We start from the raw sequence: 66,595 nt of genomic DNA, 5'->3' as shown, positions 1-66,595 counted from the left end.
CCTCTCAGCCTTCTCCTCTCCACACTCAGCAGCCCCAGGGCTCTCAGCCTCTCCTCAGCAGCAGTGCTCCAGGCCCTTCAGCATCCTTGCAGCCCTCCCTTGGCCTCTCCCCAGCACATCCCTGTCCCTCCTGAGCTGGGGAGCCCAGAGCTGGCTGCAAGATTGCAGCTGGGGCCTCAGCAGGGCAGAGCAGAGGGGGAGGAGAAGCTCCCTGGCTCTGCTGGCCACACTCTGCTGAGTGCAGCCCAGGAGCCCCTTGGCCTTCTTGGCCCCCAGGGCACATTGCTGTGCCCTGCAGAACTTGCTGCCCCCCAGCACTCCCAGGTGCTTCTCCTTGGGGCTGCTCTCCACCAGATCCCCTCCCAGCCTGTGCTGCTGCAGGTTATTCTTCCTGCCCAGCTGCAGGGCTCTGCTCTCATCCTTGCTGACCCTCAGGAGGTTCCTCCCTGCCCAGCTCTCAGCCTGTCCAAGGCTCTGAATGGCCTCACAGCCTTCAGGTGTCTCAGCCAAGCCTCCCAGCTTGGTATCATCAGCAACCTTGGTGAGCAGACTCTCTGTATATGTAGATGGTGACAGCCAAGGCTGTGGCCGGCAGCAGCAGGGAAGTCCTTGTGCCCTGTGCTCAGCACTGCTCAGGCCACACCTTGAGTCCTGTGTCCAGCTCTGGGCTCCTCAGGTTAGGAAAGAGGTTGAGCTGCTGGAAGGTGTCCAGAGAAGGGCAACAAAGCTGGGGAGGGGTTTGGGGCACAGCCCTGGGAGGAGAGGCTGAGGGAGCTGGGGTTGCTTAGCCTGGAGAAGAGGAGGCTCAGGGGAGACCTTCTTGCTCTCTGCAACTCCCTGCAGGGAGGCTGTAGCCAGGTGGGGGTTGGTCTCTTCTCCCAGGCAGCCAGCACCAGAACAAGAGGACACAGTCTCCAGCTGTGCCAGGGGAGGTTTAGGCTGGAGGTGAGGAGAAAGTTCTTCCCAGGGAGTAATTTGCCATTGGAATGTGCTGCCCAGGGAGGTGGTGGAGTCCCCATCCCTGGAGGTGTTCAAGAGGGGACTGGATGTGGCACTTGGTGCCATGGTTTAGCTGTCAGGAGGTGTTGTGTGACAGCTTGGACCTGATGATTTCTGAGGTCTCTTCCAAGCCTGGTTGATTCTGTGGGAAGTATGCACTCATGAGCAGCAGAGTGCAGAGACAAAGACAAAAGGCTCTGTGTATTCCAGCCCAGCCACACACATCTGTGTGCCTCTTGGCACTGTGGCTGGGGGGGATTGGTTAACCAACTTCCCTCAAGCTTCCTCCTGGCTAGTGGCAGCATTGCTGTGGCTACTCCTTCAGCTAGCCCAGGTGGCCTCTGGCTCCCCCTGTGGGTTCTCATCCTCACACAGTCACAGCCAGCCATTGGCCTGCCAGGACTCTCCGGGGAACACAGTGATCTTTTCCCACATCAGACTCCTCACCAGAGCTCATCAGAGGGGCCACAGGTTCATCACAGCCCTCCACACAAAGCTTCTTGGCCCTGCCTGAGCAACCTGAGCTCCTTCCATGCCCAGGGCACTGCCTGCTGGATGTGGGGCAGGCTGTGGGTGAGGTCTGCCTGGACTGCAGCAAGGCCTTTGCCACCATCCCCCCCAGCAAGCTCCTGGCCAAGCTGTCAGCCCCTGGCTTGGGCAGCAGCTCTCTGAGCTGGGTTAGGAACTGGCTGGAGGCTGAGCCCAGAGAGTGGTGGTGAATGGTGCCACAGCCAGCTGGCAGCCAGGCACCAGTGGTGTGCCCCAGGGATCAGTGCTGGGCCCCAGCCTGGTCAATCTCTTTATTGATGATCTGCAGGAGGGGATGGAGGCCATCAGCAGGAAGTTTGCAGCTGACACCCAGCTGGGGGCAGGAGCTGAGCTGTCAGAGGGTAGGAGAGCTCTGCAGAGGGACCTTGCCAGGCTGGGCAGATGGGCAGAGGCCAACAGGATGGCACTGAACAAGTCCCAGTGCCAGGGGCTGCACTTTGGCCACAGCAACCCCAGGCAGTGCTACAGGCTGGGGACAGAGTGGCTGAGAGCAGCCAGGCAGAGAGGGACCTGGGGGTGGTGGTGGACAGCAGCTGAACAGGAGCCAGCAGTGTGCCCAGGGGGCCAAGAAGGCCAGGGGCATCCTGGCCTGCATCAGGAAGAGTGTGGCCAGCAGGAGCAGGGAGGTCATTGTGCCCCTGGACTCTGTATTGGTTAGGCCACACCTTGAGTCCTGTGTCCAGCTCTGGGCTCCTCAGCTTAGGAAAGAGGTTGAGCTGCTGGAAGGTGTCCAGAGAAGGGCAACAAAGCTGGGGAGGGGTCTGGGGCACAAGGCTGGGGAGGGGTCTGGGGCAGAGCAGGCTTCAGGGAGATGGAGGAGGGCAGAACTGAGGGCCAAGGGGGTTTTAATTCCTCTTTTATCAGTGGCTCCAGGCTTCTGTAGTCATCAGATTCCATCTGGCAATGTCTTCAGCCTGCTTTTAACTCCACCAGACACAGGAAGAGCATCAAACCAGTGCTGCACAGTCTCAGCTCCAGCAGCTGATCTCTCAGGCTCCAGCTCATGGTGGCTCTGGCAGAGACTGAGACTTCCCTGTGAGCAGCAGACAGAGAAGGGAGTTCCAGCCCTGTCCTGTGTCCCTGTGCTGTCCCAAGGGCTGCCCTTGCTGGCAGCTCTGAATCACACTGTGAGAAAAAGAGAGGAAGGACATTAACAGAGTCAAACTGATTGCTGGAATCTGCCTCACCACTCTTCCCCAGCATTCTCTTCTGCTTCTGCCTTGTGGGGGAAGCATGAGAGCCTGCCCCAGGCCAGCTGAGGAGGCTGGAGGAGGCAGGGCACCCTGCAGGAGGAGGGCCCAGGGTGGATTTTGCTCCCTGTTGTCCCCTGCTGCATTTTCAGCAGTGATTCCCTGCCCAGTGCTTCACAGAGCAGCTGCCTGCAGGCTCAGCTCAGCATTTGCCATCTGCAAGCCTGGGCAAGATCCTGGGATCACAGAAAGGCTGGGAGGGACCTCAGAGATCATCTACTCCAACCCCCCTGCCATGGGCAGGGATACTTTTCTGCTAGGAACTGCTTGCTCAAGGCCTCATCCAGCCTGGCCTTCAACACCTCCAGGGAGGAATCATCCACAGCCTCCCTGGGCAACCTGGTCCAGAGTCTCCCCAGCCTCCTACTGAAAAACTTCTTCCTCAGCTCCAGGCTGGTTTGAAGCTGAGGCAGAGCAGGGTCATTCTCCTTGTCCTCTTTAGATACCCTTAGGAGAAGTCCCTCTGCAGCCTTCCTGAAGGCTCCCTTCAGGTACTGGAAGGCAGCTGTGCCCATCTACTTGGAAAGCCACTGCTGCCCAGGGCAGGGCTGGCACTGATAATAATGATAAACCAGGTTGGAAGAGACCTTCAAGATCATCACATCCAACCCCTCAACCAATCCAACACCACCCAAACAACTAACCCATGGCACCAAGCACCCCATCAAGTCTCCTCCTGAACACCTCCAGTGATGGTGACTCCACCACCTCCCTGGGCAGCACATTCCAATGGGCAATCACTCTCTCTGTGTAGAACTTCCTCCTAACCTCCAGCCTAAACCTCCCCTGGCACAGCTTGAGACTGTGTCCTCTTGTTCTGGTGCTGGGTGCCTGGGAGAAGAAACCAACCTCTGCCTGGCTACAACCTCCCTTCAGGAAGCTGTAGAGAGCAAGAAGGTCTCCCCTGAGCCTCCTCTTCTGCAGGCTAAGCAACCCCAGCTCCCTCAGCCTCTCCTCACAGGGCTGTGCCCCAGACCCCTCCCCAGCTTTGTTGCCCTTCTCTGGACACCTTCCAGCAGCTCAACCTCTTTCCTAACCTGAGGAGCCCAGAGCTGGACACAGGACTCAAGGTGTGGCCTAACCAGTGCAGTGTACAGGGCAGAATGACCTCCCTGCTCCTGCTGGCCACACTCTTCCTGATGCAGGCCAGGATGCCATTGGCCCTCCTGGCTGCCTGGGCACACTGCAGCCTCCTGTTCAGCCTACCATCAACCAGCACCCCCAGGTCCCTCTCTGCCTGGCTGCTCTCAGCCACTCTGACCCCAGCCTGTAGCACTGCCTGGGGTTGCTGTGGCCAATGTGCAGCACCTGGCACTTGGATGTGTTCAATCTCCTGCCCTTGGCCTCTGCCCATCTGCCCAGCCTGTCCAGGTCCCTCTGCAGAGCCTCTCTACCCTCCAGCAGATCAACTCCTGCCCCCAGCTTGGTGTCAGCTGCAGATTTACTGCTGATGGACTCAATGCCCTCATCCAGATCATCAATGAAGATGTTACAGAGCCTGGGGCCCAGCACTGCTCCCTGGGGCACACCACTGGTGCCTGGCTGCCAGCTGGCTGTGGCACCATTCACCACCACTCTCTGGGCTCAGCCTCCAGCCAGTTCCTAGCCCAGCTCAGAGAGCTGCTGTCCAAGCCAGGGGCTGACAGCTTGGCCAGGAGTTTGCTGGGGGGGACGGTGGCAAAGGCCTTGCTGAGGTCCAGGCAGACCTCATCCACAGCCTGCCCCACATCCAGCAGGCAGTCCCCTGGGCATAGAAGGAGCTCAGGTTGGTCAGGCAGGACCTGCCCTTCCTAAATCCATGCTGGCAGGGCCTGAGCCCATCCTCCCTGCTTTGGCTTCTCTGTCTTCCTGGCACCCTGAGGGGCACCCAGCCCTGCTCGGCGGCGCTGCCGGAGCCGCGGGCAGGAGCGGCTGCTGCCCTCTCACCTGGCACACAGTTGCTCTACTGACCTTCAGACTTTCTTCCTTGGGCCTTTAAATCCTGGGGTGGCAGCCTGCCCAAAGCAGATGGTGGCTGGGATCCTGCAAAGGGAGACAGGCTTCAGTACCCAGCAGCAGCTCACCTGCCCCGGCACCGCTGCGGGGCTCCCCCCAGGCCTCTCAGCCTCTGCCCCTCCCAGAGCTGCTCCAGGCCCCTCAGCAGCTTCCCAGCCTGCCCTGCACTCCCTCCCAGCACTTCCCTGAGCTCTCTTGACCTGGGGAGCCCACAGCTGGACCAAACACTGCAGATGTGCTCTGGATCCCTCTGTCTGTGTCACTGATAGTGACCAGCACAGGTGCCCTGAGGGACCCCTGAGGGCCACCTCTGTCCCTGCCCTCCAGCTGCACTTCCAGGCACCACCCTTGGGTGGTGGGCAGCCAAACTCCCTGCCCACTGAACATCCACCCAGCCCTCCTGCCCCTCTGCTGCAGGGACAGCAGCACCCAGCCTGGTGCCATCTGCACCCTGCTGCTGCTGCCTGGATCCCTCTGTCTACAGCATTGACAGAAATACCACAGACTCAGAGCTGGCAGAAGCAGCTCTGCAAGACTCCAGGCCCTCCCTGCAGGTCTGCCTGAGAGAGAGCAAAACACTTCCACAGAAGGACTTGGGAGACTCTGCCTGCTCACACAGACTCCCAGAGCTGGCAGGGCTGGAAGGGAGCTCAAGGCTCACACCTCACACTGCAGCAGGTTGCTCACAGCCACCTCCAGCCTGGCTGCAAACACCTCCAGGGAGGTTATTGACCAGCACAGGGCCCCTGAGGGGACACCACCCTCACTGCTCTCCATCTGCACTTTAAGCCACCACCCTCTGGATGTAACCAGCCAGCCAGTTCCCTACCCACTGAGCATCCACCCAGCAAATCTGTGTCTGTCCAGCTTGGCCAGCAGGATGCTGTGGGGACTGTGCCAAAGGCCTTGCAGCAGCCCAGAGAGATCCCACCCAGAGGTCAGCCCTCGTCCCCTGAGGCAGTCAGTCACAGTGCTGCTCAGGCAGGCCAGGTGCTGTGCTCCCAGCCCCAGCAGTGGCTGCCTGTGGAGGCCAGCAGCACAGACCTGGCTTTATAGAGTCGTTTCTCCAGCACTGAGGGGCTGGCTGCAGCCTGAGGCAGCTCCATGCTGCCCTTGCTGGGGCCTACTTCCATGGGGTCCCCTGGGAGCTGCTCCGAGGGCTCGGTGCTCACATCCATCGGCGTGCCGGCCTCCTGCCCTGGGGCAGAGCTGCTGTGCTGGGGGCCACTGCAGAGAGAGCACAATCAACCAGGCTGGCAGACACCTCACAGACCATCCAGTCCAACCCATCCCCCAGCACCATCTGATCAACCAAACCATGGCACCAGCTGCCTCATCCAGGCTGCCTTTAAACGCCTCCAGGGATGGGGACTCCACCACCTCCCTGGGCAGCACATCCCAAGGGCTAACAACTCTCTCTGTGGAGAACTTTCTCCTCACCTCCAGCCTAAACCTCCCCTGGCACAGCCTGAGACTGTGTCCTCTTGTTCTGGTGCTGGCTGCCTGGGAGAAGAGACCAACCCCCACCTGGCTACAACCTCCCTGCAGGGAGTTGGAGAGAGCAAGAAGGTCTCCCCTGAGCCTCCTCTTCTGCAGGCTAAGCAACCCCAGCTCCCTCAGCCTCTCCTCCCAGGGCTGTGCCCCAGACCCCTCCCCAGCTTTGTTGCCCTTCTCTGGACACCTTCCAGCAGCTCAACCTCTTTCCTGACCTGAGGGGCCCAGAGCTGGACACAGGACTCAAGGTGTGGCCTAAGCAGTGCTGAGCACAGGGCACAAGGACTTCCCTGCTGCTGCTGGCCACACTCTGCCTGATGCAGGCCAGGATGCCCTTAGTCTTCTTGGCCCCCTGGGCACACTGCTGGCTCATGTTCAAAGACAACATTTCACACACTCTCTCTTCCAGTGAGCCCAGAGGAGAGGAAACAAAAGGTATTTCAGAGGCTAACAGGATGTGAGGGGTTAGGAGGGAGCTCTGGAGAGCTTCCAGTCCCAGCCCCTGCCAGAGCAGGAGCAGAGAATCCAGCACAGGGCACACAGGAACACAGCCAGACAGGGCTGCAAAGGCTCCACAGAAGGAGACTCCACAACCTCTCTGGGCAGCCTGAGGATTTCATGAGGAAAGAGGCCAAGCCTAAGCCAGGCAGGTCACAGCATGGAGGCACAGAGAGCTGGCTGTGCACACCACTGGCAGCAGTCAGGAGAAGGTTGGAGAGCTCTGATAGCCTTCAGTGAGTTTCTGCTGAAGCATTCAGACCTCCTGCACACAGCTCTGTCCCCAGGTGCTTTTCTTCCACCCATTAAGTGTAACTCACTCACTAGGCAAAGTGTTGCTTCACATCAGGCTACCTCAGAAGCTCTGCAAGACTGCAGGCCCTCTGCAGGTCTGCCTGAGAGAGAGCAAAACACTTCCACAGAAGGGCTTGGGAGACTCTGCCTGCTCACACAGACTGCCAGAGCTGGCAGGGCTGGAAGGGAGCTCAAGGCTCAGCCAGCTCCAACCCCCTGCCATGGGCAGGGACACCTCACACTGCAGCAGGTTGCTCACAGCCACCTCCAGCCTGGCTGCAAACACCTCCAGGCAGGAGGCTTCCACCACCTCCCTGGGCAGCCTGGGCCAGGCTCTCACCACCCTCCTGGGCAACAACTTCTTCCTCACAGCCAATCTCAAGCTCCCCACTTCTCCTTTTGCTCCAGCCCCCCCAGTCCTATCCCTCCCTCACCCCCTCCCAAGTCCCTCCCCAGCTTGCTTGCAGCCCCCTGCAGCTCCTGGCAGGCCACCAGAAGCTCTCCTGGGAGCCTTCTCCTCTCCAGCCTGCACAAGCCCAACTCTCTCAGGCTGTCTGCAGAGCAGAGCAGCTCCAGCCCTCTGCTCCTCCTCCTGGCCCTTCTCTGGGCACTTCTGAGGCTGTCAGGCTATGAGGTGGGAAGGGAGTGGAGCAGCAGGGCAGCATCCAGCAGGCAGGAGCAGCTGTGCAGGGGGCAGCTCTGCAGCTACCTTTTGGGTCTCCTGGGTCTGTCGAAGCGGAAGTCAGCAGGGTAGAGGTGAACGCTGACCAAGTGCTCCTTCCTCTCCTTGCTGCTCTTGAACTTCTCTGCACAGCCTTCCACCAAACACCTGTACTGGAAGGCAGGGACAAAAAGATGCTGTCACTGGCAGAGGCAGGCAGTGCCCCAGCTGGGGCCATGCCCAGATGATCAGTCTCTGAGGTGCCACCCCCCAGGCAGTGCACTGACCGCAGCCCAGGGGCTGGGCTCTGCACCAGGGCAGCTGCTCTGCCACCTGGGGACCTCCAAGGCCACATAGGGGGACTGGGAAAAGGAGAGGAGACCCTGGGGTGAAAGGAAAATGAGTGGGATGGGGTGGAATGGGATGGGATGGGAAGGAAGAGACCTTCAAGATCATCCAGTCCAACCCCTCAACCAATCCAACACCACCTAACCAACGGCACCAAGCACCCCATCAAGTCTCCTCCTGAACACCTCAGGGATGGTGACCCCACCACCTCCCTGGGCAGCACATTCCCATGGCAATCACTCTCTCTGTGTAGAACTTCCTCCTAACCTCCAGCCTAAACCTCCCCTGGCACAGCCTGAGACTGTGTCCTCTTGTTCTGATGCTGGCTGCCTGGGAGAAGAGACCAACCCCCACCTGGCTACAACCTCCCTGCAGGGAGTTGTAGAGAGCAATGAGGTCACCCCTGAGTCTCCTCCAGGCTAAGCAACCCCAGCTCCCTCAGCCTCTCCTCACAGGGCTGTGCCCCAGACCCCTCCCCAGCTTTGTTGCCCTTCTCTGGACACCTTCCAGCAGCTCAACCTCTTTCCTAACCTGAGGAGCCCAGAGCTGGACACAGGACTCAGGTGTGGCCTAAGCAGTGCTGAGTCCAGGGGCACAATGACCTCCCTGCTCCTGCTGGCCACACTGTTCCTGATGCAGGCCAGGATGCCCTTGGCCCTCCTGGCTGCCTGGGCACACTGCTGGCTCCTGTTCAGCCGACCATCAACCAGCACCCCCAGGTCCCTCTCTGCCTGACTGCTCTCAGCCACTCTGCCCCCAGCCTGTAGCACTGCCTGGGGTTGCTGTGGCCAATGTGCAGCACCTGGCACTTGGATGTGTTCAATCTCCTGCCCTTGGCCTCTGCCCATCATAGAATGGAATAGAGTAGAGTAGAGTAGAATAGAATAGAACAGAATAGAATAGAATAGAATAGAATAGAATAGAATAGAATTAACCAGGTTGGAAAAGACCTCAGAGATCATCCAGTCCAACCTACGCCCCAACACCATCTGATCAACTAAGCCATGGCACCAAGTGCCTCATCCAGGCTCTTCCTAAACACCTCCAGGCTGGGGGACTCCACCACCTCCCTGGGCAGCCTCTGCCAGGCTCTGACCACTCTTGCTGGGAAAAGCCTTTGCCTGGTGCCCAGTCTGAGCCTGCCCTGCTGCAGCCTGAGGCCATTGCCTCTTGTTCATCACCTGTGAGAAGAGAGCAGCAGCAACCTCTCCACCACCTCCTCTCAGGGAGCTGCAGAGAGCAGGCAGCTCTCCCCTCAGCCTCCTCTTCTCCACACTAACCATCCCCAGCTCCTTCAGCCTCTCCTCAGCAGATTTCTGCTGCAGGCCCTTCCCAGCTTCCTTGCCCTGCTCTGCCCTGGCTCCAGCACCTCCACCTCTCTCTTGTCTTGAAGAGCCCAACTCTGGGCACAGCACTGGAGCTGTGGCCTCAGCAGTGCCCAGCACAGGGGGACAGTGCCCTGCCTGCTCCTGCTGGGCACAGCATTGCTGCTCCCAGCCAGGATGCCAGTGGCTGAGATCCTCTCCCGGCAGAAGCCCAGGCAGAGCCAGGGGAGCTCACCATGTTCTGCTTCTCAGCCAGGAGCTGGAAGAGGGAGTCGTGCCACTCGGAGATGTGGATGTCCAGCAGGGGGCCGGAGGGGAAGGAGCGCCGGCAGGAGGAGCAGACGTTCCTGTGCTGAGTGTTGTAGTGGTGCTCATAGCCCTCCAGAGTGTCAAACACCTGGCAGCACCCCGAGCTGTGGCAGCTGAAGGCTGAGACCCTGTGGGAAGAGGAAGGGTGGCCACTGCTCTGCTGCTGAGCATGGAAGGAACAAACCTGGCACCAAGGAGAGCAGCCAGGAGAAATGCTCCAAGGGCTTCCTGAGCAGCCTGCTCTGGAAGGGGAGCTCCCAGTCCCTTCTCATCTTGGGTTGAAAGCAGGCAGGTGGGACCTTGGCTGAGCATCAGAGGTGCTTCAGTGAGGGCAGACCTTTCAGGTCACCCAGGCAGACCATCCTCTAACTGTACCCCCACACTCACAGCCCTCAGCACCACAGCTCCCAGCAAGAGAGATTGGCCCTTGGGATGTGCTGCCCAGGGAGGTGGTGGAGTCCTCATCCCTGGAGGTGTTTAAAAGCAGCCTGGATGAGGCCTTTGGTGCCATGGCTTGGTTGATCAGATGGTGCTGGGGGATGGATTGGACTGGATGATCTCAAAGGTCTCTTCCAACCTGGTTAATTCTATTCCATTCCATTGCATTGCATTCTCTGCCTCTTCAAACACATCATAGAATCAGTCAGGGTTGGAAGGGACCACAAGGATCATCTGGTTCCAACCCCCCTGCCATGGGCAGGGACACCCCACACTAGATCAGGCTGGCCACAGCCTCATCCAGCCTGGGCTTAAACACCTCCAGGGACAGGGCCCCAACCACCTCCCTGGACAACCCATTCCAGGGCTTCACCACTCTCATGGGGAAGAACTTCCTCCTCACCTCCAGCCTGAATCTCCCCACCTCCAGCTTCATTCCATTCCCCCCAGTCCTATGACTACCTGAGATCCTGAGAAGTCCCTCCCCAGCCTTCTTGCAGCCCCCTTCAGACACTGGAAGGCCACAATGAGGTCACCTCGGAGCCTTCTCTTCCCCAGACTGAACAGCCCCAACTCCTTCAGTCTGTCCTCGTAGGAAAGCAGCTCCAGCCCTCTGCTCCTCCTCCTGGCCCTTCTCTGGACACCTTCCAGCCCCTGCAGCTCTTGTACACAAGAGCAGGTCTTGAAGCAAGAGGAACTTTCCTCCCCCCTGGCTCAGCCTTCCTAACTGGGGCTCTCCTGATGTTTTGGCTGGGTACATAATCTGCCCCTTACATCCTCGTGTACAGCTCCAATCTCAGCTTCCAGGCTGCCTCTGTCAGGGTGCTCAGTGAGAAGAGGCCACCTCCAGATGGCCTCCTAATTCAGAGTACAGCACAAAACAGCCAGTTTGGACCCTTCTCAGCAGGACAGTGAGGTGTTGCCAACTACCTCACTTAACTTTCCTGCTCTGCAACGCCTCCTCTGCCTTCTCAGCCACTTCTCCCCCTCGGTCTCTAAAGCCCACGGGCAGAGGGAACGGCACCCGGCCCGGTGTGGGACACGGAGCGAGAGAGGAGGCAGAGCTCACACCGACCAGCGTGGCAGGGAGCGGGGCACAGGAGGCAGGGCCGCAGCCAGCGCCACGCCGGCGGGTCCTGCCTCACTTACTTGGGTCTCTCGGTCACCTCCGTCAGGCCGCTGAGGACACCCTGGAGGTAGAGGTGCCGGTGGACGTCCCCATCCTAGGAGAGGAGGAAAGAGAGGCCGTGGGCAGCCCGGCCTGCCCCCGCGGCACAAAGCCAGGCCGCGGCGGGACGGGCGGTAGAGAGGCCCCGCGGGGGGCTCGGAGGGAGCGGAGCCGTCGCTCGCCGCACAGCCCGGGCGCGGGGAGGCGGCTCCTCACCTCCAGCAGCGGGTGCTGGGCGCCGAGGCGGAGGCGGCGGGGGGCGAAGCCGAAGGGCGGGGTGGGCGGGACGGGGGGGACGGGCGGCGGGGCGGGGGGCAGGGGCAGCCGCTCCTGCAGGTGGCGGCGGAACCCGGGCGGCAGCGGCAGCATGGCGAGGGAAACGGCGGCGGAACGGCGCGGAGGAGCGGAACGGCGCGGAGGAGCGGAACGGCGGGTGCGCTTCCGGGGCCGCGCCTGCGCGACACCCACTTCCGGTCGCCCGCGGCGGGCACTTCCGGTACGGCGCCCAGGCTGCGGCACAGGCAACTTCCGGGCGGCGGCGGCGGGAACTTCCGGGCAGGTAGGGCAGGGCTGAGGCGGGAGGCTGAGGCGGGAAGCTGGGGCGGGAGCGGAGGTATCTGTGCCGCTCCCGCTGCCGCCAGGGCGGTGCCAGAGCCGCCTCAAGGCGCGGGGGCCATGGCTGGGCGGGTCGGGGCACCCCTGAGCACCTCTGGGCAGGGGGAGCCGGCGCCGCTCGGGGCCCTGGGCTAGGGCTGCGCCGCTCGCACGGGGCGGGCTGTGCCTTTGGGTCTGGCCAGTGCCTCTCGCTGTGCCTCTCTGAGCGGAGTTCCCCCCCGGCGCCGGGATCCCTGCGGGGAGGAGATGCCGTTGGGTCCGGCTGAGCAAGCCCAGGTCCTTCCCCCAGCCTCCTCAAGCCCCTACGCTGGTAAGCCCTGAGCGCTTCGGCAGCCCAAGGCGGAGCTACAGGCTGTGAAGCGGTGCCGACCCTGGCTGTTGGGGAGGGTGACATCGGCTGCGTCTCTTGGCAGCTTGAGGTGGCAGGAGGGACAGCATTGGCAGGTTCGTGCATCCCATAATAGGGACAAGGGATGTGTGAGTGGCTGGAGAGCTGCCAAACAGAAAGGGACCTGGGGGTGCTCGTGGACAGCTGTCTAAACATGAGCCAGCAGTGTGCCCAGGGGGCCAAGAAGACCAAGGGCATCCTGGCCTGCATCAGGCAGAGTGTGGCCAGCAGGAGCAGGGAGGTCATTGTGCCCTGTGCTCAGCACTGCTTAGGCCACACCTTGAGTCCTGTGTCCAGTTCTGGGCCCCTCAGTTTAAGAAGGACATTGAGAGACTTGAACATGTCCAGAGAAGGGTAACAAGGCTGGGGAGAGGCCTTGAGCACAGCCCTGTGAGGAGAGGCTGAGGGAGCTGGGGTTGCTTAGCCTGCAGAAGAGGAGGCTCAGGGGAGACCTCCTTGCTCTCTGCAACTCCCTGCAGGGAGGTTGTAGCCAGGAAGGGGTTGGTCTCTTCTCCCAGGCAGCCAGCACCAGAACAAGGGGACACAGTCTCAAGCTGTGCCAGGGGAGGTTAGACTCGAAGTGAGGATAAAGTTCTTCCCAGAGAGAGTTGTTAGCCATTGGGATGTGCTGCCCAGGGAGGTGGTGGAGTCCCCATCCCTGGAGGTGTTCAAGAGGGGATTGGATGTGGCACTTGGAGCCATGGTGGAGCCATGGTCTAGCCATGAGGTCTGTGGTGACAGGTTGGACTTGATGATCTTTGAGGTCTCTCCCAACCTTGGTGATGCTGTGGTACTGTGTGCTGGGGGTGACTGCTCATAGGGAGCTTGACAAGCTGGAGGGGAGGCCTCACAGAAACCTCAAGGAAAACACTGAGGGGCACTACAAAAAGGATGTAGAGAGACTGTTTGCAAAGGAGAAGCTGGCCAGGAGCAGGCAGGGGGAGACTGCAGCCCAGAAGGCCAAGGGCAGCCTGGGCTGCAGCCAAAGCAGCACTGCCAGAGATGCAGAGAGGTGATTGTGACACTGTGCTCTGCTCTGGGGAGACCTCACCTGCAGGGCTGTGTGCAGCTCTGGAGCCCTCAGCACAGGAAGGACCTGGAGCTGATGGAGAGGCTCCAGAGGAGGCCAGGGAAATGCTCAGGGGGTTGGAGCAGCTCTGCTGTGAGGAGAGGCTGAGGGAGCTGGGGGTGTTCAGCCTGGGGAAGAGAAGGCTCCAGGGAGACCTCAGAGCAGCCTGCTGGTACCTGAAGAGGCTCCAAGAAGGCTGCAGAGAGACTGTTGCCAAAGGCCTGCAGGGACAGGAGCAGGGGCAATGGCTTCAAAGCAGAGCAGAGCAGATTGAGATTGGATGTGAGGAACAAGTTGTGCCCCAGGAGGCTGCTGGAACACTGCAGCAGGCTGCCCAGGGAGGTGGTTGAGGCTCCATGCCTGGAGCTATCCCAGGGGAGGCTGGACAGGGCTCTGGGCAACCTGATCCAAGGGCAGGGTCCTGCAGCTGGGTCAAGGCAATCCCAGACACAAATCCAGGCTGGGCAGGGACTGGCTGGAGAGCAGCCCTGGAGGAAAGGCCTTGGGGGTGCTGGAGGAGGAGAAGCTCAGCAGGAGCCAGCAGGGAGCACTTGCAGCCCAGAGAGCCAAGCAGAGCCTGGGCTGCAGCAAGAGAAGTGTGGCCAGCAGGGCCAGGGAGGGGATTCTGCCCCTCTGCTCCACTCTGCTGAGACCACAGCTGCAGCTCTGGGGCCAGTGCTGGAGCCCCCAGCACAGGAAGGCTCTGGAGGGGCTGGAAGGGGTCCAGAGAAGGGCCAGGAGGAGGAGCAGAGGGCTGGAGCTGCTCTGCTCTGCAGACAGCCTGAGAGAGTTGGGCTTGTGCAGGCTGGAGAGGAGAAGGCTCCCAGGAGAGCTTCTGGTGGCCTGCCAGGATCTGCAGGGGGCTGCAAGAAGGCTGGGGAGGGACTGCTCAGGATCTCAGGCAGTGATAGGAGTAGGGGAATGGAATGAAGCTGGAGGTGGGGAGATTCAGGCTGGAGGGGAGGAGGAAGTTCTTCCCCATGAGAGTGGTGAAGCCCTGGAATGGGTTGTCCAGGGAGGTGGTTGGGGCCCTAGCCCTGGAGGTATCACAGTCTCACAATATCACCAAGGTTGGAAGAGACCTCAGAGATCATCAAGTCCAAGCTGTCACCACAGACCTCATGGCTAGACCATGGCACCAAGTGCCACATCCAGTCCCCTCTTAAACACCTCCAGGGATGGGGACTCCACCACCTCCCTGGGCAGCACATCCCAATGGCTAACAACTCTCTCTGGGAAGAACTTTCTCCTCTCCTCCAGCCTAAACCTCCCCTGGCACAGCTCGAGACTGTGTCCTCTTGTTCTGGTGCTGGTTGCCTGGGAGAAGAGACCAACCCCCACCTGGCTACAACCTCCCTGCAGGGAGTTGGAGAGAGCAAGAAGGTCTCCCCTGAGCCTCCTCTTCTGCAGGCTAAGCAACCCCAGCTCCCTCAGCCTCTCCTCACAGGGCTGTGCTCAAGGCCTCTCCCCAGCCTTGTTGCCCTTCTCTGGACACCTTCAAGTCTCTCAATGTCCTTCCTAACCTGAGGAGCCCAGAACTGGACACAGGACTCAAGCACTCAAGTGTTCAAGCCCAGGCTGGCTGAGGCTCTGGGCAGCCTGCTCTGGTGTGTGCTGTCCCTGCCCACGGCAGCGGGGTTGGAACTGGATGATCCTTGTGGTCCCTTCCAACCCTCACTGATGCTATGATGCCGTGGAGGGTGTCCCTGCTGCGTGCAGGGGGTGGGCTGTGGAGGGGCCCTGCAGCCCCGGGCAGGGGGTGAGCGTGTTTGCCTGCCCCTGTGCAGCCCCGGGGCCGGCGGGATGAGCGAGTTCCGCATTCACCACGACGTCAACGAGCTGCTGAGCCTGCTGCGGCTGCGCGGCGGCGAGGGGGCCGAGCTCTACATCGACCTGCTGCAGAAGAACAGGACTCCCTATGTCACCACCACTGTCTCTGCACACAGTGCCAAGGTGAGCCTCCCCTCACGGCAGCACAGCACGGCAGAGCTGGGGAGGGGCCTCCGGAGAGCATCCAGCCCAGCCCCGCTGCCGGAGCAGGGCGATCAGGGCAGGACTTCCCATCAGGGGCAGTCCTTCAAGTCTTGCCTCAGCCAATCCTAACCGCAGGAGCTAAGGCTCTGCCTCCTTGGGAGCATCCCTGGCAGCAGTGGTGAGCAGGAAAGGGGCGAGAGAGCCCCAGGCTTCTACAGTAGATCACAGAATGACAGCATCACAGAGAGTTAGAGGTTGGAAGGGACCTCCAGAGATCATCACAGACTGCCAGGGCTGGAAGGGAGCTCAAGGCTCAGCCAGTGCCAACCCCCTGCCATGGGCAGGGACACCTCACACTGCAGCAGGTTGCTCACAGCCACCTCCAGCCTGGCTGCAAACACCTCCAGGCAGGAGGCTTCCACCACCTCCCTGGGCAACCTGGGCCAGGCTCTCACCACCCTCCTGGCCAACAACTTCTTCCTCACAGCCAATCTCAAGCTCCCCACTTCTCCTTTTGCTCCATCCCCCCCAGTCCTATCCCTCCCTCACCCCCTCCCAAGTCCCTCCCCAGCTTGCTTGCAGCCCCCTGCAGCTCCTGGCAGGCCACCAGAAGCTCTCCTGGGAGCCTTCTCCTCTCCAGACTGAGCTGCCCCACTGACATCCAGCCCAGCCCCCTGCCAGAGCAGGGCACCCAGGGCAGTCTGCACAGGAAAGCATCCAGGTGGGGTTGGAAAGTCCCCAGAGCAGGAGACTCCACAACCTCTCTGGGCAGCCTGCTCCAGGCCTCCAGCAGCCTCACACCAAAGGAGTTTCTCCTCCTCCTGTTGAGCTGAAAGCTTCTCTGTTCCAGTTTGCATCCATTGCTCCTTGGCTCATGGCTGTGCCCCAGCCAAAAGAGCTTGGCCCCCTCCCCTTGCCCCCCAGCCCTCAGCTCTTGACAGACATTGATCAGATCCCTCTCAGCCTTCTCCTCTCCACACTCAGCAGCCCCAGGGCTCTCAGCCTCTCTCCACAGGGCAGCTGCTCAAGTCCCCAAATCCTCCTCCTGGCTCTCCCTTGAGCTCTCCCCAGCAGGTCTCTGTCTCTCTGGCCCTGGGGAGCCCAGCACTGGCCACAGGATTGCAGCTGTGGTCTGAGCAGGGCAGAGCAGAGGGGGAGCAGAACCTCCCCAGCCCTGCTGGCCACACTTTGCTTGCTGCCCCCCAGGACCTCCTTGGCTCTCTTGGCCCTCAGGGCACATTGCTGTCCCATGCAGCCCTTGCTGTGTCATCACAGCTGAGCTTACAGTGGGACAGGCAGCAGGGCAGGAGGTGGCTTAGTTCTGTGGCAGTCCTTGACACAGAGGTTCCATCAGCTCTGAAAGTCACAGCCTTGCCTCAGGGGGATTCAAGAGCTTCAGTGAGATTTCTCCTGCTGATGTGATCTGCCTTTTCCTTACTCTGTGGTGAGGTAACTTGACTCCAAGCTGCCCCAGGGGAGGTGCAGACTGGAGTGAGGAGGTAGCAGCCTCTTCTCCTTGTGCTGCAAGTGCTCCCTGCTGGCTCCTGCTGAGCTTCTCCTCCCCCAGCACCCCCAAGGCCTTTCCTCCAGGGCTGCTCTCCAGCCAGTCCCTGCCCAGCCTGGATTGGTGCCTGGGATTGCCCTGAGCCAGCTGCAGGACCTTGCCCTTGCTCTTGTTGAGCCTCCTGAGCTTGGCTTGGGCCCAGCTCTGCAGCCTGCCCAGGTGCCTCTGGATGTCATCCCTTCTCTCCAGCCTGTCTGCACTTCCATTTCCACTTTCCTATCCCATCCCATGCTGTGTGGAGTGCTTCCTTCAACTCCTTTGAGAAGGGTCACAGAGTCTGTCTCACTCCAGGTTTCCCCTGCAGCAGCTGGTGGCAGTGCCTGTGGAGCTTTCACTGCCTCTCAGAGCAGGGTGTGTGCACACCCCACCACCTCCATTGCTCTGCCCTGGGCTCAGGCCAGTTCATGGAGGTCTCTCTTGGCTAGTGGAGCCTTCAGAGGAGCCCCTGTGTCCAGAGGTGGCTTCAGCAATGCCAAAGCCCTGAATGAACTTACTGATAGAGGAGCTGCAGACCGAGCACCTGCAGCCCAGAGAAGGCTCCAGGCAGACCTCAGAGCAGCCTTGCAGTACTTAAAGAGGCTCCAAGAAGGCTGCAGAGAGACTGTTCCCAAAGGCCTGCAGGGACAGGAGCAGGGGCAATGGCTTCAAAGCAGAGCAGAGCAGATTGAGATTGGATGTGAGGAACAAGTTGTGCCCCAGGAGGCTGCTGGAACACTGCAGCAGGCTGCCCAGGGAGGTGGTTGAGGCTCCATGCCTGGAGCTATTCCAGGGGAGGCTGGCCAGGGCTCTGGGCAGCCTGATCCAGTGGAGGATGTCCCTGCTGAGTGCAGGGGGCTGGCCTGGCTGAGCTCTGGAGCTCCCTTCCAGTCTGCACTATTGTATGCTTCTATGAAAGTGAGTCCTGCTCTGCTTCCCTTCATCTTTCCTCCCCTGCAGTCCCTTCTCCAGCAGCTGAAGTGCCAGCACCACCACTCTCCTCCACCATAACTGCTGGTAGAAGGCCAATGCTGCAGCATTGCCTCCAGAAGCCATTCCCTGAAGCACCTGGGCAGCAGCCTGCACCTTGCCTCTTGTCCTCTCCCAAGGCCTCTCTTATTCTCCTCTTGCTTTGGCTGCTGTGGTGGTGATGCCCACCAAGCCCTTGGCCTTGCTGTGCTGTTTTGCAGGTGAAGATAGCAGAGTTCTCCAGAACTCCTGAGGAGTTTTTAAAGAAGTATGATGAGCTGAAGTCTAAAAACACAAGGCACCTGGATTCTTTAGTTTACCTGCTGTCAAAACTCACAGAAGACAAAGAGGTTGGTTTCTCCTTTGGCCTACCTGGGTGTCTTACCACAGAGCCACAGAGCCATCCAGGGAGGCAAAGCCCCTCAGGGTCACCAAGTCCAACCACTGACCCTACCCTGCAAGGGTCACCCCTAACCCACAGCCCCAAGCACCACAGCCAAAGCACCCTGAAACACCTCCAGGCTTGGGGACTCCACCACCTCCCTGGGCAGCCTCTGCCAGGCTCTGACCACTCTTGCTGGGAAAAGCCTTTGTCTGGTGCCCAGTCTGAGCCTGCCCTGCTGCAGCCTGAGGCCATTGCCTCTTGTTCATCACCTGTGAGAAGAGAGCAGCAGCAACCTCTCCACCACCTCCTCTCAGGGAGCTGCAGAGAGCAGGCAGCTCTCCCCTCAGCCTCCTCTTCTCCACACTAACCATCCCCAGCTCCTTCAGCCTCTCCTCAGCAGATTTCTGCTGCAGGCCCTTCCCAGCTTCCTTGCCCTGCTCTGCCCTGGCTCCAGCACCTCCACCTCTCTCTTGCCTTGAGGAGCCCAACTCTGGGCACAGCACTGGAGCTGTGGCCTCAGCAGTGCCCAGCACAGGGGGACAGTGCCCTGCCTGCTCCTGCTGGGCACAGCATTGCTGCTCCCAGCCAGGATGCCAGTGGCTTTCTTGGCCAGCTGGGCACACTGCTGGCTCCTGTTGATCAGCACCCCCAGGTCCCTTTCTGCCAGCAGCTTCCCAGCCACACTGCCCCAAGCCTGCAGCTCCCCAGGGGGTTGTTGTGAGCCCAGTGCAGGACCTGGCCCTTGGCCCTGTTGGAGCTCATCCCTTGAACCCATGGACCCCATCCATCCCAGTCCCTCTGCAGAGCCTCCCTGCCCTGCTGCAGAGCAACCTCCACCTCCCTTGGTGTCCCCTGCAGCCCCACTGCTGGCACAGTCTATGGCTTCATCAAGGCCATCAGTGAAGATGCTCAACAGAAGTGGTCCCAGCAGTGAGCCTGAGGAGCACCACTTGTGCCCAGCCTCCAGCTGCAGTCACCTCCACTGAGCAGCACCCTCTGAGCCTGTGCAGTGCTGTACCCAGCAGAGCATTGCTCAGCCAAGCCCTGAGCAGCCTCTTGGGCCAGGAGGACTCTGTGGGGAACAGTGCCAAAGGCTTTTCCAAAGTCTAGGCAGCCAACAGCCTTTCCCTCAGCCAGCAGTTGGTCATCTGGGCACAGGAGGAGCTCAGGCCTGTCAGTGTTCAGCTGCTTTGAAGTGCAGCCTGCTTTGGGGTGGTCATGGTGCTGAAATCAGCTGGTAACCCCTCCCAGCTTCTGCTGCCATGCTGAAAACATTCCCCACCCCTGCACCTCTCTGGAGGAAAACCACAGAGACCTGGCAAGCTGGGGCAGATCCACAGATCCACAGGGGCAAGCTGGCTCTGATCCACACAACCCCCAGATTCCAGCCCTGGGAGGCTTGGAAGGGACCTCTGGGCATCCCCCAGCCCCAGGCCCTGCTCCAGCAGGGCACCCCCAGCAGCTTGCCCAGCAGCACAGTGCCCAGGGGGGGTTGGAAGCTCTCCACCCCAGGACACTCCACAACCTCTCTGGGCAGCCTGCTCCAGGCCTCCAGCAGCCTCACACCAAACAACTTTCTCCTCCTGCTCACATCCAACCTCCTGCCTGCCACTCTCTGCCCCTTGGCCTGGCCCTGGGCACCACTCAGCAGAGCCTGGCCCCAGCCTCTTGCCCCCCACAGCTCCTTTAGCTCTTGCTGAGCATTGCTCAGCTGCCCTCTGGGGCTGCTCTCCTGCAGGGTCTCAGCCCCAGGGCTCTCAGCCTTTGCCTGCTCCCAGAGCTGCTCCAGGCCCCTCAGCAGCTTTGCAGCCTGCCCTGGACTCTCTCCCAGCACTTCCCTGCCTCTGGAAGTGGGGAGCCCAGAGGTGGCCCCAGGAGTGCAGCTGTGGCCTCAGCCTCAGCAGAGCCCTCCCGTGTCTGTGTGGTGGTTTGTTTGCTGTGGTGTGTTGCTGACCAACCTTCACCCAGCCTTTCCTTTTGCTTGTGTGTGCAGACCCTCCAGTACTTGCAGCAGAATGCTAAGGAGAGGGCAGAGCTTGCAGCAGCTTCAGCAGCCAGTGGCAGCACAAGTTTCTCCCTGCCCACCTCTGCCTCCAAGATCTCCCTGCAGGAGCTGGAGGAGCTGCGCAAGCAGCTGGGCAGCGTGGCAGCCAGCTCCAGTGCCCAGCAGGTAATGTCCCTGGCCTGTCCTTGGGGCACCACAGCTTCCCCTCCTGCTCACATGCACAGGGCTTGGAGGGGCTGCTGGGGGCACAGCTGGGTGTGAGCTGGCACCCTGCACAGCCAGCCCCAGCCGTGCTGGCACTGCTCTGGGCTGCTTGGAGCTGGGTATGGGCAGGCTGAGGAGGGAGCCTGGGGGAACCTCCTGGGGCTCAAGGAGGCCAGGTACAAGGAACTGCATCTGATGGGGGCAGCCTCCAGTGTGGATGCAGGCTGGGGGTGCAGGGCTGGAGAGCAGCTCTGCAGAGAAGGCCTTGGGGGTGCTGGGGGTGCAGAGCTGGCCAGGAGCTGGCACCCAGCGCTGCCAGCCCAGCCCCAGCCTGGCCTGGGCTCAGCCCCAGCAGTGTGGGCAGCAGGGGCAGGAGGGGATTCTGCCCCTCTGCTGGGCTCTGCTCAGACCCCCAAGCAGTGCTGGGGCAGCTCTGGAGCCCTCAGCACAGCCCAGCCAGGGAGCTGCTGGAGCAGGGCCAGAGGAGGCCACAGCAGTGCTGGTAGGGCTGGAAGCCCTCTGCTGGGAGGCCAGGCTGGGAGAGTTGGCCTTGGGCAGCCTGCAGGGGAGAAGGCTTCAGGGAGACTTTAGAGCAGCCTCCCAGTATGTGAAGGGCTCCAGAAGAGCTGGGGGAGGACTTTCCCAAAGGCTGGGAGAGGCTGATGTGCTGGAAGTGTCCAGAGAAGGGCCAGGAGGAGGAGCAGAGGGCTGGAGCTGCTCTGCTCTGGAGACAGCCTGAGAGAGTTGGGCTTGTGCAGGCTGGAGAGGAGAAGGCTCCCAGGAGAGCTTCTGGTGGCCTGCCAGGAGCTGCAGGGGGCTGCAAGCAAGCTGGGGAGGGACTTTAGAGGGGGTGAGGGAGGGATAGGACTGGGGGGATGGAGCAAAAGGAGAAGAGGGGAGCTTGAGATTGGCTGTGAGGAAGAAGTTGTTCCCCAGGTGGGTGGTGAGGCACTGGCACAGGTTGACCTTCTGGTGGCCTTTCAGTGCTTCAAGAGGCTGAGCAGAAAGCTGGGGACAGCCTTTTGAGAAGGCTCTGTTGTGCCAGGACAAGGTGGGGGGAGGGGGGGATGGATTGGACTGCAAGAGGAAGACTTAGATAGAGAGAAGACAATTTGAGTGCTGGAGATGGTGAGACCATGAGCTAGGATGCCCAGAGAGGTGGTAGAAGCTCTACCCCAGGTTGTCTGGGACTCTGAGCCACCTGTTGCAGCCTGCAGGGGGGTTGGATGGGAGAGCTTTGGAGGTTCCCATCCAAGGCCAAGCTGTCTGTGGAGCTGAGGATCTCTTTCTCTCCTCTCTTTTGTCAACAGCCTCTGGAGCTGACGCGGAAAGCCCTCCGAGAGAGGCAGAGCAGGAAGAGCTCTGGGCAGCCCATCCCAGTCTTCCCCTCCTGGGTGTATGAGAGACCTGCACTGATTGGGGATTTCTTGATTGGCCTGAGTTTAAGCACTGACACAACAGTGCCCATAGGTATGTGATGCACAGGGAAGCTCAGGCCTCTGTGGAGTCACAGAATGGTCTGGCTTGGAAAGGACCTCCAGAGGTCACAGCCTCACAGGATGGGAGGGGTTGGGAGGGAGCTCTGGAGAGCTTCCAGTGCAAGCCCCTGTCAGAGCAGGAGCAGAGAATCCAGCACAGGGCACACAGGAACACATCCAGACAGGGCTGCAAAGGCTCCACAGAAGGAGGCTCCACAACCTCTCTGGGCAGCCTGCTCCAGGCCTCTGGAAGCCTCCCAGGCAAGAAGTTCCTCCTCATGCTGAGCTGCAACCTCCTGGCCTGCACTTTCCATCCCTTGCCCCTTGGCCTATGGCAGGGCAGAGTGAGCAGAGCCTGGCCCTGGCCCTTCCTGCCTGACCCCCAGCCCTCAGCTCTTGAGAGACATTGCTCAGATCCCTCTCAGCCTTCTCCTCTCCACACTCAGCAGCCCCAGGGCTCTCAGCCTCTGCTCAGCAGCAGTGCTCCAGGCCCTTCAGCATCCTTGCAGCCCTCCCTTGGCCTCTCCCCAGCAGATCCCTGTCCCTCCTGAGCTGGGGAGCCCAGAGCTGGCTGCAAGATTGCAGCTGGGGCCTCAGCAGGGCAGAGCAGAGGGGGAGGAGAAGCTCCCTGGCTCTGCTGGCCACACTCTGCTGAGTGCAGCCCAGGAGCCCCTTGGCCTTCTTGGCCCCCAGGGCACATTGCTGTGCCCTGCAGAACTTGCTGCCCCCCAGCACTCCCAGGTGCTTCTCCTTGGGGCTGCTCTCCAGCAGATCCCCTCCCAGCCTGTGCTGCTGCAGGTTATTCTTCCTGCCCAGCTGCAGGGCTCTGCTCTCATCCTTGCTGACCCTCAGCAGTTTCCTCTCTGCCCAAAGCTCATCCAGGCCAACCCTGAACTCAGCAGGGACATCCTCCAATAGTTCAGGTTGCCCAGAGCCCTGCCCAGCCTCACCTTGGACATCTCCAGGGATGGGGTTTCAGCCACCACTCTGGGCAACCTGTTTGTGTTTCTTCAGAGGTGTCATTCAGGTTTCATGGCACTCAGAGGGAAAGCAAAACTTTGTTCCTTGCAATTTGCAGATGAAGAGTGGAGTTTAAAAAGCAAGCAAACAGCAAAAGGCCAAACCTGCATCACTCACAGAGTTCCTTCTGTGCCCTGTTTCAGCCCCACTGGTGATGCCTGGGTTTGAGTTTCCCATCCAGCCAGAGCTGGGCAGGCTGAGAGCTGGGCAGGGAGCAAGGTAATGAAAGCCACCAAGGGCAAGGGCAGGGTCTGGCAGCTGGGGAAGAAGAAGCCCAGGCAGCAGGAGAGGTTGGGCACTGAGCTGCTGGAGAGCAGGGAAGGGGACAAGGAGCTGGGGGTGGTGGGGGATGGGAGGCTGAGCAGGAGCCAGCAATGAGCTGTGGTGGCCAAGAAGGCCAAGGGCCTCCTGGGCTGCATGAGAAGGGCTGTGGGGAGGAGGTGAGAGAGGTTCTGCTGCCCCTCTGCTCTGCCCTGCTGAGGCCACAGCTGGAATCTTGTGTCCAGCTCTGGGCCCCACCTGGATGTGCTCCTGGGTGCCCTGCCCTGGCAGGGGGTTGGCCTGGAGGATCTCTGGAGGTCCCTTCCAATCCCTAATGCTCTCTGATTCTTTACCATGAGGCTGCTGGAACACTGCAGCAGGCTGCCCAGGGAGGTGGTTGAGGCTCCATGCCTGGAGCTGTTCCAGGGGAGGCTGGCCAGGGCTCTGGGCAACCTGATCCAGTGGAGGATGTCCCTGCTGAGTGCAGGGGGCTGGGCTGGCTGAGCTCTGGAGCTCCCTTCCAAGCCAGACTGTGTGCTGTGAATGGGCCCCCAGGCAGCACTGCAGCATGTTCTGACTGTGTCCTCTGCTTCCCTTCTCTCTGAGCACAGGAACTTTGCCCTTGCCATCTCAGGAGTCCATGATTGTGGAGGACTTGCTGTATGTTCTGATTGGTGTGGATGGGAGATACATCACAGCACAGCCCCTGGTGGGCAGGCAGAGCAGAGCCTTTGCAGTGGATCCCAACCTGGACTTGTCCATCAAAGAGCTGGTGACCAGGATTCTGCCTGTAGCAGCAAGTTACTCTGCTGTCACCAGGTACCAAGCTGCCCTTCAGCACAGGAGGATGTTCTCCCCTCCTGTGCCTCTGTGCCTGTGCAGATGCTGACTGCCAACCTGAGCTGTAACCTGTGGGGTTCTGAAAGCAGAGCAACCGCCTCTTGGGGTTGCTTTCAGCTGCAGTTTCTCTGCTGGGTTTCTCCTCTCTGCTGTCACTTCACTTCTCCATTGATCTCACCTTAGCTTTGGCCTATCCTGGGCCTCCTAGCAGTGATGGTGCAGCTAGGAGCTGTCAGGTTGTTTTAGCCCTTGTAAAGTAGGCTTCCCAGTTGGACTTAGAGAATCAGACAATTGTCAGGGCTGGAAGGGACCTCAAGGCTCAGGCAGTGCCAACCCCCTGCCATGGGCAGGGACACCTCACACTGCAGCAGGTTGCTCACAGCCACCTCCAGCCTGGCTGCAAACACCTCCAGGCAGGAGGCTTCCACCACCTCCCTGGGCAACCTGGGCCAGGCTCTCACCACCCTCCTGGGGAACAACTTCTTCCTCACAGCCAATCTCAAGCTCCCCACTTCTCCTTTGGCTCCATCCCCCCCAGTCCTATCCCTCCCTCACCCCTTCCCAAGTCCCTCCCCAGCTTGCTTGCAGCCCCCTGCAGCTCCTGGCAGGCCACCAGAAGCTCTCCTGGGAGCCTTCTCCTCTCCAGCCTGCACAAGCCCAACTCTCTCAGGCTGTCTGCAGAGCAGAGCAGCTCCAGCCCTCTGCTCCTCCTCCTGGCCCTTCTCTGGACCCCTTCCAGCCCCTCCAGAGCCTTCCTGTGCTGGGGGCTCCAGACCTGGCCCCAGAGCTGCAGCTGTGGTCTCAGCAGAGTGGAGCAGAGGGGCAGAATCCCCTCCCTGGCCCTGCTGGCCACACTTCTCTTGCTGCAGCCCAGGCTCTGCTTGGAGCTTTCTTGGAGCCCCCTGCAGATCCTGGAAGGCCACAGTCATGCCTGGAAGGTCACAGCCAGGTCTGAAAGGCATTCCTGTGAGAAGAGACCAGCACCAACCTCTCCACAACCTCCTTTCAAGCAGTTGTAGAGAGCAATGAGGTCTCCCCTCAGCCTCTTACTCCTCTTCTTCTGTGTACATGGTGGCTCTGCACATAATTTCAGTTCCTCTGCACTCTGAGAGGAAACAGCAGCCTGGAGAAGAGAAGGCTCCAGGCAGACCTCAGAGCAGCCTGCCAGGACCTGAAGAGGCTCCAAGAAGGCTGCAGAGAGACTGTTGCCAAAGGCCTGCAGGGACAGGAGCAGGGGCAATGGCTTCAAAGCAGAGCAGAGCAGATTGAGATTGGATGTGAGGAACAAGATGTGCCCCAGGAGGCTGCTGGAACACTGCAGCAGGCTGCCCAGGGAGGTGGTTGAGGCTCCATGCCTGGAGATGTTCCAGGGGAGGCTGGCCAGGGCTCTGGGCAACCTGATCCAGTGGAGGATGTCCCTGCTGAGTGCAGAGGGTTAGCCTGGCTGAGCTCTGGAGCTCCCTTCCAGCCTGGACCGTTCATGATCTTCCCTCCCTGCTCTGCCCTGGGTGGTGGGAAACAGGCAGGGGAGGACACGGACGAGGTGTGGGACTCCAGCACACCCCAGACATTGTGCTGAAGATCAGCTTCCTGGAAGTGGAGGAACTCTGCCTCCCCTCCAAGGTTTTCCCATCTTGCTTCCTGTCTTTGCTGCCAGGTTTATAGAGGAGAAGTCCTCCTTCGAGTACGGGCAGGTGAACCACGCGCTGGCGGCGGCCATGCGCACCCTGCTCAAGGAGTACATGATCCTCATCACCCAGCTGGAGCACCTCCAGAGGCAGGGCCTCCTCTCCCTCCAGAAGCTCTGGTTCTACATCCAGCCCACCATGAGGACCCTGGAGATCCTGGCTTCACTTGGTAAGTCGGTAAGGCAGGCTGGACAGTCCTCAGCAGTGGAGGTCGAGCGAGGTGATTCTCCCTCACCGCTCTGCTCTGGGCAGCGTCCTGCAGCTGGCTCAGGGCAAGCCCAGGCACCAATCCAGGCTGGGCAGGGACTGGCTGGAGAGCAGCCCTGGGATCCCAAGTCCCTCCCCAGCTTGCTTGCAGCCCCCTTCTGGTACTGGAAGATTCTTACCCTATAAATCTTTATAAACATGAAAGAGGGCACCTCTCAGGCTCCTCCTCTGCAAGCTCCAGAGCCCTCAGCTCCCTCAGGCTCTGCTCCTGAGGAAGATCTTCCACTGCCTGCAGCAGCTCTGTGCCTCTGCCATGGACTCTCTCAAGCACTTCCCTGAGCTCCTTCCTGACCTGAGGGGCCCAGAACTGGACACAAGATTCCAGCTGTGGCCTCAGCAGGGCAGAGCAGAGGGGCAGCAGAACCTCTCTCACCTCCTCCCCACAGCCCTTCTCATGCAGCCCAGGAGGCCCTTGGCCTTCTTGGCCACCACAGCTCATTGCTGGCTCCTGCTCAGCCTCCCATCCCCCAGCACCCCCAGCTCCTTGTCCCCTTCCCTGCTCTCCAGCAGCTCAGTGCCCAACCTCTCCTGCTGCCTGGGCTTCTTCTTCCCCAGCTGCCAGACCCTGCCCTTGCCCTTGGTGGCTTTCATTGCCTTGCTCCCTGCCCAGCTCTCAGCCTGCCCAGCTCTGGCTGGCAGCACAGCCTGAGGGCTGTCACCACTGCTGCCAGGTTGGTGCCAGCAGCAAACCTGCTGCCAGTGCCCTCTGTGCCCTCAGCCAGGTCATTGAGGAAGAGACTGAAGAGCTCTGGTCCCAGGGCTGAGCCCCGAGGGCCTGCTCATCAACTGCTACATTCATTTCAGTTCCCCTGTGGCAGCTTTGTGCCTTCTCTCTGTGTGTTTTGCTCTTAGCTACCTCTGTGGATAAAGGTGAGTGCCTGGGAGGATCAACCCTGAGCTTACTCCACGACAAGACCTTCAATTACACAGGGGACAGCCAGGCCCAGGAGCTGTGCCTGTATTTAACCAAGGCAGCCAGTGTGCCTTACTTTGAAATCCTGGAGAAGTGGATCTACAGAGGCATCATCAATGACCCCTACAGGTAAAGGGCAGCTGGGCAGTGACAGTGAAGTGCACAAGGGGAGAAATAGCTTGGGTGAAGACCTCACCTTCTGCTTTCTGAGTGCACCTATCATGGACTCATAGAATCATCAGCTAGGTTGGAAAAGATCTCTGAGATCATCAGGTCCAACCTATGGCCTAATCCCTAACACCTCCTGACAACTAAACCATGGCTCCAAGTGCCACATCCAAGCCTTTTGTGAACACCTCCAGGGATGGGGACTCCACCACCTCCCTGGGCAGCACATCCCGAGGGCCAATCTCTCTGTCTGGGAGGAATTTCTTCCTCACCTCCAGCCTAAACCTCCCCTGGCACAGCTTGAGACTGTGTCCTCTTGTTCTGGTGCTGGCTGCCTGGGAGAAGAGACCAACCCCCACCTGGCTCCAACCTCCCTGCAGGGAGTTGCAGAGAGCAAGAAGGTCTCCCCTGAGCCTCCTCTTCTGCAGGCTAAGCAACCCCAGCTCCCTCAGCCTCTCCTCACAGGGCTGTGCCCCAGACCCCTCCCCAGCTTTGTTGCCCTTCTCTGGACACCTTCCAGCAGCTCAACCTCTTTCCTAACCTGAGGAGCCCAGAGCTGGACACAGGACTCAAGGTGTGGCCTAAGCAGTGCTGAGCACAGGGCACAAGGACTTCCCTGCTCCTGCTGGCCACACTCTGCCTGCTGCAGGCCAGGATGCCCTTGGCCTTCTTGGCCCCCTGGGCACACTGCTGGCTCCTGTTCAGCTGCTGTCCACCACCACCCCCAGGTCCCACTCTGCCTGGCTGCTCTCAGCCACTCTGATCCCACCTCCCTGGGCAGCACATCCCAGTAGCCAGTCTCTCTTCTGGGAAGAACTTTCTCCTCACCTCCAGCCTAAACCTCCCCTGGCACAGCTTGAGACTGTGTCCTCTTGTTCTGGTGCTGGGGGCCTGGGAGAAGAGACCAACCCCCACCTGGCTACAACCTCCCTGCAGGGAGTTGCAGAGAGCAAGAAGGTCTCCCCTGAGCCTCCTCTTCTGCAGGCTAAGCAACCCCAGCTCCCTCAGCCTCTCCTCACAGGGCTGTGCCCCAGACCCCTCCCCAGCTCTGTTGCCCTTCTCTGGACACCTTCCTTTCCCAGGTCAGCAAGAGGGGAGGAGGGAGGAACAATAATGACACAGCAAAAGCAATCTCATCCTCCTGGTGCCCCTTCCTGCTTCTCACCATCTCTTTCAACTGCTCAGTGAGTTCATGGTGGAGGAGCATGAGCTGCAGAAGGAGAAGATTCAGGAGGACTACAATGACAAGTACTGGGACCAGAGGTACACTGTGGTCCAGCAGCAGATTCCCTCCTTCCTGCAGAAGATGGCTGACAAAATCCTCAGCACAGGTAGGCCAAGAGGGGCTGCTGGTGGGAGAGGAAGCCTGAGGCCAGCACTGGCATCCTGGGGGTGTGAAGAGCAAGGCAGTGGCAGCCTGCTTTCCCAGTTTGTGGGGTTCTCCAGCTGAACTTCTTGGGGGCACAGAGGAATTGCCTTGGAATAGAACCCCAGAGCCTAGAAATCAAAACAGCCTGTGGGAGGAGGAGCCCAGCACTAGGAGGAGGCAGGGAAGGAGTGGGGGTGCTGGGTGACAGTTGGCTGAACATAAGCCAGAAATGTGCTCAGGTGGCCAAGAAGGCCAGAGGCAGGCTCACAGGCTCAGAGGATGTGAGTGGTTGGCAGGGAGCTCTGGAGAGCTTCCAGTGCCAGCCCCTGCCAGAGCAGGAGCAGAGAACCCAGCACAGGGCACACAGGAACACATCCAGACAGGGCTGCAAAGGCTCCACAGAAGGAGACTCCACAACCTCTCTGGGCAGCCTGCTCCAGGCCTCTGGGAGCCTCCCAGGCAAGAAGTTCCTCCTCATGCTGAGCTGCAACCTCCTGGCCTGCACTTTCCATCCCTTGCCCCTTGGCCTATGGCAGGGCACAGTGAGCAGAGCCTGGCCCTGGCCCTTCCTGCCTGACCCCCAGCCCTCAGCTCTTGAGAGACATTGCTCAGATCCCTCTCAGCCTTCTCCTCTCCACACTCAGCAGCCCCAGGGCTCTCAGCCTCTGCTCAGCAGCAGTGCTCCAGGCCCTTCAGCATCCTTGCAGCCCTCCCTTGGCCTCTCCCCAGCAGATCCCTGTCCCTCCTGAGCTGGGGAGCCCAGAGCTGGCTGCAAGATTGCAGCTGGGGCCTCAGCAGGGCAGAGCAGAGGGGGAGGAGAAGCTCCCTGGCTCTGCTGGCCACACTCTGCTGAGTGCAGCCCAGGAGCCCATCCTGGCTTGGATCAGGACCAGGGTGGGCAGCAGGGCCAGGAGGTGACCTTCCCCCTGTGCCACACCTTGAGTGCTGGGTTCAGCTCTGGGTTGAGGGCTGGAGCCTGTCCAGGGAAGGGCAACAGAGCTGCAGGAGGTCCTGGAGCCCCTGGGCTGTGAGGAGAGGCTGAGGGAGCTGGGGGTGTTCAGGCTGGAGAAGAGGAGGCTGAGGGAGACCTCCTTGCCCTCTGCAGCTCCCTGCAGGGAGGTTGGAGTCAGGAGGGGGCATCCTTGGTGTCCAGCAGCAGGAGCAGAGGCAATGGCTCCAAGCTGCCCCAGGGGAGGCTCAGGCTGGAGCTCAGCAAAGATTCCTGCCCTGGAAGGGCTCTCAGCCATTGGAGTGTTGTGCCCAGGGCAGTGCTGCAGTCCCCATCCCTGGGGGTGTTCCAGCAGTGTGTGGAGCTGGTGCTTAGGGACAGGGTTTGGTGCTGAGCCTGCAGTGCTGGCTGGAGGGCTGGGGCTGGGGGAGCCTGGAGGGCTCTGCCCAAGGGAAGTTTTCAGTGATTCAGTGATTCTGGCTGCTGCCTTCCTGCTCTGTTGCATTGCTACACTTCTCTAGCAGCTTTTCTAGGTGGAGCTGGACAGGTTCTGAGTTTCACTTGGTGCTTAAATCAAGCAGGCGACCTGATGGCTGATGCAGGCCAGGATGCCCTTGGCCTTCTTGGCCCCCTGGGCACACTGCTGGCTCCTGTTCAGCTGCTGTCCACCACCACCCCCAGGTCCCTCTCTGCCTGGCAGCTCTCAGCCACTCTGTCCCCAGCCTGTAGCACTGCCTGGGGTTGCTGTGGCCAAAGTGCAGCCCCTGGCACTGGGACTTGTTCAGTGCCATCCTGTTGGCCTCTGCCCATCTGCCCAGCCTGGCAAGGTCCCTCTGCAGAGCTCTCCTACCCTCTGACAGCTCAGCTCCTGCCCCCAGCTGGGTGTCAGCTGCAAACTTCCTGCTGATGGCCTCCATCCCCTCCTGCAGATCATCAATAAAGAGATTGAGCAGGCTGGGGCCCAGCACTGATCCCTGGGGCACACCACTGGTGCCTGGCTGCCAGCTGGCTGTGGCACCATTCACCACCACTCTCTGGGCTCAGCCTCCAGCCAGTTCCTAGCCCAGCTCAGAGAGCTGCTGCCCAGGCCAGGGGCTGAGAGCCTGGCCAGGAGCTTGCTAAGAAGGCTGCTGGGCCATGGCCAAGGCTCACTCCATGGACACTGCTCATCACCAACCACACCAACCCCCAGGGGAAGGCTGCAAAGCACTGAGCCACAGCTTCTCTTTAGCTTCAGTTCTGCCTCCTGTGTTTATTTCAGGCCCTCAAGAGCAGTGCTTCAGGTAGCTGCCCTCCTAAATGCAGCTCCTTCCCACTGAAGGCCCTTGCCTGCAGCCACAGAGGGCTCACCCCAGAGCTCTGAGCTGGCCAGAGAGACTGCTGCTGCCAGCAGGAGAAAATCATAGCCCCTGAGCCCTCTCCAGCTCAGAGAGCTGCTGCCCAAGCCCAGGGGCTGACAGCTTGGCCAGGAGTTTGTTGTGGGGGGATGGTGGCAAAGGCCTTGCTGCAGTCCAGGCAGACCTCACCCACAGCCTGCCCCACATCCAGCAGGCAGTGCCCTGGGCATGGAAGGAGCTCAGGTTGCTCAGGCAGGACCTGCCCCTCCTAACCCCATGCTCTGGGCCTGAGCCCTTTGCACTGAGTGTTAGCATTTCACAGCAGATCCTCCTCCTGGGGGCAGTGGTGTGGGGGTCTCCCTGGGGGCTGGGAGGGGCCAGGGCTTGTTCTTTGTTTGTTGGCTTGCTCCTAGGGAAGTACTTGAACGTGGTGCGGGAGTGTGGCCGAGACGTCACCTGCCCTGTGGCCAAGGAGGTCATCTACACTCTCAAGGAGAGAGCCTATGTGGAGCAAATAGAGAAAGCTTACAACTATGCCAGCAAAGTCCTTCTGGATTTCCTGATGGAGGAGAAAGAGCTGGTGGCTCACCTGAGGTTTGCTTTCCTTCCCTAAATGCCTGCTAACTGGGGTGGAATGGTGAGCAGCTTCTGAGGCTCAGCCTCTCTTCGTGGGATGCTGTTGTTGGGCTCCCTCTGCTTCCCATCAGAGAGGCTGGCCTGGGGAGCAATAATAGCTGTGGGGTTTTGTCCTGTAAAATCATCCTTGGGTTGGCTGGGCAGGGAAGGAGAATCACAGAATCAAGCAGGTTGGAAAAGAGACCTCAGAGATCATCAGGTCCAAACTATGACCTAGCACCCAACGCCTCCTGACAGCTAAACCATGGCTCCAAGGGCCACATCCAAGCCCCTCTTGAACACCTCCAGGGATGGGGACTCCACCACCTCCCTGGGCAGCACATCCCAAGGGCCAATCTCTCTGGCTGGGCAGAACTTTCTCCTCCCCTCCAGCCTAAATCTGAATCCAGCTGCTATCAGGTTGAAGCCATCCCCCTCCTCCTGTCCTTCCATACCTTTCTTAAAAGCCCCTCTCCAGCTCTCCTCTATCCCTATTCAGATCCTGGTTGGCTGCTCTGAGATCTCCCCAGAGCCTTCTCTTCTGCAGGCTGAACAGCCCCAACTCTCTCAGCCTTGTCTCCACAGCAGAGCTGCTCCAGCCCCCACATCATCCTTGTGGCCTTCCCTGGACCTGCTCTACCAGTTCCTTGTCTTTCTTACCTCTATCCTCTCTTTGATCAAGAAGAGTTTGATGTGAATAAGGAACACTTAGATACCAACCCTGTCACCAATCAAATGCCCTGGTTGCAGTGCATGCCAGCACAGGCAGAGCCCAGTGGGGCAATCCCAAGGTTGGGTTGGTTTGGTCTTCCCTTTGGAGTTAATTTTCATAAGCTGTGGATGTGATTGTTGGGACATATTCAGCTGACAGCAAGTTGCAAGCATGAGAGAGAGAGCTTGAGGTTCCTTTGTGTGGATGAGAAGAGAGAAGAGGAGAGAAGAAGAAGAGGAGAGAAGAAGAAGAGGAGAGAAGAAGAAGAGGAGAGGAGAAGAAGAGGAGAGGAGAAGAGAAGAAGAAGAGGAGAGGAGAAGAGAAGAGAAGGAGAGGAGAGGAGAAGAGAAGAGAAGGAGAGGAGAGGAAAAGAGAAGAGAAAAGAGAAGAAGAGAGGAGAAGAGAAGAGAGGAGGAGAGAGGAGAAGAGGAGAGGAGAAGAGAAGAGAAGAGGAGAGGAGAAGAGAAGAGGAGAGGAGAAGAGAAGAGAAAAGAAGAAGAGGAGAGGAGAAGAGAAAAGAAGAAGAGGAGAGGAGAAGAGAAAAGAAGAAGAGGAGAGGAGAAGAGAAAAGAAGAAGAGGAGAGGAGAAGAGAAAAGAAGAAGAGGAGAGGAGAAGAGAAGAGAGGAGAAGGGAAGAGAAAAGAAGAGGAGAGGAGATGAGAAGAGAAAAGAAGAGAAGAGAAGAGAAAAGAAGAAGAGGAGAAGAGAAGAGAAAAGAAGAAGAGGAGAAGAGAAGAGAAAAGAAGAAGAGGAGAAGAGAAGAGAAAAGAAGAAGAGGAGAAGAGAAGAGAAAAGAAGAAGAGGAGAAGAGAAGAGAAAAGAAGAAGAGGAGAAGAGAAGAGAAAAGAAGAAGAGGAGAAGAGAGGAGAAAAGAAGAAGAGGAGAAGAGAGGAGAAGAGGAGAGAAGAAGAGAGGAGAGAAGAGACCAGGTTGGAAGAGACCTTCACAATCATCGAGTCCAACCTATCATCCAACACCACCTCATCAACTAACCCATGGCACCAAGCACCCCATCAAGTCTCCTCCTGAACACCTCCAGGGATGGGGACTCCACCACCTCCCTGGGCAGCACATTCCCATGGGCAATCACTCTCTCTGTGTAGAACTTCCTCCTAACCTCCAGCCTAAACCTCCCCTGGCACAGCCTGAGACTGTGTCCTCTTGTTCTGGTGCTGGCTGCCTGGGAGAAGAGACCAACCTCTGCCTGGCTACAACCTCCCTTCAGGTAGTTGTAGAGAGCAATAAGGTCTCCCCTGAGCCTCCTCTTCTCCAGGCTAAGCAACCCCAGCTCCCTCAGTCTCACAGGGCTGTGCTCCAGACCCCTCCCCAGCCTTGTGCTCCAGGTGGTTGAGGCTCCATGCCTGGAGCTATCCCAGGGGAGGCTGGCCAGGGCTCTGGGCAGCCTGATCCAGTGGAGGATGTCCCTGCTGAGTGCAGGGGGTTGGCCTGGATGAGCTCTGGAGGTCCCTTCCAACCCCTAAGGTTGTGTGATCCTGTGAGGCTGCCCTTGGGAGGTGTAAGCTGGAGCAGTAGTGGCAGCTGAAGTGATGGTGTGGGATTGCTGGGGGCCTGCTTTGGCCTGGGTCTGGAAAAGTTGTGGCAGCACCAAGCACCTCCCTCCCTCCCCTGTTGTGTCCTCAGTTAAGCACTGAGGCTGCCAGGCCTGCCTCATGACTGGGGGATTTCTCTAGATTCAGGGCAGGGCTGAGTCAGGGAAGCCAGAGAAGGCTGAGCACCACCCAGGCCTCAGAGCCATCAGGAGGTTGTAGCCACATGGTGTTAGGGCTGCAGTGGTCCTGGCTGTGCCTCTGCAAACTGCAGTTACCACATGTGCTCTTCTGGCCAGGTGCTCAAAGGAAGCCTCAAACCCTCCTGTAAGCTGTTTGCAGTCCTGTGGCACACTGCAGCTGACTCTTCCTGGGGCCAAGGGGAAGTTAAAAGTTGATGCTCCAGCTGTGAGTGCTTAAAACAGCAGCACAGATACTGACAGGAAGGAGCCAAGGGGCACAAACAAGGACACAGCAGGGTCCACATGAACAGGAGAGCCAGGGAGCTGCTGGAGAGACACTGGAGGACCTGGAGCAGCTCTGGGAGGAGCAAAGGCTGAGAGCCCTGGGGCTGAGAGCCTGCAGGAGAGCAGCCCCAGAGGGCAGCTGAGCAATGCTCAGCAAGAGCTAAAGGAGCTGTGGGGGGCAAGAGGCTGGGGCCAGGCTCTGCTGAGTGGTGCCCAGGGCCAGGCCAAGGGGCACAGAGTGGCAGGCAGGAGGTTGGATGTGAGCAGGAGGAGAAAGTTGTTTGGTGTGAGGCTGCTGGAGGCCTGGAGCAGGCTGCCCAGAGAGATTGTGGAGTCACCTGGGGTGGAGAGCTTCCAACCCCCCCTGGGCATTGTGCTCCTTGAGGAGGCTGCTGTGGGTGCCCTGCTGGAGCAGGGGGGTTGGACTGGGGGCTCCCCAGAGGTCCATTCCAGCCCTCCCCATGCTGGAATTCCAGGGATTCCTTTAAGATGCTGCCTCTTGGATGTATCTGCCTGCCATGGAGGCTGGGGTGCTGGTCAGGACAGCAGGAAGAGCCTTCCCTCAGTAATGTGAATGCTTTGGGGTTTATTATTCATGAGGTGGGATGTTTTTTTCACTGAAGCCCTGATTTATCTGCTCAAAAGCAGACCCTGAGTGAAGAGGAAGGGAGGAGGGGATGTAGGTAAAAGATCAGCCTCAGGTGGATCACTGATGGCTGGCTGTGGTGGATGAGAAGGGAGATTCAGTGAGCAAATCCAGTGAGTGATGGAGTCACAGAGCTGTCAGGGCTGGAAGGGACCTCAAGGCTCCTCCAGTCCCAAGCCCCTGCCCTGGGCAGGGACAGCTCACACTGCAGCAGGTTGCTGCTCCTGCAGGTGTCCTGCAGATCCACTTAGGCCTTCAAAACCACAATCCAGGTTGCTTAGCCTGGAGAAGAGGAGGCTCAGGGGAGACCTTCTTGCTCTCTCCAACTCCCTGCAGGGAGGTTGTAGCCAGGTGGGGGTTGGTCTCTTCTCCCAGGCAGCCAGCACCAGAACAGGAGGACACAGTCTCAAGCTGTGCCAGGGGAGGTTTAGGCTGGAGGTGAGGAAGAAATTCCTCCCAGAAAGAGTAATTGGCCCTTGGGATGTGCTGCCCAGGGAGGTGGGATCAGAGTGGCTGAGAGCAGCCAGGCAGAAAAGGACCTGGGGGTGGTGGACAGCAGCTGAACAGGAGCCAGCAGTGTGCCCAGGGGGCCAAGAAGGCCAAGGGCATCCTGGCCTGCAGCAGGCAGAGTGTGGCCAGCAGGAGCAGGGAAGTCCTTGTGCCCTGTGCTCAGCACTGCTTAGGCCACACCTTGAGTCCTGTGTCCAGCTCTGGGCTCCTCAGGTTAGGAAAGAGGTTGAGCTGCTGGAAGGTGTCCAGAGAAGGGCAACAAAGCTGGGGAGGGGTCTGGGGCACAGCCCTGTGAGGAGAGGCTGAGGGAGCTGGGGTTGCTTAGCCTGCAGAAGAGGAGGCTCAGGGGAGACCTTCTTGCTCTCTGCAACTCCCTGCAGGGAGGTTGGAGCCAGGTGGGGGTTGGTCTCTTCTCCCAGGCAGCCAGCACCAGAACAAGAGGACACAGTCTCAAGCTGTGCCAGAGGAGGTTGAGGCTGGAGGTGAGGAGAAAGTTCTTCCCAGAGAGAGCTGTTAGCCATTGGAATTGTGCTGCCCAGGGAGGTGGTGGAGTCCCCATCCCTGCAGGTGTTCAGGAGGGGCTTGGATGTGGCACTTGGAGCCATGGGTTAGCTGTCAGGAGGTGCTGGGTGACAGCTTGGACCTGATGAGCTCTGAGGTCTTTTCCAACCTGGCTGATTCTGTGATTGTTTTGCTTTCCCCTTGAGCAGGTCTATAAAACACTATTTCCTGATGGACCAAGGGGACTTCTTTGTGCACTTCATGGACCTCACAGAGGAGGAGCTGAAGAAGCCTGTGGATGACATCATCACCACGAGGCTGGAGGCTCTGCTGGAGTTAGCCCTGCGCATGAGCACGGCCAACACAGACCCCTTCAAGGATGATTTAAAGGTGAGAGAGAGTGTGTCTGTGTGTCTGTGTCTCTGTGTGTGTGTGTGGAGAAGCAGAAGCTCACAGAATTACAGAATCAAGCAGGTTGGAAACAACCTCAGAGCTCATCAAGTCCAACCTGTCACCCAGCACCTCCTGACAGCTAAACCATGGCTCCAAGGGCCACATCCAATCCCCTCTTGAGCACCTCCAGGGATGGGGACTCCACCACCTCCCTGGGCAGCACATCCCAAGGGCTAACAGCTCTCTCTGGGAAGAACTTTCTCCTCACCTCCAGCCTAAACTTTCCCTGGCACAGCTGGAGACTGTGTCCTCTTGTTCTGGTGCTGGGTGCCTGGGAGAAGAGACCAACCCCCACTTGGCTATGACCTCCCTGCAGGGAGTTGGAGAGAGCAAGAAGGTCTCCCCTGAGCCTCCTCTTCTCCAGGCTAAGCAACCCCAGCTCCTTCAGCCTCTCCTCACAGGGCTGTGCCCCAGACCCCTCCCTAGCCTTGTGCCCCAGACCCCTCCCCAGCTTTGTTGCCCTTCTCTGGACACCTTCCAGCATCTCAACATCTCTCTTAACCTCAGGGGCCCAGAAGTGGACACAGGATTCAAGGTGTGAGTCTCCTGTGGCTTTGTCATGTCTCCTGCTCTGCCTTTTCCAGATTGACTTGATGCCCCATGACCTCATAACACAGCTCCTGAGAGTGCTGGCCATAGAAACCAAGCAGGAGAAGGCCATCATCAGTGCAGACCCCACAGAGCTCACTCTCAGTGGCCTGGAAGCATTCTCCTTTGACTATATTGTGAAGTGGCCTCTCTCCCTTATCATCAACAGGTAAAGAACCAGGACAAAACAAAAGGGCACAGGATTTAGCCTGGGGTGGGAGCAGCTCCAGAGAGCAGAGAGAAGCTTTAGCCTGGGGTGGGAGCAGCTCCAGAGGGAAGCTTTAGCCTGGGCTGGGAGCAGCTCCAGAGGGAAGCTTTAGCCTGGGCTGGGAGCAGCTCCAGAGGGAAGCTTTAGCCTGGGCTGGGAGCAGCTCCAGAGGGAAGCTTTAGCCTGGGCTGGGAGCAGCTCCAGAGGGAAGCTTTAGCCTGGGCTGGGAGCAGCTCCAGAGGGAAGCTTTAGCCTGGGCTGGGAGCAGCTGCAGAGAGCAGCTTCAGCCTGGGCTGGGAGCAGCTCCAGAGAGCAGCTTCAGCCTGGGCTGGGAGCAGCTCCAGAGGGAAGCTTTAGCCTGGGCTGGGAGCAGCTCCAGAGAGCAGCTTCAGCCTGGGCTGGGAGCAGCTGCAGAGAGCAGCTTCAGCCTGGGCTGGGAGCAGCTCCAGAGGGAAGCTTCAGCCCGGGCCGGGAGCAGCTCCAGAGAGCAGCTTCAGCCCGGGCCGGGAGCAGCTGCAGAGAGCAGCTTCAGCCTGGGCTGGGAGCAGTTCCAGAGAGCAGCTTCAGCCTGGGCTGGGAGCAGCTGCAGAGAGCAGCTTCACCCCGGGCTGGGAGCAGCTGCAGAGAGCAGCTTCAGCCCGGGCTGGGAGCAGCTCCAGAGAGCAGCTTCAGCCTGGGCTGGGAGCAGCTGCAGAGAGCAGCTTCAGCCTGGGCTGGGAGCAGCTCCAGAGAGCAGCTTCAGCCCGGGCTGGGAGCAGCTGCAGAGAGCAGCTTCAGCCTGGGCTGGGAGCAGCTCCAGAGGGAAGCTTTAGCCTGGGCTGGGAGCAGCTCCAGAGAGAAGCTTCAGCCTGGGCTGGGAGCAGCTCCAGAGAGAAGCTGCAGCCCGGGCTGGGAGCAGCTCCAGAGAGAAGCTTCAGCCCGGGCTGGGAGCAGCTGCAGAGAGCAGCTTCAGCCCGGGCTGGGAGCAGCTCCAGAGAGCAGCTTCAGCCTGGGCTGGGAGCAGCTCCAGAGAGAAGCTTCAGCCTGGGCTGGGAGCAGCTCCAGAGAGCAGCTTCAGCCTGGGCTGGGAGCAGCTGCAGAGAGAAGCTTCAGCCTGGGCTGGGAGCAGCTGCAGAGAGAAGCTTCAGCCTGGGCTGGGAGCAGCTGCAGAGAGAAGCTTCAGCCTGGGCTGGGAGCAGCTGCAGAGAGAAGCTTCAGCCTGGGCTGGGAGCAGCTGCAGGGAGCAGAGTTCTGGAGAGCCTGTGTGGTTAAATGCTGTTGGAAGTTATTGAGTGGCAGGGAAGGCTGTGGGGCTGTTGAGCACTGTTTGCTCCACTTGGAGGCTTTGGAATAAGGATTTGATTGCTATGGAATAGCTTCTCTGCTATGGAGACAGGCTGAGACAGGAAGGCTCTGGAGGGGCTGGAAGGGGTCCAGAGAAGGGCCAGGAGGAGGAGCAGAGGGCTGGAGCTGCTCTGCTCTGCAGACAGCCTGAGAGAGTTGGGCTTGTGCAGGCTGCAGAGGAGAAGGCTCCCAGGAGAGCTTCTGGTGGCCTGCCAGGAGCTGCAGGGGGCTGCAAGCAAGCTGGGGAGGGACTTTGGGAGGGGGTGAGGGAGGGATAGGACTGGGGGGGATGGAGCCAAAGGAGAAGTGGGGAGCTTGAGATTGGCTGTGAGGAAGAAGTTGTTGGCCAGGAGGGTGGTGAGAGCCTGGCCCAGGTTGCCCAGGGAGGTGGTGGAAGCCTCCTGCCTGGAGGTGTTTGCAGCCAGGCTGGAGGTGGCTGTGAGCAACCTGCTGCAGTGTGAGGTGTCCCTGCCCATGGCAGGGGTTGGCACTGGCTGAGCCTTGAGCTCCCTTCCAGCCCTGCCAGCTCTGGGAGTCTGATTTGTCTCTTCAGTGGCACTGCCCTGCCCCTGCCCAAGACTGGCATGCCTGGGCTGTCTAGCTTCCATGTGAAATGGTGGGGAGGCAAAGGTCCCAGGAGGCTGTCTCAGCCTGGTCCCTGCTTTTCCATTTGTGGCTTCCTGAGGCCTCTCTCCTGAGGCTTGGGAACTCCAGCACCGGTGGAACGTGGGGAGCAGACATAATTCCCTTGCTGGCATCCCTGGTGGCAGGCAGCTGCTGGAATTGCTGCAGCAGGCTGGCTGGCATCTGATTTATGAGGGGATGAAGGTTTCATTTGGTTTTCCCTGCAAGGATTTCCCCCTTGTTTCCCTGGAGGGGAGCTGTCAGCCCTGCTGCTGTGGGCACGTGGGAGGAGCAGCAGCACAGCAAGAGGAGGACAGACTTCTTCTCATGCCATATCCAGGCCCTGTGGACCCCAGCAGAGCTGGCAGGCTTGCTGGGATGTGCTCCAAACAGACCTTAGACAACAAAAGCTGCCCTGTGTGTATTTGTTTCCCCAGCTCCCTTAGAGTCATAGGGGTGGGTTGGGAAGGAGCCTTAAAGCTCAGCTAGTCCAACCCCTCTGGCAGTGAGCAGAGACACCTTCAGCTGGAGCAGGTTGCTCAGAGTCTCATCCAGCTTGACCTGAGATGTTTCCAGGGAGTGGAGCAGCTCCCACCTCTCTGGGCAGCCTAAGCTGACCACCCTGACTGTAAATCACTTTCTTCCCTGAGTATCACCCCATGCCCTCTCTCCACCTCCTCTTCTGCTGTCCCCAGGCTCCTCACCTAGGAGGCTGCCAGCCCAGCAACCATCGGCTCCAGGCTGGGCTCTCCCAGCTGCAGTCCTGCTGGGCACATTGTGGGGTGACACTGCAGGGCTGGAGGCAGCTCTGACCTCCAGCTGCCTGTGCAGGAGCTGGGCATGGAGATCAGCTGCCTGCTTTAGCAGGGGCAGGTGCTTAGTGGGGAGCCAGAAGGTGTTTTGCAGCCTCGCAGCCCCCATCCCATCCCATCCCATCCCATCCCATCCCATCCCATCCCATCCCATCCCAGGCAGCTCCTAAGTGGGGAGTGAATTGAGAGCCAGGAGCTGTTTTGCAGCCTGGGAGCCCCTTTCCCCCTTCCTTCCTCCCCCCTTCCTTCCTTCCTTCCTTCCCCCCCTTCCTTCCTTCCTTCCCCCCCTTCCTTCCTTCCTTCCCCCCCTTCCTTCCTTCCTTCCTTCCCCCCCTTCCTTCCTTCCTTCCTTCCCCCTTCCTTCCTTCCTTCCCCCTTCCTTCCTTCCTTCCCCCTTCCTTCCTTCCCCCTCCCTTCCTTCCTTCCCCCTCCCTTCCTTCCTTCCCCCTCCCTTCCTTCCTTCCCCCTCCCTTCCTTCCTTCCCCCTCCCTTCCTTCCTTCCCCCTCCCTTCCTTCCTTCCCCCTCCCTCCCTTCCTTCCCCCTCCCTCCCTTCCTTCCCCCTCCCTCCCTTCCTTCCCCCTCCCTCCCTTCCTTCCCCCTCCCTCCCTTCCTTCCCCCTCCCTCCCTTCCTTCCCCCTCCCTCCCTTCCTTCCCCCTCCCTCCCTTCCTTCCCCCTCCCTCCCTTCCTTCCCCCTCCCTCCCTTCCTTCCCCCTCCCTCCCTTCCTTCCCCCTCCCTCCCTTCCTTCCCCCTCCCTCCCTTCCTTCCCCCTCCCTCCCTTCCTTCCCCCTCCCTCCCTTCCTTCCCCCTCCCTCCCTTCCTTCCCCCTCCCTCCCTTCCTTCCCCCTCCCTCCCTTCCTTCCCCCTCCCTCCCTTCCTTCCCCCTCCCTCCCTTCCTTCCCCCTCCCTCCCTTCCTTCCCCCTCCCTCCCTTCCTTCCCCCTCCCTCCCTTCCTTCCCCCTCCCTCCCTTCCTTCCCCCTCCCTCCCTTCCTTCCCCCTCCCTCCCTTCCTTCCCCCTCCCTCCCTTCCTTCCCCCTCCCTCCCTTCCTTCCCCCTCCCTCCCTTCCTTCCCCCTCCCTCCCTTCCTTCCCCCTCCCTCCCTTCCTTCCCCCTCCCTCCCTTCCTTCCCCCTCCCTCCCTTCCTTCCCCCTCCCTCCCTTCCTTCCCCCTCCCTCCCTTCCTTCCCCCTCCCTACCTTCCTTCATTCCCCCTCCCTTACTTCCTTCCCCCTCCCTTCCTTCCTTCCCCCTCCCTTCCTTCCTTCCCCCTCCCTTCCTTCCTTCCCCCTCCCTTCCTTCCTTCCCCCTCAATGCCTGGTGGGGTGATGTAGAGCCAGGCTGACCACAGCTCCCTGGGAGTTTCCAGATCTGTGTTCTCTCCCTAGAGCTGAACTCTGGCTGTGTCTCTGTGCTGGTCTGCAGGCTGTGGGAAGCAGAGGCTGTGCTCAGCCTTGCTCCCTCTCTGCACAGCCCCTTGCTGCCATTCCCTGCACCCATTCCTGGTGTCTGTCAGAGGAGAAGCCAGGCAGGGGAGGGAGGGGGAGGGTGTTGGACCAGAGGTCCCTTCCCACCCCTGGCACTCTGTGAAGAGGGTGACAGCTGCTGAGTTGTTGACTGCCAGCAGCTAGCTGCCAGCCTTCTCTGATGCCATGGTGCCTGTGGCCTGCTGTCTGCTTCCTCTCTCAGCTCTGAGGGCAGCCCTGGCAGTGGAAGTGCTGCTTGGTGCCTGGTACAGCTTGGTACAGCTTTCACGAGCTGCATCGCTTGGAGCTCTGGAGGCACTCAAGGCAGACCTGAATCCAGTCCCTGCAGCTATAAATAAGCTTCCCCATCTGCTGCTGGCAGTGTGTGGCTGGCAGGGTGCTGCTGCCTGGAGCTTTTGCTTGCAGCCTGGTTGGGTTGTTTTTAACCTCCTGGAGCTGAAGGCTCCGAGCGCTCAGAGCGGCCCCGGCGCGGTGGCCGCACGACCACGGCCTTGCAGCCCCTCTTCTGCCAGCAGCAGCTCTGTGGTGAGGTGCACTTCTGCAGGGGGCTGGAGGGGAATGGGAGGAGGTGGCTGGCAGGAAGCAGGGAGGAGGGAGAAATCTTTGGGGTGGTTCACAAGTGTGATTAATTTCTTTCTCTCTGTCGGCTGGGTGCAGATCCGAGGGCGTGAGGAACATGCTGTGTGAGGTCTCTTTCTCTCTCTCTCTCTCTCTCTGCCTTGGAGCAGCCTCAAACCTTCACAGCTCAGCCTGTCAATCAGCACAGGCCTTCATGGGGCTCCTTTCTTTCCAGGAAAGCCCTGACCAGGTACCAGATGCTGTTCAGACACATGTTCTATTGCAAGCACGTGGAGAGGCAGCTGTGCAACGTTTGGATCAGCAACAAGGCAGCCAAGCAGTTCTCCCTGCACTCAGCTAAGTGGTAATGGCCTTTGGGGGTTGGGTTTTTTGGTGGGGGGGGCTGGGTCAGATGTTTGCCTTCTGGGTAGCTAGGTAGGGCATGGAATACATAGAATATACATAGAATACATAGAATAAACCAGGTTGGAAGAGACCTTCAAGATCATCACATCCAATCCAACACCACCCAAACAACTAACCCACGGCACCAAGCACCCCATCAAGTCTCCTCCTGAACACCTTCAATGATGGGGACTCCACCACCTCCCCAGGCAGCCCATTCCAATGGGCAATCACTCTCTCTGTATAGAACTTCTTCCTAACATCCAACCTCAACCTCCCCTGGCACAGCCTGAGACTGTGTCCTCTTGTTCTGGTGCTGGCTGCCTGGGAGAAGAGACCAACCCCCACCTGGCTACAATCTCCCTTCAGGTAGTTGTAGAGAGCAATAAGGTCACCCCTGAGTCTCCTCTTCTCCAGGCTAAGCAACCCCAGCTCCCTCAGCCTCTCCTCATAGGGCTTGTGTTCCAAACCCCTCACCAACTTTGTTGCTCTTCTCTGGACACCTTCCAGCAAGTCAACCTCCTTCCTAAACTGAGGGGCCCAGAACTGGACACAGGACTCAAGGTGCAGCCTAACCAGTGCAGTGTACAGGGGCAGAATGACCTCCCTGCTCCTGCTGGCCACACTCTTCCTGATGCAGGCCAGGATGCCCTTGGCCCTCTTAGCTGCCTGGGCACACTGCAGGCTCATGTTCAGTCTACCGTCGGCCAGCACCCCCAGGTCCCTCTCTGCCTGACTGCTCTCAGCCACTCTGACCCCAGTCTGTAGCTCTGCCTGGGGTTGCTGTGGCCAATGTGCAGCACCTGGCACTTGAATGTGTTCAATCTCCTGCCCTTGGCCTCTGCCCATCTGCCCAGCCTGTCCAGGTCCCTCTGCAGAGCCTCTCTACCCTCCAGCAGATCAACTCCTGCCCCCAGCTTGGTGTCAGCTGCAGATTTACTGCTGATGGACTCAATGCCCTCATCCAGATCATCAATGAAGATGTTAAATGGAGCAGAGCATTCAAGTTCTTAGAGGCTGGGAGAGGCCAAAACAGAAGAGGTCAGGTTTCAGCAGGGGGTCTGCTCAGTAGTCTGTGTGCTGCTTGGCTTCTTCCACTTTGTCAGCAGGAAGGCTTGAGGAGGAAGAGATGCCCTTCAGGGTTAGCTCACAGAATCATTCAGGTTGGAAAAGACCCCTGGGATCACCCAGCCCAACCACTGACCCTGCTCTGCCAGGGCTTGAAAGCTCTTCTCTGAAGGCAAGAATTCTGTGATTCTGTTCAGCATTTGGATCTCCACATAAAAATTGCCTCAGTGTTGAATTATTGTTGGTGCTGCTCACAGAATCAAGCAGGTTGGAAAAGGCCTCAGAGATCATCCAGCCCAATCTGTCACCCAACACCTCCTGACAACTAAACCATGGCTCCAAGTGCCACATCCAAGCCCCTCCTGAACACCTCCAGGGATGGGGACTCCACCACCTCCCTGGGCAGCACTTCCCAAAGGCCAGTCACTCTCTCTGGGAAGAACTTTCTCCTCACCTCCAGCCTAAATCTCCCCTGGCACAGCTTGAGACTGTGTCCTCTTGTTCTGGGTGCCTGGGAGAAGAGACCAACCCCCACCTGGCTACAACCTCCCTTCAGGGAGTTGGAGAGAGCAAGAAGGTCTCCCCTGAGCCTCCTCTTCTCCAGGCTAAGCAACCCCAGCTCCCTCAGCCTCTCCTCACAGGGCTGTGCCCCAGACCCCTCCCCAGCTTTGTTGCCCTTCTCTGGACACCTTCCAGCAGCTCAACCTCTTTCCTAACCTGAGGAGCCCAGAGCTGGACACAGGACTCAAGGTGTGGCCTGAGCAGTGCTGGGCACAGGGCACAAGGACTTCCCTGCTGCTGCTGGCCACACTCTTCCTGCTGCAGGCCAGGATGCCCTTGGCCTTCTTGGCCCCCTGGGCACACTGCTGGCTCCTGTTCAGCTGCTGCTGTTGAACCCAAGCCAAATCCTCTGAGGGTTTGTCCAGGCTGTGTCAGGCTCAAGCCCCTTGGCTCCGGGACGTGAGGGGAAAGCCCCTTTGAGCGGGCAGTAAGCAATGCCAGGTGGCTCCTCTATCCCACCCCTCCCAACCTCTCACACTGCAGCACAGGGAGCTTGCTAGGGCAGGAATATTTAGCTCCCCTTGCCTGTGCCAGGCTGGTGAGAGTGTTCTGGGTGGCATTTGGTAGGTGTGAGCTGTGTGGGTGTGATTCCCCCCTCCCCCCCCCAGGTTTGCCGGCGCCTTCACGCTGCGGCAGCGGATGCTCAACTTCGTGCAGAACATCCAGTACTACATGATGTTTGAGGTGATGGAGCCCACCTGGCACATCCTGGAGAAGAACCTCAAGCTGGTGAGTGCCTGCCCTCCAGCAGAAGGTGGGGTGGAAGGCTGAAGTTGACAGGTTTAAGAGGAAGGGGGGGGGAAAAAAGAGAGCAAACTAAGCGCCTCCCTCCTGGCCTTGCCTGCAGCTGACAGAAGCTCTGCTGCAGGCCCTCTGGGAGCTGTTCTTACTGCCCTGCAAAGGCTCCTGCTGGTCTGCATCATCTCTCTGCTTTCAGCAGGTTGAGAGAGGTGATTCTCCCCCTCTGCACTGCTCTCCTGAGCTGGGGCAGGCCAGTCCCAGGCACCGATACAGGCTGGGCAGGCACTTTGCAGGTGCTCGGTCTGCAGCTCCTCTATCAGTAAGTTCATTCAGGGCTTTGGCATTGCTGAAGCCACCTCTGGACACAGGGGCTGCTCTGAAGGCTCCACTAGCCAAGAGAGACCTCCATGAACTGGCCTGAGCCCAGGGCAGAGCAATGGAGGTGGTGGGGTGTGCACACACCCTGCTCTGAGAGGCAGTGAAAGCTCCACAGGCACTGCCACCAGCTGCTGCAGGGGAAACCTGGAGTGAGACAGACTCTGTGACCCTTCTCAAAGGAGTTGAAGGAAGCACTCCACACAGCATGGGATGGGATAGGAAAGTGGAAATGGAAGTGCAGACAGGCTGGAGGGAAGGGATGACATCCAGAGGCACCTGGGCAGGCTGCAGAGCTGGGCCCAAGCCAAGCTCAGGAGGCTCAACAAGAGCAAGGGCAAGGTCCTGCAGCTGGCTCAGGGCAATCCCAGGCACCAATCCAGGCTGGGCAGGGACTGGCTGGAGAGCAGCCCTGCAGGAAAGGCCTTGGGGGTGCTGGGGGAGGAGAAGCTCAGCAGGAGCCAGCAGGGAGCACTTGCAGCCCAGAGAGCCAAGCAGAGCCTGGGCTGCAGCAAGAGAAGTGTGGCCAGCAGGGCCAGGGAGGGGATTCTGCCCCTCTGCTCCACTCTGCTGAGACCACAGCTGGAGCTCTGTGCTGGAGCCCCCAGCACAGGAAGGCTCTGGAGGTGTCAGGGCTAGGACTGTGAGCATCTCTATGTACTCTTGGCCAAGCCTTCTGAACAAGCATAGATCATCTGGGATCTTGGACCTCTAAGATCATTGAGCCCAACCCCACCATGGCTACCAAACCATTGCCCCAGGTGCCATGGCCACACCTTTCTAGAACACCTCCAGGCATGGGGACTCCACCACCTCCTTGAGCAGCCTCTGCCAATCCCTCACCACTCTTGCAGAAAAGGAATTTTTCCTCCTTTCCAACCTGATCCTCCCCTGGCACAGTTTCAGGCCATTGCCTCTCCTTCCCTGAGACTAGGGAGAAGAGACCAGCCCCCAGCTCACTGCAGGCTCCTCTCAGGAGCTGTGGAGAGCCATGTGAGGTTCCTGGGTGGTCTGAGAGAAGCATTCTTGTTCCTTTACTCCTGTTGCAAGCTTAGGTTTGCCAGACAGGCTCTCAGTTTGCTTTGCTTGCATGGAGACCCCTCAGCAGGTGCTCCTGTCCAGGGCTCTTCCATCCTGATTTCAGCAGCACGTTCTTTCTTTCAGTCTCTGAAGGGAAGTCATCCTCCTAGGACCCTGATTCCAAGTGTCCCAGAAGGGAATGCTCAGCACAGAGGGCTCATGGCCTGCAATGTCAGCAGCCTCTGTGCAGAAGAGACAATCTCAGACCTCTATAGAGCAGCCCAGTGAAGGAGGACCTGGGAGTGCTGGGGGGCAGCAAGTTCTGCAGGGCACAGCAATGTGCCCTGGGGGCCAAGAAGGCCAAGGGGCTCCTGGGCTGCACTCAGCAGAGTGTGGCCAGCAGAGCCAGGGAGCTTCTCCTCCCCCTCTGCTCTGCCCTGCTGAGGCCCCAGCTGCAATCTTGCAGCCAGCTCTGGGCTCCCCAGCTCAGGAGGGACAGGGATCTGCTGGGGAGAGGCCAAGGGAGGGCTGCAAGGATGCTGAAGGGCCTGGAGCACTGCTGCTGAGCAGAGGCTGAGAGCCCTGGGGCTGCTGAGTGTGGAGAGGAGAAGGCTGAGAGGGATCTGAGCAATGTCTCTCAAGAGCTGAGGGCTGGGGGTCAGGCAGGAAGGGCCAGGGCCAGGCTCTGCTCACTGTGCCCTGCCACAGGCCAAGGGGCAAGGGATGGAAAGTGCAGGCCAGGAGGTTGCAGCTCAGCATGAGGAGGAACTTCTTGCCTGGGAGGCTCCCAGAGGCCTGGAGCAGGCTGCCCAGAGAGGTTGTGGAGTCTCCTTCTGTGGAGCCTTTGCAGCCCTGTCTGGATGTGTTCCTGTGTGCCCTGTGCTGGGTTCTCTGCTCCTGCTCTGGCAGGGGCTGGGACTGGAAGCTCTTCAGAGCTCCCTCCCATCCTGGGGCCCTGTGATGCCTGGGAGGTCTCTGCTGGAGGCCAAGCTCTGGGTGAGAGCTTTGGTCCTGCTTCTGTGTTTCACTGCGGCGCTGTCCCCTCGCAGGCCTCTAACATTGATGATGTCCTGAGCCACCACACAAGCTTCCTGGACAACTGCTTGAAGGACTGCATGCTCACCAACCCAGAGCTGCTCAAGATCTTCTCCAAGCTGATGTCTGTCTGTGTCATGTTCACAAACTGCATGCAGGTAAGTGCTGCCTGCCAGCTGCTGTGGCAGCTCCTGGCTTTATCTCAACCACTCTTGTCCTCCATGCACGGGGAGGAACCTCTGTCCTTTCCTCTCCCACTGCTCAGACCCTCAGCCTTTCTCCCAGATGGTTTCTGTGGCTCTTGCCTCCACAGAATTCTCCATGCTCTTCTTTTTCAGTGTTGGAGTCAGCTTGGCCTGCAGCACAGTTTGGGGTGGAACTTGCAGGGCTCTGTTGGGGTTTTTTGGGGTCAGGCAAGGACTGCTGGCTGGTCCCATGGAGACACACTCTGGCCAGCACCTCAGGGAGCTCCAGGCTTTAAAAATCCAACCCCACACCTTCCTTTGGGTTCAGGGAGCTTTTGGTGTTAGCATCATAACTGAAGGGCCAGGAGGAGGAGCAGAGGGCTGGAGCTGCTCTGCTGGGAGGAAACACTAAGAGTGTTGGGGCTGTTCAGTCTGGAGAAGGCTCCCAGGAGACCTTCTTGTAGCCTTCCAGGATCTGCAAGGAGCTCCAGGCAAGCTGGGGAGGGACTTTGGTGGGGGTGAGGGAGGGATAGGACTGGGGGGGATGGAGCCAAAGTAGAAGTGGGGAGCTTGAGATTGGCTGTGAGGAAGAAGTTGTTGCCCAGGAGGGTGGTGAGAGCCTGGCCCAGGTTGCCCAGGGAGGTGGTGGAAGCCTCCTGCCTGGAGGTGTTTGCAGCCAGGCTGGAGGTGGCTGTGAGCAACCTGCTGCGGTGTGAGGTGTCCCTGCCCATGGCAGGGGGCTGGGACTGGATGGTCCTTGAGGTGCCTTCCAGCCCTGCCAGCTCTGTGAAGTCTCCAAGTCTGCCTTTCATGGGAGCTAAGCAGCTGCAGGGCCAGCACACTTTGCCAGCCTCATGCTATGCCATGGTTCTAAAAATGGGATTTTAACCATTTCCCCACTCCTCCTCTGCCCCTCCCAGAGGTTCACTCAGAGCATGAAGCTGGATGATGAGATGGAGAGGCTCACCCTGGAGCATGGAACCATGCTGGGCCCACCCACGGAGCAGGAGCGTGCCCAGGAGATGATGAAGAAGAAGCTGACCCACAAGGTGGGACATGGGGTGGGCAGATGGGCCCTTGCCTCTCTGAATGCTGCCTGGTTTGCATGCTGCTCAGGCTGCCTGTCCTACTGTGTCCAGTTCTGCAGCCCCCAGCACAGGAAGGGACTTGGGGAGGGACTTGGGAGGGGGTGAGGGAGGGACAGGACTGGGGGGCATGGAGCAAAAGGAGAAGTGGGGAGCTTGAGATTGGCTGTGAGGAAGAATTTGCAGGCAGTGCTACAGGCTGGGGGCAGAGTGGCTGAGAGCAGCCAGGCAGAGAGGGACCTGGGGGTGCTGATTGATAGTAGGCTGAACAGGAGCCTGCAGTGTGCCCAGGGGGCCAAGAAGGCCAAGGGCATCCTGGCCTGCAGCAGGCAGAGTGTGGCCAGCAGCAGCAGGGAAGTCCTTGTGCCCTGTGCTCAGCACTGCTTAGGCCACACCTTGAGTCCTGTGTCCAGCTCTGTGCTCCTCAGGTTAGGAAAGAGGTTGAGCTGCTGGAAGGTGTCCAGGGAAGGGCAACAAAGCTGGGGAGGGGTCTGGGGCACAGCCCTGTGAGGAGAGGCTGAGGGAGCTGGGGTTGCTTAGCCTGGAGAAGAGGAGGCTCAGGGGAGACCTTCTTGCTCTCTGCAACTCCCTGCAGGGAGGTTGTAGCCAGGTGGGGGTTGGTCTCTTCTCCCAGGCCCCCAGCACCAGAACAAGAGGACACAGTCTCAAGCTGTGCCAGGGGAGGTTTAGGCTGGAGGTGAGGAGAAAGTTCTTCACTGAGAGAGTTGTTAGCCCTTGGGATGTGCTGCCCAGGGAGGTGGTGGAGTCCCCATGCCTGGAGGTGTTCAGGAGGGGCTTGGATGTGGCACTTGGAGCCATGGTTTAGTTGTCAGGAGGTGTTAGGTATTAGGCCATAGGTTGGACCTGATGATCTCTGAGGTCTTTTCCAACCTTATTGATTCTAGGATTCCCCTCTCTAGAGGCACAGGTGCTAAGGGGTTTGTTTGGCAGGCTCTGTGCTTAGCAGGCTGCCTCCTGCCCTGCTGAAAGCCCTTCCCTGGCACACAGCTGGCAGAGAGCCCAGAGGTTACACCCTGCCTTAGGCCACACTTTTAGCCTCCTGGCTTTTCCTCCTGCTCCCAAAAGGATACCAGCAGCATGGACTTGAGGCTGACTCTGCTGGCATCTGCTCTGGGTTGGCCCAGCAAGGTTTGTAGCTACCAAGGGCCTTGCAAGCTGCTTTGAAAGGGCTTTTCTGTGGTGGTTCAGCAGCTGTTAAAGAGTCCTGAGCAGGGTGGAAAGCAGGGAGGGGATAATTAGCAGCCCTCTGGGGCCCCTCTTGACTCTTTGTGCTGCTTGATAGCTTTTAGCAGAGCATGCAGACAGCCTCCACCTGACCTCTGGCTTCGAAGCCACCATCAACAAGTTTGACAGCAATTTCTCCACCCATCTCTTGGACCTGCTGGACAAACTGAGTGTCTACAGCACCAATGACTGTGAGCACAGCATGCTCAACATCATCTACAGGTGAGCCAGTGGGTTGGGGTGGTTTGGCTTTTTTGTCCTCTGGGAATTCTCCATCTCTGGGGTTGCAATTTGGAGCTCAGGAGGAAGAATCACTCCTCAGTGCCCCTGGTTAGGGCTGTCTGCTCCATCTGAAAGCACAAGAGATCACAGAATGCTCTGGGCTTGGAAGGGAGCTCCAGAGCTCAGCCAGTCCAACCCCCTGCACTGAGCAGGGACATCCTCCACTGGATCAGGTTGCCCAGAGCCCTGGCCAGCCTCCCCTGGAATAGCTCCAGGCATGGAGCCTCAACCACCTCCCTGGGCAGCCTGCTGCAGTGTTCCAGCAGCCTCCTGGGGCACAACTTGTTCCTCACATCCAATCTCAATCTGCTCTGCTCTGCTTTGAAGCCATTGCCCCTGCTCCTGTCCCTGCAGGCCTTTGGCAACAGTCTCTCTGCAGCCTTCCTGGAGCCCTCTTCAGGTCCTGGCAGGCTGCTCTGAGGTCTCCCTGGAGCCTTCTCTTCTCCAGGCTGCTGTTTCCTCTCAGAGTGCAGAGGAACTGGAATTATGTGCAGAGCCACCATGTACACAGAAGAAGAGGAGTAAGAGGCTGAGGGGAGACCTCATTGCTCTCTACAGCTCCTTGAAAGGAGGTTGTGGAGAGGTTGGTGCTGGTCTCTTCTCACAGGAAGGCCTTATTGTGACCTTCCAGACCTGCCTGTGGCCCTCCCAGACCTGGCTGTGGCCTTCCAGTCTCTGAAGGGGGCTACAAGGAAGCTGGGGAGGGTCAGTGTTGGATTCTAACCCAAGGCTTGAAGCCCTCCCCCCACATGCCTTTGAGTGGGGTGAAATGGGTCTGTTCATGCTGGGAATGGGCTGCAAATGTTCTTTCATGGGGAGAAGCTGCTTGCAGAGTGAAGGTGAGAAATCCAAGCTAAAGGTTTGCCTTAGGTGGCTGTCTTCTTGTAAGTTCCTATTCTGCATGCATCTGTTTTGTGTTGTGGCCTCAGCCATGCTCAGCAGCTTACTAGAGAGCAGAACTGGCTCCAGGAATACCTGGAGCAGGAGGGGAGGTCAGCAGATCTACCTTTTGGCTGCTAAGTTGACAACCTCTGGATTTCCTTTCCAGTCAAGGCCTGTTTGGAATGATGATGAACACCTTGTCCTTGCTGTAGAGGTCAGACCTGGTGGTGCTGCTGGGCTGGATCTGTGTCACAGAGAGAGGTAGCTTGGAGGTGCTTCTAGCTTTGGTCATGCTCATAGGAGCCTTAGCCCCAGGTGAGCACACAGAATCATTCAGTGCTTTGGGTTGGAAGGCACAGGACCACAGGATGTTTGTTAGGGGCTGGAAGGGACCTCTGGAGAGCTTCCAGTGCAATTCCCTGTCAGAGCAGGAGCAGAGAACCCAGCACAGGGCACACAGGAACACATCCAGACAGGGCTGCAAAGGCTCCACAGAAGGAGACTCCACAACCTCTCTGGGCAGCCTGCTCCAGGCCTCTGGGAGCCTCCCAGGCAAGAAGTTCCTCCTCATGCTGAGCTGCAACCTCCTGGCCTGCACTTTCCATCCCTTGCCCCTTGGCCTATGGCAGGGCACAGTGAGCAGAGCCTGGCCCTGGCCCTTCCTGCCTGACCCCCAGCCCTCAGCTCTTGAGAGACATTGCTCAGATCCCTCTCAGCCTTCTCCTCTCCACACTCAGCAGCCCCAGGGCTCTCAGCCTCTGCTCAGCAGCAGTGCTCCAGGCCCTTCAGCATCCTTGCAGCCCTCCCTTGGCCTCTCCCCAGCAGATCCCTGTCCCTCCTGAGCTGGGGAGCCCAGAGCTGGCTGCAAGATTGCAGCTGGGGCCTCAGCAGGGCAGAGCAGAGGGGGAGGAGAAGCTCCCTGGCTCTGCTGGCCACACTCTGCTGAGTGCAGCCCAGGAGCCCCTTGGCCTTCTTGGCCCCCAGGGCACATTGCTGTGCCCTGCAGAACTTGCTGCCCCCCAGCACTCCCAGGTGCTTCTCCTTGGGGCTGCTCTCCAGCAGATCACCTTAAAGATCATCCAGTTCCAAGCCCTGCCATGGGCAGGGACATCTCCTACTAGCCCAGGTTCCTCCAGGCCTCATCCAACTTGGCTTTGAAACCTCTACATCTTCTCTGGCCACCCTCTTTCAGTGCCTCACCACTTAGCAGGCTGCAGGCTGGAGCTGCTGAGCTGAGGCATGCATTTGGCTACACAACAAGAAGGCAAGCAAGGGGCAGGAGGTGGCCTCACTTCATGCAAAGAGCCCAGAACTCTGGAGACCTTTCTTCACCCAGGAGACCTTCATGGCAGCTACCTCCACGATCCAACCACTTGGACATCATTGTAGGTCTCACAGGACATGGCCAACCCAGTGCTGAAGGTGAAGTTTTCTGCTCTTTTAATAGGAGAGCATCAGGACTCCAGTCCTTGAGACCTGCAGAGCCTGTGTGGGGATTGGCCCTGCTCAGTCCAAGGCTGGAGCTGGTTCACAGCTAACTCAAGAAGTCAGTGTCAAGTTCTAGAGGAGTCTTGCAACAGCAGAAGTCCTGCAGCCTTTATCCCATCTGATAGCAGGTGCTGGGGGAAGGCCTTTCCTGGCACAAGCTCAGGGGATCATGGAATGGCTTAGGTTGGAAGGGACCTTAGAGATCCTCTACTCCAACCTCCCCACCACGGGCAGGGATGCCTCTCAGCTAGACCCAGCTGCTCAAAGCCTCATCCAACCTGGCCTTGACCCCCCCCCCAGGCAGGAGGCTTCCACATCTCTGGCCAGCCTGTGCCAGAGTCTCACCACCCTGGTAGTGAAGAACTTCTTCCTAAGGTCCACTCTGACCCTGCTCTGCCTCAGCTTCAAACCATTTCCCCTTGCCCTGTCTCCAGACACCCTCAGGAAAAGTCTCTGTGCAGCCTTCCTGCAGGATCCCTTCAGGTACTGGAAGGCAGCTCTGAGGTGCCCCTGGAGCCTTCTCCTCTCCAGGCTGCACAGCCCCAACTCTCCCAGCCTGGCCCCACAGGGGAGCTTCTGCAGCCTCTGCTCATCTTGTTGGCCTCCTGAACCCACTCCAAGAGTTCCAGGTCCTTCTTGGGGCCCCAGAGCTGAACACAGCACTGCAGGCAGGCTCTGAGCCCTTTGCCACTTGGTATTTCCATGCCCCAGTGAAGGTCTTTGGCAACCTGGATAATTCTATTCCATTCCATTCTGTTGAAGGGCTGAAGAAACTGGATCTTGATGCCAGTAGTGCCCCACTTTGCACTGTGTGGGACCACATGAGTCTTGACAGCATCACAGAATGCCAGGGGCTGGAAGGGACCTCCAGAGCTCAGCCAGTCCAACCCCCTGCCAGGGCAGGGGCACCCAGGGCAGCTCACACAGCAACTCATCCAGGGGGGGTTGGAATCTCTCCACAGAGGGAGACTCCACAACCCCCCTGGGCAGCCTGCTCCAGGCCTCTGGCACCCTCACAGGGGAAAACTTCTCCCTCCTCTTTCCATGCAACTTCCTCTGCCTCAGCTTCCAGCACTGCCCCTTGTGCTGGCACTGGGCAGCAGGGTGTTGGGTGCAGCTGGACCTTCTTGCTGCCAAAGCAGAGGTCCCCATTTCCCTGCCTGCATGTTAAGCAGTAAAAGTCTTTGTGCTTCTACAGGCTGCTGAGCAGCATTTGAAAGGGTGGAAAGCCCCAGGATGAATGCCCAGATGTGACAGTCAGCTCTCATTCACTCTGTGGAGGTTATTGGATTGAGTCCTGGGCTCTATGGCAACAAGGAACCCAAGAGCACAGATGGTTGCCATCTGAAATCACATCTCTGACAGAGAGATGGCAAAGTTTCTAGGGCATCCCAGCCTTTTCTCATCAGTGATAGCTGCTTTGCAAGGCTGGCAGTCACCATGGAACAGGTAGACAGCAAAATACCCCTTTGAGTCATCACTCTGCTCCTGGGCCTTGATTTCATTGAGCCTGCTCAGTATTGCTTCAGTTTACTGAGGAGCTGAGGCACCACATTGGTGTTTGTTGCCCTCAAAATCCAGAAGGGTGGAGACCCAGAGGGGTTCCTCCAAAGCAGGGAAGGTCAACCCCTCAAAGCAGAGAGATGGAGACCCAGAGAGGTTCCTCCAAAGCAGGGAAGGTCAACCCCACAAAGCAGAGAGATGGAGACCCAGAGGGGTTCCTCCAAAGCAGGGAAGGTCAACCCCACAAAGCAGAGAGATGGAGACCCAGAGGGGTTCCTCCAAAGCAGGGAAGGTCAACCCCAGCTGCTGACAGATCTCGATTGTGCTGCAGTCCTGCTTAGGAGCCTTGGCTCCATCAGGAGCAGTGCTGCCCAGGGGCTGGCAATCCCTTGTCACCCCCAGGAGGGACATGGAGAAGAATTACAGCCTAGAGAATGTTGTCAGGAGAATGACTTCATTCCAGATGCTCAGAAACCTGTCCTGTGAAGAGTTCTTAGCACTCATGAGAGATCCTTCCTTTACCACATATAGAACGCTGTGCTGCCAGCCAGAGCTGGGCAGGGAGCAAGGCAATGAAAGCCACCAAGGGCAAGGGCAGGGTCTGGCAGCTGGGGAAGAAGAAGCCCAGGCAGCAGGAGAGGTTGGGCACTGAGCTGCTGGAGAGCAGGGAAGGGCACAAGGAGCTGGGGGTGCTGGGGGATGGGAGGCTGAGCAGGAGCCAGCAATGAGCTGTGGTGGCCAAGAAGGCCAAGGGCCTCCTGGGCTGCATGAGAAGGGCTGTGGGGAGGAGGTGAGAGAGGTTCTGCTGCCCCTCTGCTCTGCCCTGCTGAGGCCACAGCTGGAATCTTGTGTCCAGCTCTGGGCCCCTCAGGTCAGGAAGGAGCTCAGGGAAGTGCTTGAGAGAGTCCATGGCAGAGGCACAGAGCTGCTGCAGGCAGGGGAAGCTCTTCCTCAGGAGCAGAGCCTGAGGGAGCTGAGGGCTCTGGAGCTTGCAGAGGAGGAGCCTGAGAGGTGAGCTCCTTGCTGGGGCTCAAGCTGTGCAGGGGCAGTGCCCAGAGGCTGGAGCCAGGCTCTGCTGGGTGCTGCCCAGTGCCAGCACAAGGGGCAGTGCTGGAAGCTGAGGCAGAGGAAGTTGCATGGACAGAGGAGGGAGAAGTTTTCCCCTGTGAGGGTGCCAGAGGCCTGGAGCAGGCTGCCCAGGGGGGTTGTGGAGTCTCCCCCTGTGGAGAGATTCCAACCCCCCCTGGATGTGTTGCTGTGTGAGCAGCCCTGGGTGCCCCTGCTCTGGCAGGGGGTTGGACTGGGTGAGCTCTGGAGCTCCCTTCCAGCCCCTCACCCTCTGTGACTCTGTGTGGAGCAGACCACACTGCCTGAGCTTAGAGCGTGAGCACCCCGGATGTGTGGGGTGACACAGATCTCCAGTGGAGAAATGTTCCAGCCACAAAGCAACAAACTGAAGAGTCAGCAGAGTTTGGGGAAGCAGCACAACAGTTCTCAGGGGATAGTTATCTGAGATCATTTAATGCTCAAAGTGAAGGGGGGAACAAAACCATCCACCCAAAACCAAGCAACAAAACCACACAGCTGAAGGCTGGAGTAAAGCACCTTTAGAACTGGAGCAGGTCCTCAAAGCAAGGCTGGAGCTGAGTGCTGGCCTTGCAGTTCAGTCAGAGCTTGGTACCCATGTGTTTGCTTGAGGGCACAGAGGGCACTGGCAGCAGGTTTGCTGCTGGCACCAACCTGGCAGCAGTGGTGACAGCCCTCAGGCTGTGCTGCCAGCCAGAGCTGGGCAGGCTGAGAGCTGGGCAGGAAGCAAGGCAATGAAAGCCACCAAGGGCAAGGGCAGGGTCTGGCAGCTGGGGAAGAAGAAGCCCAGGCAGCAGGAGAGGTTGGGCACTGAGCTGCTGGAGAGCAGGGAAGGGGACAAGGAGCTGGGGGTGCTGGGGGGTGGGAGGCTGAGCAGGAGCCAGCAATGAGCTGTGGTGGCCAAGAAGGCCAAGGGCCTCCTGGGCTGCATGAGAAGGGCTGTGGGGAGGAGGTGAGAGAGGTTCTGCTGCCCCTCTGCTCTGCCCTGCTGAGGCCACAGCTGGAATCTTGTGTCCAGCTCTGGGCCCCTCAGGTCAGGAAGGAGCTCAGGGAAGTGCTTCAGAGAGTCCATGGCAGAGGCACAGAGCTGCTGCGGGCAGTGGAACAGCTCCTGGGAGGCCAGGCTGAGGCAGCTGGGGCTGGGAGCTGGGAGCAGAGCAGCCTGAGGGCTGCCCTCAGGGCTGGGGCTAAAGATGTGCAGGGCTGGAGCCAGGCTCTGCTCAGGGCTGGCCAAGGACAGCACAAGGGGCACTGGGGGCAAGCTGGAGCAGAGGAGGTGCCAGGGGAAGAGGAGGGAAACCTTTGTCCCTGTGAGGCTGCTGGGGGCCTGGAGCAGGCTGCCCAGAGAGGTTGTGGAGTCTCCTGGGGTGGAGAGCTTCCAACCCCCCCTGGCTGTGCTCTGTGTGCCCTGCCCTGGCAGGGGGGTTGGGCTGGGGGGGTCTCTGGGGGTCCCTGGGGTTCTGTGATGCTGAGATACTTGCAGCTTCTGGCTGCTGTGAGGTGGAGCAGGCCCCAGGACCAGCAGCCGTGTCCTAGGTGTTGTGACCCAGCTGCTGATGGGCTCCTAGAGGAAAGCCTTTCTGTTTGTTTGTTTGTTTCTCCCCAGCCCCCATCCTGTTGGAATCTGAAGAGTTTCCTTCCTGCAGCAGTTGCCACAAGCCTGTGAATCACACCAAAGTTACTCTCTCTCTCTCTCTCCCCTCTCTGAGAGGAGGCTGCTGCAGTGCTCAGGCACTGGGCACAATATTTGGAGTGTGGTGTTGCTTAACAGCCTTTACCCAAACGCCAACAAATTGTTCCCTGACATTTTTTTCTTTGGTTGCCTGCAGAAAATAGAGCCCTGACAGATGGGCTGGAGCTGATGCTCTCTCCTGGCTGACAGCAGCTTCCAGCTAACTCTCCCTGGTCCATCTAGGGTTGTGCCAGGGGAGCCTGCCACTGGGGCAGGCACGTTTCACGGCCTCACAGAACCTTAGGGGTGGGAAGGAACCTCCAGAGATGCTCCACTCCAACCCCCCCTGCCAGGGCAGGGTCACCCAGGGCCTGGGCACTGCAGCAGCCTCCTCTCAGAGAGGGCAGAGAGAGGGAGAGAGTAACTTTGGTGTGGTTCACAGGCTTGTGGCAGCTGCTGCAGGCTTTCCTCTAGGAGCCCATCAGCAGCTGGCTCACAACACCTAGGACACGGCTGCTGGTCCTGGGGCCTGCTCCACCTCACAGCAGCCAGGAGCTGCAAGTATCACAGCATCACAGAACCCCAGGGACCCCCAGAGATCCCCCAGCCCAACCCCCCTGCCAGGGCAGGGCACACAGAGCACAGCCAGGGGGGGTTGGAAGCTCTCCACCCCAGGAGACTCCACAACCTCTCTGGGCAGCCTGCTCCAGGCCCCCAGCAGCCTCCCAGGGACAAAGGTTTCCCTCCTCTTCCCCTGGCACCTCCTCTGCTCCAGCTTGCCCCCAGTGCCCCTTGTGCTGTCCTTGGCCAGCCCTGAGCAGAGCCTGGCTCCAGCCCTGCACATCTTTAGCCCCAGCCCTGAGGGCAGCCCTCAGGCTGCTCTGCTCCCAGCTCCCAGCCCCAGCTGCCTCAGCCTGGCCTCCAGGAGCTGTTCCACTGCCTGCAGCAGCTCTGTGCCTCTGCCATGGACTCTCTCAAGCACTTCCCTGAGCTCCTTCTTGACCTGAGGGGCCCAGAGCTGGACACAAGATTCCAGCTGTGGCCTCAGCAGGGCAGAGCAGAGGGGCAGCAGAACCTCTCTCACCTCCTCCCCACAGCCCTTCTCATGCAGCCCAGGAGGCCCTTGGCCTTCTTGGCCACCACAGCTCATTGCTGGCTCCTGCTCAGCCTCCCATCCCCCAGCACCCCCAGCTCCTTGTCCCCTTCCCTGCTCTCCAGCAGCTCAGTGCCCAACCTCTCCTGCTGCCTGGGCTTCTTCTTCCCCAGCTGCCAGACCCTGCCCTTGCCCTTGGTGGCTTTCATTGCCTTGCTCCCTGCCCAGCTCTCAGCCTGCCCAGCTCTGGCTGGCAGCACAGCCTGAGGGCTGTCACCACTGCTGCCAGGTTGGTGCCAGCAGCAAACCTGCTGCCAGTGCCCTCTGTGCCCTCAGCCAGGTCACTGAGGAGCAGATTGCAGAGCTCTGGTCCCAGGGCTGAGGCCTGAGGGACTCCACTGGACACAGGCCTCCAGCCAGGCTCTGTTCCACTGACCACAGCTCTCTGACTTCTGTCCTTCAGGCAGCTCCCATCCACCTCCCTGCCCAGCCCCCAGAGCACACTGCCTGCCTGCAGCTGGGAGGATGCTGTGGGAGCTGCCAGGGTGCTTTCAATTTGCTAAGCACCCAGGAAAAGACTCAGCCCCTTGCCAGTTTCTGTGTGATGTAGGGACAGCTGCAGTGGTGAGGAGAGAAAGATCAACACTTGCAGTTCATGTTCTTAAGAGCTGCAGAGGTCTGCCTGAGGAAGGTGCCAGCAGGTGTGGAGCTGGGGGACTTTGTGGCATCCTTTTGGACTGCCAGGGTGACAGGATGGTGACCCTCTGTGATGGTGCCTGCCCTGGAGAGGCTTTGGAAGTGGTCCTGGCTTAACATCTTCTTGTCCTCTCGAAGCCTGGCTCTGGGTGAAGCACACAGGTGTTGGCAAGGAGGTGGTGGTGGTGGTGGCACCCACAGCACTCTGTGGTGTTACAGTGAATAAGGAGGTGGATGTCACACTGGGGGCCAGGGGTGGTGAGCAGTGCTACTAAGGAGTGGAGGGAAGTGGCCAGGAAGGTGCCACTGAGGAGCTCTCCCCCCTGGCACCTTGTCCTCCATTGGCACAGCTCCAGTGCTGAGGGTCAAGCTGTGGCTCTGGAGAAGAAGCCCTTAGGCCAGAGAAGGGCCAGGAGGAGGAGCAGAGGGCTGGAGCTGCTCTGCTCTGGAGACAGCCTGAGAGAGTTGGGCTTGTGCAGGCTGGAGAGGAGAAGGCTCCCAGGAGAGCTTCTGGTGGCCTGCCAGGAGCTGCAGGGGGCTGCAAGCAAGCTGGGGAGGGACTTGGGAGGGGGTGAGGGAAGGATAGGACTGGGGGGGCTGGAGCCAAAGGAGAAGTGGGGAGCTTGAGATTGGCTGTGAGGAAGAAGTTGTTGGCCAGGAGGGTGGTGAGAGCCTGGCACAGGCTGCCCAGGAGGTGGTGGAAGCCTCCTGCCTGGAGGTGTTTGCAGCCAGGCTGGAGGTGGCTGTGAGCAACCTGCTGCAGTGTGAGGTGTCCCTGCCCATGGCAGGGGGTTGGCACTGGCTGAGCCTTGAGGCTGTTGTCAGGGGACAAGCACAGAAGATGTGTCACCAGCAGCCCCTGTGGCACAGCACAGACATTTCTTGTCCTCTGAACCAGCTGCTGTGGCTGCCATGCCTGGGCAGTCCTGTGCAGGGCTGGCAGCTCCAGGCCTCACTGTGGTGTGGCCACATTTCAGCTGATGCCTTGGGAGAGGTTCCTTCTGCAGGGCCATTGGTGGGTAGGAGCAAGGCCCTCAGTAGAGGGGGCAGAGGGAGTGTGGCCACTTGTGCTGTGGCACAAACCCTTTTGCTACCCAGGCCAGTGCCACCCTCTTCTTCCTGCAGCAAGTCTTGCTTCACTGCCCTCATTTCCACCAGCTCTGTCCTTAAGTTCATCTGACCCTACCCAAGAGCTTCTCAACCCCAGGCAACACTTCAGGCCTGGAAAAAGAGTTCCTGGAAAGCTGCCCAGCAGGAAAGGCCCTGGGGGTGCTGGGTGGCAGCAGCTGGAGAGGAGGCAGCAGTGGCCAGGGGGGCAAGAAGGGCAGCAGCAGCCTGGCCTGCAGCAGCAATGGTGTGGGCAGCAGGAGCAGGGCAGGGCTTGTGCCCTGGGCTGGGCACTGGGGAGGCCACAGCTTGAGTGCTGCCTTCAGCTCTGGGCCCTCCCTGCCAGAAGGAGCTTGAGGGCTGGAGCAGGGCCAGAGAAGGGCAAGAGAGCTGGGGAAGGGTCTGGAGCAGAGGGCTGGGGAGGAGCAGCTGAGGGAGCTGGGGGTGTGGAGTGTGGAGCAGAGGAGGCTGAGGGAGACCTCCTTGCTCTCTGCAGCTGCTGAGAGGAGGCTGCAGCCAGCTGGGGGCTGGGCTCTGCTCCCTGGTAACCAGTGATAGGACAAGAGGAAATGGCCTCAAGTTGCCCCAGGGCAGGTTTAGGTTGGAGATCAGAGGAAACTTCTTCCCTGGAAGGGCTCTCAAGCCCTGGCCCAGGCTGCCCAGGGAGGTGGCTGAATCCCCATCCCTGGAGGTGTTTCAAAGCCACAGAGCTGTGGTGCTGAGGGCCAAGGCTTAGCCCCAGCCTGGGCAGAGTCAGAGTGGTTGGAGTGGATGCTCTGGAAGGGCTTCCCCCAACCCAAACAGTTCTAGGAACCAACCAAGCTGCTGGAGGCAGCCAAGGTGAAGGCACAGGGAAGAGCCAAACCTGAAACACCCACTGGGGATGCAATTCCTTGCTCCAGCCTCCCCACCCCAGCTCTGGCCCTCACAGAGCACTCAGCATCACCCATGGCATAGGTAGAGAAGGGTTGGACTGGATGCTCTGACTGGATGCTTCCCAACCCAAAGGCCTCCACAACTCTGTTTGCAGCTCCCCTTGCTGCCTGGGAGTGCCTGCAGGAGCAGGAGCTTGTGTGGCTGCTCTTGGGCAGGGTTGAGTGAGCAGCCTGCTGGAGCACAGGTTAGGCCACACCTTGAGTCCTGTGTCCAGCTCTGGGCCCCTCAGGTTAAGAGAGATGTTGAGCTGCTGGAAGGTGTCCAGAGAAGGGCAACAAAGCTGGGGAGGGGTCTGGGGCACAGCCCTGTGAGGAGAGGCTGAGGGAGCTGGGGTTGCTTAGCCTGCAGAAGAGGAGGCTCAGGGGAGACCTTCTTGCTCTCTGCAACTCCCTGCAGGGAGGTTGTAGCCAGGTGGGGGTTGGTCTCTTCTCCCAGGCACCCACAGTCTCACAGTATCACCAAGGTTGGAAGAGACCCCAAGGATCATCAAGTCCAACCTGTCACCACAGACCTCATGACTAGACCATGGCACCAAGTGCCACATCCAATCCCCTCTTGAACACCTCCAGGGATGGGGACTCCACCACCTCCCTGGGCAGCACATCCCAATGATGAATGACTCAGTGAAGAACTTTCTCCTCACCTCGAGTCTAAACATCCCCTGGCACAGGTTGAGACTGTGTCCTCTTGTTCTGGGTCTGGGTGCCTGGGAGAAGAGACCAAGCCCCACCTGGCTACAACCTCCCTTCAGGTAGTTGTAGAGGGCAATGAGGTCACCCCTGAGCCTCCTCTTCTGCAGGCTAAGCAACCCCAGCTCCCTCAGCCTCTCCTCACAGGGCTGTGCTCAAGGCCTCTCCCCAGCCTTGTTGCCCTTCTCTGGACACCTTCAAGTCTCTCAATGTCCTTCTTAAACTGAGGGGCCCAGAACTGGACACAGGACTCAAGGTGTGGCCTAAGCAGTGCTGAGCACAGGGCACAATGACCTCCCTGCTGCTGCTGGCCACACTCTTCCTGATGCAGGCCAGGATGCCATTGGCCCTCTTGGCCCCCTGGGCACACTGCTGGCTCATGTTCAGGCAGCTGTCAATCAGCACCCCCAGGTCCCTCTCTGTTTGGCAGCTCTCAGCCACTCTGACCCCAGCCTGTAGCTCTGCCTGGGGTTGTTGTGGCCAAAGTGCAGCCCCTGGCACTGGGACTTGTTGAATGCCATCCTGTTGGCCTCTGCCCATCTGTCCAGTGGGTCGAGGTCTCTCTGCAGAGCCCTTCTGGCCTCTAACTGACCAACATCTGCTCCCAGCTTGGTGTCATCTGCAAACTTGCTGATGGCTGACTCAATGCCCTCATCCAGATCATCAATGAAGATAATGAACAGGCTGGGGCCCAGCACTGATCCCTGGGGCACACCACTGGTGCCTGGCTGCCAGCTGGCTGTGGCACCATTCACCACCACTCTCTGGGCTCAGCCTCCAGCCACTTCCTAACCCAGCTCAGAGAGCTGCTGTCCAAGCCACAAGCTGACACTTAGCAGTTTAATGCACCAGCACCAGAACAAGAGGACACAGTCTCAAGCTGTGCCAGGGGAGGTTCAGGCTGGATGTGAGGAAGAAATTCTTGCCAGAGAGAGCGATTGGCCCTTGGGATGTGCTGCCCAGGGCGGTGGCGGAGTCCCCATGCCTGCGGGTGTTCACAAAGCGCCCGGTAGAGGCACTCAGTGCCATGGTTTAGTTGATTAGCTGGTGCTTTGGGAGGGGGGCAGGTTGGGCTTGGTGATCTCTGAGGCCTGTTCCAGCCTGGCTGAGTCTGTCTCAAGCATTTCAGTGGCCAAGCTGGGGGCTGTGTTTTCCTCCCTGCCAGGTTGGACTTCAACGGCTTCTACACGGAGCGCCTGGAGCACATGTCCGCCGAGCGCAGCCAGAAGGCAGCTCCCTCCCTGCCCTGCCTGCCTGTGCCTGCCCAGTGAAACCCCCCCTGCCCCTCCACCCCAGCTGCCACCTCTTCTGCACCAGCAGCCACTCAGTGGGAGCCAACTCTCAGCCCTCCCTGCGAGCTGGAAGCCAAGCAGCCGGAGAGCCTCCCGACCCACGGGGCGCAGGTTTTCCTCTCCCGAGATGCTCTTGTGAAGGGCCTTGGGGTTGGTGGTTGGCTTGGCTTGGGTTTGGCTTTTTTACTACATTGCAAAAGTGTGGATTTTTTGGGTTGTAAAATAAATGGAAACCCTCCCCCCCCCCAAACTAAACAACCTCCCTCCCCCCCCCAAAGCCTGGGGTGCTGTGGTCTGTTCAGAGAGCTCAGGGGGTAGGTCGGTCCCGGAGGGGAGCAGATGTTGCTTGTCTGGCTCAGGGGCTGTGCAGCAGAGCTCTGGGAGCAGAGCCTAGCTGGGAGGTGGCTGGAACAAAGCTGAGCAGCTGCTCTAACTGATGGGGTGGAGGTCTGGAGCTGCTGAGCAGCAAGATGATGCTTTGTGCTATGTTGGCTGAGTCCTTGGTAGAGGACTTTCAGGGGATCTTGCAGAGCTGTGCAGCCATAACAATTGCTGGAGCTGGACTGGGAGGGGGGGTGGCAGAGGGTGGGAGTGGAGCATAGCATCACAGAATGCTCTGGGCTGGAAGGGAGCTCCACAGCTCAGCCAGGCCAACCCCCTGCTCTCAACAGGGACATCCTCCACTGGATCAGGCTGCCCAGAGCCCTGGCCAGCCTCACATGGAATAGCTCCAGGCATGGAGCCTCAACCACCTCCCTGGGCAGCCTGCTGCAGTGTTCCAGCAGCCTCCTGGGGCACAACTTGTTCCTCACATCCAATCTCAATCTGCTCTGCTCTGCTTTGAAGCCATTGCCCCTGCTCCTGTCCCTGCAGGCCTTTGGCAACAGTCTCTCTGCAGCCTTCTTGGAGCCTCTTCAGGTACCAGCAGGCTGCTCTGAGGTCTCCCTGGAGCCTTCTCTTCCCCAGGCTGAACACCCCCAGCTCCCTCAGCCTGTGCTCACAGCAGAGCTGCTCCAACCCCCTGAGCATTTCCCTGGCCTCCTCTGGAGCCTCTCCATCAGCTCCAGGTCCTTCCTGTGCTGAGGGCTCCAGAGCTGCACACAGCCCTGCAGGTGAGGTCTCCCCAGAGCAGAGCAGTGTCACAATCACCTCTCTGCATCTCTGGCAGTGCTGCTTTGGCTGCAGCCCAGGCTGCCCTTGGCCTTCTGGGCTGCAGTCTCCCCCTGCCTGCTCCTGGCCAGCTTCTCCCCCACCAGCACCCCCAAGGCCTTCTCCTCAGGGCTGCTTTCTCTCCCCTCCTCCCCCAGCCTGTACTGCCAGTGAGGATTGTCCCAGCCCAGCTGCAGCACCCTGCCCTTGCTCTTGTTGAGCTTCAGGAGCTTCACCTGGGCACCACCTCTGCAGCCTGCCCAGGTGCCTCTGGATGCCATCCTGCCCCTCTGCTGTAGGGACAGCACCACTCAGCCTGGTGCCATCTGCCCCCTGCTGCTGGTGCCTGGATCCCTCTGTCTACAGCACTGACAGAAATATTGACCAGCACAGGTCCCAGCACAGACCCCTGAGGGACACCACCTCCTTGCCCAGAGCTGCTGGTTGGTTGCTTTGTGTCCCCCTTGGTGAGCTTGGGCTCTGCTGTGCTTCATGGACCATGGGTTGGGCAGTAGGTCCTTCAAGGCCAGCTCTCCTGGTGGCTTCTGAGACTCTCTGGAGGGATCTTGTGCCCAGTGGCAGAGCTGTGGAACAGCCTCCCCAGGGTCCCCATCACTGAAGGGCCTCAAGATGTGACTGGAACAGGGTGTCAGAGAACCTGAGCTGAGCTCTCTGCCCCTCAGCACATCAGACCTAGAGCCCTCCAGAGGTGCCTTGCAACCTGGGATGTTCTGTGAACGAGGAGGAGGCAGCAGTCAGCAGCTCCACGGCAGAGTGGAGAGCCCAGGGTGCAGTGCACCTCCCAGCTCAGCCCCCCCGGGGTGGTGCCAGCCACTCCAATCCTTTGGGATCAGGAAGGGCACCAAGTTCCCCACTGGTATGACCTGATGGTCTCTCCAGACCCCCCTGACAGCTCAGCCCCTCTGTGGTGACCCCAACCACCCCTTCATCCCCTCAGTGCCCAGTGCCATGGCTGTTCTCTGGCAGTCCAGCTCCTCCCCCCAGCTCTTGCATCCCCTCAGGGCCCCAGGGACCCCCACTTCACACCCCACACACAGTGCCCAATCCTGATGGGCCCTGCAGCCCCTCTGCCACCGTAGTGACACCTGGGACCTCCCCTCTGTGTCCTCATGACGCCTCCTCCATACCCCACAGGCAGTCCCAGTGTCCCGTGGGACTTTCCAGCCCCACCAGCTGCTCCACCACCCCAGAGCCAGGCAGGGCTCCCTAATGCCCTGCAGCCAGCCCCTCAGTGCCCTGCAGCCAGCCCCTCAGTGCCCTGCAGTCAGCCCCTCAATGCCCTGCAGTCAGCCTCTCAATGCCCTGCAGTCAGCCTCTCAGTGCCCTGCAGTCAGCCTCTCAATGCCCTGCAGTCAGCCTCTCAATGCCCTGCAGTCAGCCTCTCAATGCCCTGCAGTCAGCCTCTCAGTGCCCTGCAGCCAGCCTCTCAGTGCCCTGCAGTCAGCCTCTCAGTGCCCTGCAGTCAGCCTCTCAGTGCCCTGCAGTCAGCCCCTCAATGCCCTGCAGTCAGCCTCTCAGTGCCCTGCAGTCAGCCTCTCAATGCCCTGCAGTCAGCCTCTCAATGCCCTGCAGTCAGCCTCTCAATGCCCCTCAGTGCCCTGCAGTCAGCCTCTCAATGCCCTGCAGTCAGCCTCTCAATGCCCTGCAGTCAGCCCCTCAATGCCCTGCAGTCAGCCTCTCAGTGCCCTGCAGTCAGCCTCTCAATGCCCTGCAGTCAGCCTCTCAGTGCCCTGCAGTCAGCTTCTCAATGCCCTGCAGTTAGCCTCTCAATGCCCTGCAGTCAGCTTCTCAATGCCCTGCAGTCAGCCTCTCAGTGCCCTGCAGTCAGCCCCTCAATGCCTCTCAGTGCCCTGCAGTCAGCCTCTCAGTGCCCTGCAGTCAGCCTCTCAATGCCCTGCAGTCAGCCTCTCAGTGCCCTGCAGCCAGCCTCTCAGTGCCCTGCAGTCAGCCCCTCAATGCCTCTCAGTGCCCTGCAGTCAGCCCCTCAGTGCCCTGCAGTCAGCCTCTCAGTGCCCTGCAGTCAGCCCCTCAATGCCCTGCAGTCAGCCTCTCAGTGCCCTGCAGTCAGCCTCTCAATGCCCTGCAGTCAGCCCCTCAGTGCCCTGCAGTCAGCCTCTCAGTGCCCTGCAGTCAGCCTCTCAGTGCCCTGCAGCCAGCCTCTCAATGCCCTGCAGTCAGCCTCTCAGTGCCCTGCAGCCAGCCTCTCAGTGCCCTGCAGTCAGCCCCTCAATGCCTCTCAGTGCCCTGCAGTCAGCCCCTCAGTGCCCTGCAGTCAGCCTCTCAGTGCCCTGCAGTCAGCCCCTCAATGCCCTGCAGTCAGCCTCTCAGTGCCCTGCAGTCAGCCTCTCAATGCCCTGCAGTCAGCCTCTCAATGCCCTGCAGTCAGCCCCTCAGTGCCCTGCAGTCAGCCTCTCAGTGCCCTGCAGTCAGCCTCTCAATGCCCCTCAATGCCCTGCAGTCAGCCTCTCAATGCCCTGCAGTCAGCCTCTCAATGCCCTGCAGTCAGCCTCTCAATGCCTCTCAATGCCCTGCAGTCAGCCCCTCAGTGCCCTGCAGTCAGCCTCTCAATGCCCTGCAGTCAGCCTCTCAATGCCTCTCAATGCCCTGCAGTCAGCCCCTCAGTGCCCTGCAGCCAGCCCCTCAGTGCCCTGCAGTCAGCCTCTCAGTGCCCTGCAGCCAGCCCCTCAGTGCCCTGCAGCCAGCCTCTCAGTGCCCTGCAGCCAGCCCCTCAGTGCCCTGCAGCCAGCCTCTCAGTGCCCTGCAGCCAGCCCCTCAGTGCCCTGCAGCCAGCCTCTCAATGCCCTGCAGCCAGCCTCTCAATGCCCTGCAGTCAGCCCCTCAGTGCCCTGCAGCCAGCCTCTCAATGCCCTGCAGTCAGCCTCTCAATGCCCTGCAGCCAGCCTCTCAATGCCCTGCAGTCAGCCTCTCAATGCCCTGCAGCCAGCCTCTCAGTGCCCTGCAGTCAGCCTCTCAGTGCCCTGCAGTCAGCCCCTCAATGCCCTGCAGCCAGCCCCTCAGTGCCCTGCAGCCAGCCTCTCAGTGCCCTGCAGCCAGCCCCTCAGTGCCCTGCAGCCAGCCTCTCAATGCCCTGCAGCCAGCCTCTCAATGCCCTGCAGTCAGCCCCTCAGTGCCCTGCAGCCAGCCTCTCAATGCCCTGCAGTCAG

At 59.6% G+C, this 66,595-nt stretch overlaps 2 protein-coding genes across 2 annotated transcripts; one reads left to right on the top strand and one right to left on the bottom strand.

Moving 5' to 3' along the window:
- Window positions 1–2,497: 2,497 nt before the first annotated feature.
- ZNF511 (zinc finger protein 511) lies at window positions 2,498–11,697 on the bottom strand. Its single transcript, XM_054174617.1, has 7 exons — window positions 11,545–11,697; window positions 11,310–11,383; window positions 9,649–9,850; window positions 7,789–7,913; window positions 5,838–6,020; window positions 4,749–4,820; window positions 2,498–2,673 (listed from the first exon to the last, which is right to left on the bottom strand). The coding sequence occupies exons 1-6, from the start codon at window positions 11,695–11,697 to the stop codon at window positions 4,751–4,753; spliced, it is 807 nt and encodes a 268-aa protein (XP_054030592.1). The 3' UTR covers window positions 2,498–2,673; window positions 4,749–4,750.
- Window positions 11,698–15,203: 3,506 nt separating this feature from the next.
- TUBGCP2 (tubulin gamma complex associated protein 2) lies at window positions 15,204–62,360 on the top strand. The gene is made up of 17 exons (XM_054174738.1): window positions 15,204–15,353; window positions 18,105–18,233; window positions 20,262–20,438; window positions 21,788–21,947; window positions 23,848–24,055; window positions 25,734–25,933; window positions 26,884–27,073; window positions 28,298–28,443; window positions 31,181–31,361; window positions 35,975–36,155; window positions 36,803–36,975; window positions 42,051–42,179; window positions 44,458–44,578; window positions 47,035–47,178; window positions 48,126–48,254; window positions 49,594–49,757; window positions 62,135–62,360. Exons 1-17 carry the CDS (start codon window positions 15,204–15,206, stop codon window positions 62,238–62,240), a joined length of 2,688 nt encoding a protein of 895 aa, XP_054030713.1. The 3' UTR covers window positions 62,241–62,360.
- Window positions 62,361–66,595: the final 4,235 nt, after the last annotated feature.

This window comes from Dryobates pubescens, chromosome 30 (genome assembly GCF_014839835.1).
Source record: "Dryobates pubescens isolate bDryPub1 chromosome 30, bDryPub1.pri, whole genome shotgun sequence".
NCBI lineage: Eukaryota > Metazoa > Chordata > Aves > Piciformes > Picidae > Dryobates > Dryobates pubescens.
The sequence above is the reverse complement of the archived record's forward strand: the minus strand, read 5'-3'. Positions and strand labels throughout refer to the sequence as shown.

Coding starts and splice junctions, on each gene's coding strand:
- ZNF511 (XM_054174617.1), bottom strand. CDS start 11,697: ATGCTGCCGCTGCCGCCCGGGTTCCGCCGCCACCTGCAGGAGCGGCTG. Junction 11,384..11,544: donor CCCAGCACCCGCTGCTGGAG/GTGAGGAGCCGC, acceptor CTCCTCTCCTAG/GATGGGGACGTCCACCGGCA. Junction 9,851..11,309: donor GAGGTGACCGAGAGACCCAA/GTAAGTGAGGCA, acceptor CTCTTCCCACAG/GGTCTCAGCCTTCAGCTGCC.
- TUBGCP2 (XM_054174738.1), top strand. CDS start 15,204: ATGAGCGAGTTCCGCATTCACCACGACGTCAACGAGCTGCTGAGCCTG. Junction 36,976..42,050: donor CTCTCCCTTATCATCAACAG/GTAAAGAACCAG, acceptor CTTTCTTTCCAG/GAAAGCCCTGACCAGGTACC. Junction 49,758..62,134: donor ATGCTCAACATCATCTACAG/GTGAGCCAGTGG, acceptor CCTCCCTGCCAG/GTTGGACTTCAACGGCTTCT.